The sequence below is a fragment of the Saccopteryx bilineata genome, chromosome 4, assembly GCF_036850765.1.
Source record: "Saccopteryx bilineata isolate mSacBil1 chromosome 4, mSacBil1_pri_phased_curated, whole genome shotgun sequence".
Classification (NCBI taxonomy): Eukaryota; Metazoa; Chordata; class Mammalia; order Chiroptera; family Emballonuridae; genus Saccopteryx; species Saccopteryx bilineata.
The window spans coordinates 268,586,182-268,658,270 of NC_089493.1; the positions used below are offsets into that span (position 1 = coordinate 268,586,182).

At 45.3% G+C, this 72,089-nt stretch overlaps 1 non-coding gene and 1 pseudogene across 1 annotated transcript; one reads left to right on the top strand and one right to left on the bottom strand.

Annotated features, from left to right (window-relative positions):
• Positions 1 to 11,690: 11,690 nt before the first annotated feature.
• LOC136335704 (uncharacterized) lies at positions 11,691 to 50,270 on the top strand (annotated as a pseudogene).
• Positions 50,271 to 51,101: 831 nt separating this feature from the next.
• Positions 51,102 to 51,177, bottom strand: TRNAA-CGC (transfer RNA alanine (anticodon CGC)). Its single transcript has one exon. It is a non-coding gene; the product is annotated as a tRNA-Ala (tRNA).
• Positions 51,178 to 72,089: the final 20,912 nt, after the last annotated feature.

The following is a 72,089-nucleotide window of genomic DNA, read 5'->3' on the forward strand; positions in this document are numbered from 1 at the left end:
GCCCACCAGGGACGATGCTCTGCCCACCAGGGGGCGGTGCTCTGCCCCTCTGGGGCGTCGCTCTGCCTCGACCAGAGCCACTCTAGCGCCTGGGGCAGAGGCCAAGGAGCCATCCCCAGCACCCGGGCCATCTTTGCTCCAATGGAGCCTTGGCTGCGGGAGGGGAAGAGAGAGACAGAGAGGAAGGAGGGGGGGTGGAGAAGCAGATGGGTGCTTCTCCTATGTGCCATGGCCAGGAATCGAACCCGGGTCCCCCCGCACGCCAGGCCGACGCTCTACCGCTGAGCCAACCGGCCAGGGCCAAGCACTGACTTTTGAATCTGGGTTCCACGTGAGAAAAAGACAAAGCCAGAGGAAAGGCAGCAAAGAGAAAAGGAAGAGAAAAGGAAGCATAGACAGGAAATCGACAGAAGAAAACCTTAACACCAAGGAGCATATGATAATATGCTCAAAATCATGGTAATAAACTCCTATCAGACTAGGAAGTTTAGAAAGCTGGATGATGCCAAGTGATTCTGACGTGCAGGGGACGCAGATATTGACAGCCATTCTGCAGAACACTCCGTCAATGTTTAATCAGATTAGGCACGCTGGTGCTCTCTGGCCAGCAATTCAACTTCTGAGCACCTGCCTCAGGGAAATTCTCATACAGCTAGATATCAGCATCATTTGGGATTCTGGGGAGTTAGAGGCAACCCTTGCACAGATGATAGTGTACAATAAGTTAAAACGAGATTAGCATAACTCTAAATCTGAGACTATAAAAGGGGAGGGACCACAAGAGATAGAAAACGGGGAAAGGCGTGGCAAAGACAATGAGGCTGGGCGAGAAGATGTACTGTTTTCTGAGTATTAGAAATGTTGGGAATTTTGCTGCATTGGGTGCACTAGGAAAACAACATGAACTTGGACAGGCAGTATGGAGAGAGAATCTAAAGGTTTTGCAAGGCATGCTAAAGGGATAGTCAGTTTACATATTGGACCATATTTGGATATTTAAGCTAATCCCTCAAGTAGCAGTTTGAAGGGATAACTGTCATGTCCTGGAATCCCAATAATAGTAGGGAAGTTCTCAATGTTGAACTGCGTTTTTCTCTTCCACAGGTAAGCAAAATGACTATCCCTACGAATAATGTCGCTAAGGTGCCCATAGTTCCACCTCTCTTAATCCCATCAAGAAATCTCTTATCTCTTCTCCAACAGCCAAAAAATTATCCGCAGAGCTCTCAGCCCTACAGCCAAACTCCATTCATTTTGGTCTTTGAATTGGCTTGGTGCAAACAAGGTCCTGGACTGACAGGCTAATCAGGTTTAGATTTTCACCTTTCAGATGTCAGTTTCTTTCTCACACCCACACTTGCTCTGGTTCTCATTCCAACTCCTTCTTCAGGAATGGAGGGAACAAAATGATGACCTATTTTGGAAACACAGAAAGAGTTCTGAGGGAATTCTTTCCCAGGGCTTAATATTAGAAAATAAATCAATGTGATTCACTATATTAACAAACTTAAAAAGAAAAACCACAGGAGCATCTCAAGTACAGTAATTGACAAAATCTAACATCCATTTCAGATAAAAACTCTCAGCATCTTCGGAACAGAGGGGAATTTCCTCAGCTTGATGAGGACATCTAAGCAAACCAGAAGCTAACGGCATTAAAGCTAAAGGGCTGCAGGCTTTCCCCTGAAGATCAGGAGCAAGACAGAGCTATCAGCTCTCACCGGAGGTTCTTGCAGTGCAATCAGGTAAGAAAAGAAAAGAAGTAAAAGTCATTCAGATGAAAGAGAATGAAGCAGAACACAGGGTTGTGAAGGGGGTCAGAATACACCACCCCAAAGTATGTCACTTTGGCACTGGGTTATTTTGAGTTGAAGGCAGTTGAGAATCCACAGATGCAGAGAGAAGCTGTAAAGCCAGTAGCCACGGCCACCATCACAGCTGCCTGGCCCATGCAAGTTTGAATTTGATTGGGACAGACAGTAATGAAACAATGGAGCCAAGAACTGGTGGGCCATTAGCTTTAATCCTAGCTTGCACACGACGAGCAAGAAATATATACAGTGAGAAAACACTTCCCTTTCCATTCAGGGCTCCCAAAGCCACTGACTTATCCAAGTTTCCATCTACCTCACCAGCCTTATTCACCTCTGTTCCCCATCTCCTTCTCTCTGCACAAACTCTGCACAAACTGGCTTCTCCTTCAGCACTCCACCATTTTGACTACTTCTCCTCTCCTCCATGTGGCCTTTCTCTGCTCTCCTCCTGCATGGGCTCCTCTGCCCCATTTTATAGTGTAGAAATCCAAACCTTTAATCCAATATACAAACAAGGCAGTCTCTGATACAAAGTCACTTATCTGAGGCATAAATGGGATTCCTCATAAGAGTGCACCACTCCCTATCATGCAACAGTCAAGGGTGTGGGGAAAAGTTTAGTCTTAAAACTAAGCCTTAGGCTATAATGACCCTGCCAGCTTACAGCCTGTCCCCCACACCCAGTGCAAACTATAAGCGAGCAAACATATATATCATATTTACAAACTTATTTGACCAACAGAAGCCTTCTCGGTGCTTCCCTTACACAGCTCAAAGAGGAACTTCTGAGAAGCAAGGCTAATATAGTAAAAATACCCTCTCCAGGGGAGTTTTATGACCATTAAGAAGAGAGAAAGTCAACATCAAGATGAGTCTAAAAACAAACTTTACTAAAATCACACTTTCTTTCCATTGGTTTCCCCATATATTTACCTTCCCACAATTTACTGCCCATAGAAACCCAAATTTCCCTTTCCTTTGTCTAATTACTTCTCTTTATCACTCTTTGTTAAAATGCCATATAAGCTTCTGAGTCTAATTGCTTCTTTGAGTTTTCACTTGTTTTCTGGGTATCCTCTATGCATGTAAAATTTTAAAAAAATTAAATTTGAATTTCTTTTATCCTTTTAATCTTTCTTTTATTAGTTTAATTCACAGGCTCCAGCCACAGGACCTAAGAAGGTAGAGGAAAAACTTTACCTCCCCTACAGTTAATTTAGAAATTAGAATGATACGCCTAAAAACCTAATATATGAGATTATCATGATTTCAGGATATAAACCGACACATAAAAATCATCATAATTTTATGTACTATAAATAAACAATGGAAACTTGAAATAAAATGAAAAGTATTTTTTACTAAACAGGAAGAAACATTAAATACTTAGGAAAAATATGACAAAAGAGAACTGTATTCAAAAGACAACAAAACACTCAGATAGATAGAAGGCTTAAATATACGGAGAAACATACTGTGATAATTGGTCAAAAGATTCAATATTGTTAAGATGTTAATTCTCCTGAAACTGATCTATGCATTCAGTGTTATCCCAATTTAAATCTCTGTGAGCCTTTTTTGCAAAATTGACAAATTGGTTATAAAATTCATATAGAAATACAAAGTTCCTGGAATAACCAAACAACTATGAAAAATAACTAGGAAACCAAAGGACTCAAGTTACTTGATTTAAAGACTTATTTTTAAAGCTACAGTTATCAAGACAGTTTGGCATTCATCTCAAAATAAGCAACGAGATCCATACAACACAAGGAAGTCCAGTAATAGATCCACATACATATATGGACAACTGGTTTTAACAAGGATGCAAAAACAATTTAGTGGAGAAATAATGGTTTTTTAAACAAGTGATACTGGAACAAGTGGTTGACCCCCCACCACATGCACGTGTGCCCGCACATGCACACACACACACACAACTCTTCGTATTTCATAGCATATAAAAAAATTAGCCCTGGCCGGTTGGCTCAGCGGTAGAGCGTCTGCCTGGCATGCGGGGGACCCAGGTTTGATACCTGGCCAGGGCACACAGGAGAAGCGCCCATTTGCTTCTCCACCCCCACCCTCCTTCCTCTCTGTCTCTCTCTTCCCCTCCTGCAGCAAAGGCTCCATTGGAGCAAAGATGGCCCAGGCGCTGGAGATGGCTCCTTGGCCTCTGCCCAGGCGCTAGAGTGGCTCTGGTCATGGCAGAGCGACGCCCCAGATGGGCAGAGCATCTCCCCCTGGTGGGCAGAGCGTCGCCCCTGGTGGGCGTGCCGGGTGGATCCTGGTCGGGCGCATGCGGGAGTCTGTCTGACTCTCTCCCCATTTCCAGCTTCAGAAAAATACAAAAAAAAAAAATAATAACTAAATATAGATTGGACAGCTGAATGTCAAACCTAAAACTTTAAAACATATAAAAGAATAACCGAAGAAATTCACTATGAACTTGGGTTACCCAAAGGCTCCTTAGATATAATTTCAAAAGTAGTACTACCTATAAAAGAATAAATTAATAAATTGGCTTTCATCAAAATTAGAAAATTCTGCTCCTCAGAAGCCACTATTAAGAAAAGTCACAGACTGAGACAAAATATTTGCCAACTGTGTATCTGATAAAGTGCTTGCATCCAGATTATCAGAAGAACTGCCAACATATAATTAAAAGAAAAAAAAAACTAAAACTAATTGGCAAAATATCTGAATATACATTTCATGAAATACTATGTAAGGTTGGCAAATGAGCACATGAACATATAGTCAACATTATTAACCATCAGGGAAATGAAAATGAAAACCACAATGTGATGCAACTAGACACCTTATAATAAGGCTAAAATTCAAAAGGCTATCCATACTAAGTGCTGACAAGGGTACAGGAGAACTGGAGCTCACGTACCTTGTTCATGGGAGGTAAACAGGTACTTTTGAGGACTATTGGATAGTTTTATTAAAAAGTAAGTACGCACCATAGATTCTGGTCATCCCACTCCTAGGTGTCTACACAAGACATTAACAAAAATGTCCATACAAAGACTTGTACATTCTGAATATCATAGCAGTTTTTTTTGTAATAGTCCCAAACTAGAAATGATCCAAATAGCCATCAACAGGTGAATGAATGAGCAAATTGTAATATAGTCATTTAATAGAATAGTATTTAGCAAAATAAAGGAATATAGACTGATAGGTACAGTAAAACTGAATCTCAAAATGTTCTGTGAATTGAATGAAGTCAAACAAAAATAAAGTACATATTGTAAAACTCCCCTTTATATACAATGTTAGAAAATGCAAAGCATTATCACTCAGTGACTTAACACAGATTAGCAGTTGTCTGGGGCAAGGGTGGGAGGGTGGAGAACACACAGATACACGGATAAGAAAAACCTCTTGGGTGCGATGGGTACATTTATTATCTTGATTGTGGTGATGGTTTCACAGTTATGTTCATGTGTCAAAACTTACAAAATTGTGTACTTGAAACAGCAGTAATTTATTTTATGTCAATTATACCTCAATAAAGATGATCAGAATAATTTTTTTTTTTTTAATTTTGAAAATGGAAAAGTAATGATCAGGGAGTACAGAGAAAGACCAGGAGATGCTGGGTGATGAAAGGCAGAGGGAAGATAGCATCTCAGGAAAGAGAGTGGTCAGGAGCTGGATTGCTGACAAGAGGTCAGAGTCAGAAGAGGCAAAGTAATGTTCTCATGTGTAAAAGGAAGCCAATGCAAACATCTCTCTCGTAGCACCATTGTAAGAATTAATTTTATCTGCATGTAAAATATAATAATTGTAATACACAATAAATGTTAATCATATATACCAATGAGACACCCAGGGGTTAAGTTCTTAGAATCATTTCTAGCTGAAATGAGGGCAGAAATCAAGGCTGGCTTCCAGGAAGAGATGTCATTTGAACAAAGGCACGACAAATGCAATGCATTATAATTTAAATAATAATTATTATTTAAATTTTTATGTCTGTGATCTGTTTGCAGACACGGACTCTCCGTGACATAGTCGGTGTGTTCTCTTGTTCAATCCCTCACCAGCTCAGCTCCAGAACCCAGCACAATGCTGAACAGGTTCAGCCTTCAATGAACGCCAGAGGCACAAAGTCATGGAATCTGAGATTTGTAGGGATCTCAGAGATCAGCTAGTTCAGCTTCTTTATTTTATAAGCAATTGAATTCTACTTTAAAGAAACCAAGCAAAAAGGAAAGACACTAAAGCAGGAGGCAGGTTCCTGACCTACAGGGGCCTCGGGCAAACCTCTTACCCTCTCTGGGGTTCAGGTGCTTTATGTGTAAAACAAGAGCAAACTTACTGCCTGAGGACTCTGGGTTAAACTGGTATCTTTCTACCTGCTATGTGACAGCATGAATTCTTGTATCAAACATTGGAAGTTCAGGACAAAGATTCCTTGATCTTATAAATTGCCAAAAAAATAAATAAATAAATACAAGAGAAGATGAATAGACTTGGAGAAACCATGTTGAAAATTCTAGTATCTCAATTTCTTTTTTCTTTCTTTCTTTCTTTTTTTTTTTTTTTTTTTTTTACACAGACAGAGAGAGTCAGAGAGAGGGATAGATAGGGACAGAGAGACAGGAACAAAGAGAGATGAGAAGCATCAATTATCAATTTTTCGTTGAGACACCTTTGTTGTTCATTGATTGCTTTCTCATATGTGCCTTGACCGCGGGCCTTCAGCAGACCAAGTAACCCCTTGCTTGAGCCAGCGACCTTGGGTCCAAGCTGGTGAGCTTTGCTCGAACCAAATGAGCCCGTGCTCAAGCTGGCGACCTCGGAGTCTCGAACCTGGGTCCTCCGCATCCCAGTCCGACGCTCTATTCACTGCGCCACCACCTGGTCAGGCTAGTATCTCAATTTCAAAACCAGCTCCTGTATGTGAATTTGGGGTGACCTTGACTATGCCAAAGTATAGTAAGCAGTTAGACACGAGCAGAGTAGGAATAATAGACCAGATACTGACGGTCACCAGGACTGAGAACCCCGAATACCTAGCAATGGGCAAAAGTAGGGTAGGACCTCACCCCCAGGGTAACCTTTCCTCCTCTAGCATATCTCTGGTCATGCAGTTTAGACCCCCTGACCTTTCCTATCATTGGTCATGTGGTCCAGACCCTCCCCTGACTTTTCCTCCCCTGGCATGTGGCCAGCCATGCAGTGGACCCCCTTGGAGGAGAAACAAAGGGGGCCTGGAATAGCCTCATATGACTCCCATACAAGCTGCTGCAAGATCATTCCCTTACACGCAAAGGCTTAGACATCACCTCTAGGCCTCAGTTGTGTTTCAGCTCCAGGCTAGAAGAGCAGGCAGGGTGAGGCCATGGCTGACATCAGCACCAGCTGTGATGACTAACAACCGCCTGCCCTGGTGCCAACCAATCAGTGGAGACCATGACCCTGAGGAGACACAGCTGTGAAGTTGATAGTTATTCTGTTGGGATCCCCCCTAAGCCCTGGCTGGATGGCTCGGTTGGTTAGAGTACCGTTCCAGTACACAAAGGTTGCTGGCTCACTTCCGGTCAGGGCACATACAGGAACATCTCGGTGTTTCTGTCTCTCTCTCTCACTCTCTGGAGAGCGTACTCAAGCCTTCCCCTCTTTCCTTCCCCTAAGCACATATATCTTTACTTTCTCTCTCCTAAGTTCCAAGGGTCCTCCCTTTGCCTCTATAACTTGTTTCCTGAGCCCACTTCCTTCTGCCTTCATGACTCTCTAAGTAAACTTTCTCTTTGTACTTGAGTTCCTTGGCTCTGAATTTTTCTTGGCCAAACTCCCAAACCAAGGTTGCTAAACCAGGGGTCCAATGTCTGATGTCGTTTTGTGGTTAACAAAAGCATGCCGGACCACCCCTCTTCTTAACCGGATCTTCTCATGAGGAGATCCTAGGGTATGTAAAGATAGGCCTCTTGTCCTCACCACCGCAGAGAACAGGAGCACAAGCTGAGAAGCACATCGATGAGGCACCTGCGGCATCTCTGATGGGGCACTGAATGTTGCAGTTGATTCTCGTCATTCGTGGTAGGGACAGGCTACAAAGTCACGTGAAGTGCTGCATTAGTGAATACTGAATTCCTGCTCCTAGGGGCCACAGAGAGCTAGGTTCCTGCGAGCCTCTGGGCACATGTCCATCCACTGATCGAGATGTAGCCTTGTATTACATGTTTCTTTTAGAGCAGCGGTTCTCAACCCTGTGTTTTGGTCATTCGACCCCCGCCGGGGTCGCGACCCACAGGTTGAGAACCGCTGTTTTAGAGACTCCTTAGTTACTACATATATAGTTGATTCATGACTATAGAACAGCATTGTAACTCACTCCTGAACCAGGCTCATCTAACACATCGTAGCCTCCTTGCACGTGGAAACGTTAGAGAGCATGTCTCCACTTGTGTGGGGCTATTTTCTTTATCAAAATCAACACCAACAACAATAAGAAAAAAAAAACAAAACAAGCACCAAAATCCAAAACACGTGGCACTGAACAGGCTGTAAAAAAGAACCCTTATTCAAGGTATCAGAGCTGAAACAAGAAGGCAGCGTGTCTCCTCGTTTGACCTCAGCTGGAGATGTGTAGGTTGGGCAGTTCAAACTCACCCTGCTCAGCATGTGACTGTGAATGATCACAAAAGCAGCATGAATATTAATTCGAAGTTTACAAATAAATTTTGGTAAGCGAGTGGGTGAGCCTACAAACAATAAGGACCCACTGTGTGTCTTGGTACTCAGCAGCACACGCTACCCCTTCTAAGCTCCTCCCTGTACCACCGCTGCTAAGAACCTAAAAATTCATTTAACAGGCCCGTTCTCCGAGGACTCACTTAGATTCTGCCAATGACGGGCACGCATGTCATATGTGGGAGAGAAGCAGGAACAAATTATAACACTTGGACGTAGGCGGGCAGGTGCGTGGGTTTCAGCAGAAGGCTGGGTAATGTTTTATGATGCTTTCCAAGCATTCTCCTGTGAATTACCTGCCTTGGGTGACAGTTTCCTATAATTTCCCAAACTGCCTGACTTCCTGGAATCGTTGATGATTTCTCCTGATGTTTGCGCAGCTAGCTTTGCCAAAAGTTCTGTGGAGCACTTGTGATGTTGTGAATTATAATAAAAACATATATTTGCTCTTCATCCCTGCTCCTGGCTCAGTTCCTGAAACGCTTATAAATTCCTGTGATAAGGGCTTTAGGAGCTGTCTGACCAGGCAGTGGCGCAGTGGATAGAGCGTCAGACTGGGATGCGGAGGACCCAGGTTCGAGACCCCGAGGTCGCCAGCTTGAGCGCAGGCTCATCTGGTTTGAGCAAGGCTCACCAGCTTGAGCCCAAGGTCGCTGACTCGAGCAAGGGGTTATTCAGTCTGTGGTAGCCCCCCGGTCAAGGCACATATGAGAAAGCAATCAATGAACAACTAAGTGCCACAAAAAACAAACAAACTGATGGTTGATGCTTCTCATCTCTCGGCGTTCCTGTCTGTCTGTCCCTATCTATCCCTCTCTCTGACTCTCGCTCTGTCTCTGAAAAAAAAAAAAAAAAGGCACTAGGAGCATCTTTCATTCAATGAGGCAACTCTGGGTGGGCTCCTGGATGTGTCCTGGATGGGGGCTGGTCACCAGGAAGACAAACTCATGATTAGAAACTTGGAATTTTCTGCCTCACCCCCTTTCTCCAGAGAGGAGAGAGGGGCCAGAAATGGAATTAGTAATTGATCGTGCCTCTGTGATGAAACCTCCATGAAATCCCAACAGTATAGGTTCAGAGAGCATCGGGGTAGGTGAACACATTAACATTCCAGGAGGGTGACGCGCCCCAACTTTACACGGACAGAAGCTCCAGTGCTGAAGACCCTCCCGGACCGCGCCCTTGTACCTCTGCACCTGGCTGTTCCTCTGCATCCTCTATCATATCCTTCAATAAACTGGTCAATGTGAGTCACTGTTTTCCTGAGTTCCGTGAGCTGCTCTTACAGATTAATCAAACCTGAGGAGGGGGCCGTAGTGACTGATTTGTAGCCCATTGGTCAGAAGCATACATAACAACCTGGACTTGTTATGGAGTCCAAAGTGGGGCAATCTGGAGGGACTGACCCTTACCTAACCCGTGGGGTCTGATGCTGTCTCCAGGCAGAGAGTGTCAGAATTGAGTCACAGTGTAGGATATCCAGCTGGGGCCACAAAGAACTGCTTGGTGTGGGAAAAACTCCCACACATCCAGTGTCATTAGTATATACTGTGAGTGTGGTAGCAGTGTGAGGGTTAAGGGGAGACACGGGAAGGAAGACAGGTTTTTCCTATTTAACACCCAACTTCCTACGTTAAATCCCTTTCTGACAACAATACCTAGTGTGTTTTCTGGGCCTCTGACTACAATCCCAACAGCAAACATGCATCTAACCAGATCACTCACATCTCACGTAGATTAAACATTTACTAATTTGTTTCAAAATAATAGTTTTGGGGACAAATGTTCCACTGATCACCTAATGACCAAACTGCCCTCTCAGCATTTCTATTCACATGACCTTGCCGGTCTTCTTCTGAGAAGTGTATCAGATAACTTCTGTTATTTATTATATATTAAGATAGAACATGGATAGGTTGCTTATTAAGTTCCAGGAGTGATGCTAAGTACTGTAGAAAAATTATCTGACTTGATCCTTACCACGGCCTGGTGGGGAAAGCAATATTAGCTCTTAACATAATGAGTCTCATAGGGGTTTAATTCCTTGACCAGAGTCATGAAAATGGCAAATGGTGGAACAGCAGTTCAATGCAAATTGAATCCCAGAGTGACTGCTGCTGCTTCCTACCACGGCATCCTTCCAGATGGTTCCATCTTCCCTTCCACCAACTCAACCTTTCATTAGACCCTACCAGTTATGGAGGAGAACGCTGAGGTCAGGTTTTGGTCCTGGAAAAGAATCATTGTGTATTTTACATTTTATTTGGAACTAATAATCAGTGACAGAGGACCCGTTTTCTGTTACTGATGCAATTACGAAATCAGGGTGTACTAGATACGACCAGCTGGCTAGTGCATCCCGCCAAGGTTAGTCAGAAAACGATTGTCCCCTTTCCAAACCGGCAATGCGCAGGTGGTCGGGGGGAGCATCTCCCCTGGGTAAGCCTTTATAATAAGGTGCACCACCTGAAACACTCCTCCGCTGACTCTCACGTCTCTCCAAGCTCTGAAGTCGCACAGCACAGTTCTTCCTTTACTTGCCACTTCCTCTGAGCCTCAGCAGTCCGGGCGATGTGATGGGCTGACGGCTACGGTTTCATTTAATGAACACTGTGAACACTAACTATGAGACAGCATGATGCTGATAACTAGAGGAGCTCTTGACAAAGACCTTTCACGTGGACACATAGGAGTATCTGTTTTGTGCTACCGGATTTGCCTCTTTATTGGACTCTTAGAACCTTTTATGGGAGAAATGGTGAACGATGTTTTGAGCTCTTACCCTCTCGGAAGGAATGAGAAGGTTATTGTTACGGACTGAATGTATCCCATTCTCCAAAATTTATGAGCTGGAGCCCCTGTGGCTGAATTTAGACATGGGGCTTCTAAGGAGGTAATTGAGGTTAAATGAGTAATTGAAGTTAAGTGGGACCCTGGTTCAACTGGATTAGAGTCTGGTTCTCTAGAAGGGAGGGAACAGGAAGGACACTTTCTACGCTTCTCCCATGGCAACACCGGCCTTTAATTTGCTGGGAATGGAGGAATGAGAACTTCATTAAGAAAGTCAACTCAGAGCCCCCTAAGGAATTTGTACAGGAGAAAGCAACTAAGATTCCCAAGACAGAAAAATATCTAGGTAACCTTTATTACCTTCTTCAGCTATGGATGAGGTTGGCTAAGCTGGGCAGCGGTGAAGTGCTTGCAGCCCCGTCCCCAGTCCCTGGTGCTGCTCTACCTTCGGCTCTGCCCGGCAACACCTGGACGCCCTGTAGCCATGCTGGCCTGACCGCCCTCAGTCCTCCTGACCAGCTGACTCACCCGAACAATGGCAACGCAGCCCCTTCGTTTCTCAAAAGGCTCAATTACAAAAACATACCTTCTAAATGCTGTCTGCCACACTCCACTTCCAGTCTCCTTTCTTAAGCTCAGTTTGTCTTGTTGCCAATTGTTGCCAAAAAGTCATGAGTTGAGTAAACCTTTACTGCTTCTTTAGAATATGACCTGGAAGAGAATGGTACAGGACAGATTATCTTTTGATCAAGCCCCCCAAATGTTACTTTCTCACCATTCTCATCATAGTCACAACATTTGAAGTCATCATGTCAATATCAAATTTACTGGCAGTTCTGTGGGCAGAGATGAGGGCGGGCATGCTTCTGGCTCATTTGCCAAGTTGAATCCCACCCTGCCTAAAATATCTAGAGTAGTTTCTGATTTTCTGACCAAAATCAACAAACAGAAAACTAAATTTACAGGTTTATTTCAAAGAAGTGAAGGTAGGGTCTGCTGCTGCTTTAGGGAACTCGGTCATTTTATTTGGTCTCAGTTTCTCCAACCTTCACTGATATTCTAGAACTATGCTGTCCAATGTCCTCAAATGGTTGGAGCTATTGCATTGGACAGCACAGGTGCATAATATTTCTGCCTTCACAAAATTATCCACTGGACAGTGCTGACCAAGTTTATACAGAGGCAGATGGCCGCTGCTTAAGAGCACAGGTTTGGGACCCTGCGAGACTGGGTTCAAATCTTAACCCTGTCTCACGCATAGCTATGTAACCCTGGCGATTCTTTTTTTTTTTTTTACTCTCTCTGAGATTCAAGGCCCTCGTCTGTTATATGGAGGTAATAACATTCTCAGGAGAAACTGTAAAAATTAAATGAGGGCTGACATGGAAAGTGCTAACCTCAGACTTGAACACTTGCAGCCTTTATTCTTAGTAGTTTGAGTGAATCGCGAGGTAGGCGGAGCAGGTCATTTTGCTCCGGTGAGAAATCTGGAAGCTGAAGTAAGGGACTTGCCTGAGAGACTCGCACAGTAAAAGGTCAACCAAGATGATGCTCTCAACCTGTTTAGCTCAGTCGGTTGAGAGCATCATTACCGAGACAACAGGTTGCCGGTTTGATCCCCGGTCAGGGCACACACGGGAACCAACCAAGGAACGCACGGCTGAGTGGACCAACAAACGAATGCTTCCCTTCCCCCTCCCCTCTCTCTCCCTTCTTCTCTATGTCTCTCTAAACAGCAACAGAAATTAAGTCCTGGCCAGATAGCTCAGTTGGTTGGAGTGTCATCCCAGAGCACAGAGGTTGCTGGTTTGGCTTCCCAGAGGGCATTTCCATGTTCCTGTCTCTCTCTCTCTCTCTGCCTCTCCCTCACAAAGTCATACTCATCATAATAATAATAGAAAGAAAGGAAGGAAGGAAGGAAGGAAGGAAGGAAGGAAGGAAGGAAGGAAGGAAGAGAAAGGAAAGAACGGGGCCCTGATGAATCTAGGCATTTAGGAGTAAGATTTCTCCTCTGGCAGGCTGGCTGCAGCCAGTCAATTGGAGAGCTCCATTTCTGAAAGGGTAACAGCATAGGAGGTCAGGAACTTGGCAATATTATCATCCGGGTAGCAAATGCCCACCGGCAGCCAAGTCAGCAGCTTGGGATTTTTGTAGGATGTCCAAGTCAACATGAAAAAAAAAAAATAGGAACTGTTAAAGTATAGGTGGTGTTCCTTTTAAAAATATCTGACTTTTAGAATTAATTAAGCACTTGTTTATTCAATGTTTGCTTTAACATTTGTCACAGCAGTAGTATTTCTGGAATGTGTGTGGGTGAAGAGTGGGAAGGCGGCGGGTGGGCGGAATGAGGGGTTGAGGTTGGGTAGGTTAGCAGACAAGGTTTCGACAGTTGTCTAAGGCCATGATGCAGGTGGCTTGGCTGCTTGCTGACTTATAATGGAAGATGACAGAAGCCCCAGGTGTCCAACTCCAGGTGCTCAGAATAGGTGAGAAGAGTCAGCATGTTACTGAGCAAGTCAGTGAGTTTGATGCCCGAGTTGAATAGAGAAGCCAAAGTCTGAGGCCACAGTATTCACACGTGCGCGCACGCACACACACGCACGCACACACTCACACACACACATTTATTCATCTGACTGTCTGGCCAACCACAGGAGGAGACAGAAGACAAAGCTCAGTCTCCCTGCCAATTTAAAGGATAATGGTAAGGAGAAACTATACAAATTAACTCCAATTCAGAAGTTTTGATGGAAAAAATCTTGAAACTAAGTTATTTAAGTTAAGAAATGTGAAAGGTGAAAGAAAGTATAAAGGAATTCCAAGTTGGCAGGGTCTGACACGGTGAGATCCAGGTGCCCAGCTGAGCTGAAATTGCTAGAGCCTCCTTCCCCCTTGCTTTTGCACACAGCCCGCAGAGACCAGCTCTGAGCACAGAGGTTCTGGCGAGGGGCGGGATTTTGGTTCATCGAAGTTCACTTGCTGGCTTCCTGCACCTGTGTAAACTTCTGGGCCCAGTCTTATCTGGCTGGGAAGGGTACACAGGGATGCTCTGAGGAGACCTGCTATTATCTCCTGAAAGGCAAAAAGACTAGGAGAAAAAAAAAATGACAAGGGCCAGGTTTCCAGGTGACCCAGATTTTGTTCCCTGGATGACTATGTCCCACCCACGTGGCCTCCAGAATACCATCATTAAACCTCTTCATGCTTCACTTGTATGAGGACGTCTATAAAATGGGACTAATGATGCCTCTGCAGCCTATGTCACAGGTTTATATTGAAAACAGAATGAACTCATATATGAGATGTGCTTTGTAACTGGGGTCTTTCCCTGCACCAAGCCCCCCTGTCCTAGCACCTGTCCTGTGAGGCTAGTTGAGAAGCTCCCTAAAGGCAAGAACATGGGCTCTTTCATTGAGTATTTTTGTATTTGTTTATACGGTATTGCCCTCCTTTCTTCCATAGTCATAGAAACCCAAGAGGGAGCATGACCAGTCAAAGGTAATCATGGCATCCCTGCCTGGATTCCCTTGTACTTAAGGAGTGACCAGTGACTTGGTCTTAACTAAGACTAATGAGATACAAGGGAGAATTGGCTGAGGGTGACTGATGTGCTGAAAGTTTATGTTCTCTTGGTAAAAATATTCTAACTCAGCTGACTCATCCTTCTCTTCTTTCTACCTTGAAGTAGAAGTTATGGCTGGAGCTACAGCAGCCATCATGAGCTGTGAGGAAGAGGCTCAGTGACAAACAGAAATATCCCCAACGTCAAAGCGCCTATTAGCTAATACAAGTAATTACTGACTCCGGTCTTCTTGATATATAAGAAAAAGAAAAAAACCCTTATTTATTTACAACACTATTGTTAGGTTTTCTGTTATTTGAGGCAGAATACAGTTCTAATTAACTCTGACTTCAGCACCTGTCAATAATTGGTCAATAACAGGTGTTCGAAAATGTTTGTTGAATGAATGACTAGCTGGGTACATGAATGAAGAAGCAAACTGTCCATCTTTATACCCTCTGCAGCACTTAGCTCAGAGCCTGACATCGAATGGGCGCAGAACCAAAAGTTATCATTTGACAGGTTGAGGATAGAGGCCAGTACTCCTCTGAAAAACCCAACTGCCCTTTTAAGTAACACAACAAAAACAGATGGACTTTTGAGCTGAAGGAAATCAGAAACTGAGAACCTCTAGAACCCAAAGAGCAGGGCTCTGATTTAGAAAGCCTAAAATAATACCACTCATCACTCTTGTCTTCTGGCAAAGTACAAATTAGTGGCTTGGAAAATTCCTCTGAGCTGGAGGGTAACACAGACATTAGCCTAAATAGGAAAAGCCCTTGTGCCCTGCTAAGCCTGCTTCCCAGGGAGGGCTTATTCAGGCTCGACAGGGTCCAGAGAATCACCGGGGCGCCTAATTTAAAACAATTGCTGTGAAAAGTCGGATGAGGCAGAAACGCTCAGCAGCAGAGCGCACTCCCTGGGCAAGCAGATCAGCTCCCTGCAGCTGCCCAGCTGCCAGCACAGGGCTTGAAGGACTCCCTAAAGGAGGGGCTGGCACTGCCCCTCAACCCCTCCGCCACCCTCCCTGCCTTCAGCAGAAGAGGCGCAGCCCACCGTGCCCTCCGTGAAGACGGCCTGGCCTTCCCCCGAGGGAAGCATCATCTCTCCTCCACTTAGTTCCTCTGCGAGAAACAGGGATGGGGGAACACCAGGCAGATTACTGAATATGAATTAGTAATTCCTATTAGCATATGAAAATGCTCTCAGTGACAAGCACTGCCGAAATATTGCTCATGGCAGCCAGGCCCATGTGCACCGAGTCAGCGAGACTCATATGCATGGAAATTAAGCATATGTTCAAATAGAGTGGCAATGATTATGGAGTGGCCACTCTGCCCCAGACACGGCATTCATAATGGAGGGACGAGGCTGTACGACTGTCAGCTGTTACGTGCTTCCGATTCAGGCGGGCAGGGTTCTGAGGCCATCTCACCGTCTGCTACCTGGTTCCTCCCGTGAGCCTCAGTTTTCTCATCGATAAAATTGGTTTAACAATAGTTAAGCCCCAAAGCCAGATGTGGCTATTAAATAAAATAATATCGATAAAATGCTTCACCGAATGCTATGTATTTGCATGGATGATAAATATGTATGCACGTGCACACCCATGCTTATTCAAATACTGTTCTTTACAGTCCTCCCCAGAAGGGAAAACTCGGCTCAGAAAGGAGACGGGCCAGCTGCCAGAGCTGGCGTTGGAGCCCAGGCTCCCTGGCATGACGCCTGTGCGTCCTCCTGGGCCCCTTTCAAGAGGCTGGAGTTTATGACGCAGGAGAAATGTCTAGAAGACTGTGCTGCTGCCCTTAGGAAACAACAGAAAGTATTTTTCCGGTTTCTTCAACTCTCCCACCCCAGCCTTCGTCCTGGATGACACCCGAGCTCGGCTCTCCTGGGGGTGCTCAGCAGTAAGGGGCTGGCTGAGCCAGATCAAGTGGAAATTGAAAAGGGCCTCGGGACTGCGGCCCAAGCTTCATTAAGACCTAATGAAAACCTGCCATGAAGCGGAGTGCAGGCGCTTATGGACTTTTTTCTCTCTTTCCTCTGCCACAGCCTCTTATAAGTCCGTAGTTAGAAAGCCTGACCAGAGACAGAGGCTGGAGCCAGCAGTCTGGGAGGACAGCAGTCCTTCCTTTCCACGCCAAAAACAGGCTGTGTGGTCTGATGGGTGAGCCTGAGGTCAGAATGGCCCTTAATAAGCCGGAGCAGAGGTCAGTGGGGCAAAGGTCACATCTGAGCCTCATGTGAGGCGTTGTGACCTATCACCCAGTAGGGCCAGCAGCTCAGAATGTGGACAGGGAGATAAATGGGGTGAAGGGAGAGGTAAGTGGTAGCAAGGATCTAATTATTTGTTTATGCACCAACTCTCTAATTAAAGTTAATGGATGATGGTCACTCCACTCTGTCCAACCAGCACGAATCCCAGCAAGGGAACCTCTCAACACCTGGAAGAGGAAGAGAGTCCAGTGTAGTGGGGGCATTTGTAGACTTTATGACTGTTTAGTATCCATTTCACCTTGAGTATTGGCATCTTGATTTCCTTTTGGGAAGTTGGTTCTCTCCCATGAGGTCTAGTTTGGGACAGCCATGAAGCGGATGTATGGCCCTAAGCAGGATGGATGATGTCATCCGCAATAGAATGGGATTCTTGAGCAGTGACAATGAGCGTGAGGATGGTTCACGCTCATTTATTCTAGCAGCTGTGCTCTGATGGGACTATCAGACTTCGTGCTACCTAGACTCTTGTGTCTCCTTGGTCTTTATTCATTTTGAAGGCTTTTTTAATTTTATTTTAGCATTCCAGTCATTTCTTGAAGCTTCCCCTCTTCCAAATCATTACAAGTGATGGCAAAGCAGCTAATTATGTTATTGTCCATGATCACCTAGAATCACGCAGTCACTATAGATTAGCCAGGCTGCCTGCTAGTGCGGACAACATAAAGCAAATGAAGGATTCCAGGACAGCAGCCGAGGGTGGCTACAGGGAACAGGGACTTGGAATGATCAAGACCACATTATTGATGATAAGGCAGTTTGGGGAGGAAATACGTAGGATATAAATTTTACATTGTGCCAGAGTATGAGGATATTTGTATCCAATGTAAATGTTCGCCAAAAAGCCTCTACTACTGAGAATGTTCTTCATCACCGGTGGGCAGACTGACCCTTTATTTACTATTATTCAACCTCCTCTGCCAATACCCGAGTGCCTGTGGAAGGATCCAGTGAACCCAATGGCAAATATAGTATAAAAGGTAGAAGCTAAGAAAGAGCTTAGCAGTATGGACTCCCACTTCCCCCCAAGTCCCTCCTGTGCGCTGCAGTCACTCTAAACTGACCAGCACACTGACATCAGTAACCAACCTTGAACATGAGGGAGCTCCAGTATGCTAACATATTCCTTGGAGGTCACTCAGCTACCTGGTAGCAGTTAATGACTCTGAGCCCCTGCTGTAATGGAGGGCTCTGAAATTCGTCCTGCTGGAGCAGGCCATTATTCTGGGTTTGATTTTGCTTTTGCTTCCTGGCCTGTCAGGCCTCCACCAGCATTGTCATCTGTCAAGTTACTGAACACGTTATTCACTGTCTCACACAACATTGCTCCTGACCAAAGAATGTACTCCCCAGGCAGAGGAGAAAGGCAATGAGCTGACTCCCATGTGACCCACTCTGCTCATGCATCCTATCAACCCAGAAGCATCTGTCTTCACAGAATGATGGAAGGGCTTACTGATGGCTCAATTACAGTGCCAGCTGGGAGACAGTACCTTCGAGGTTGGGTCCCTGGGAGACAGTATCTTCAAGGTTGGGTGCTACCTTTCAGAAGGTTGTGCACCAGGGTCCCGAATAGGGTGTTGTTTCCCTCATAGCTAAAGCACAGGGGTCCAGTACCCAAAAGGAGAAAGTGAGAAGTGCATTTCTCATGAACATACCTAATGTGCATTTATAGCTATTTTACCTTCTGGAACCATTGGGAGAGAGAGGAATTGGAAGCTGAGATGGCCAGCCGGATATTTCCTTCTATTCAGTAGCCTGCGGGCTGGGATGACTGACTGAAGTGTCAGGGGAAACTGGGCTGCTATCACAGAGTAAGGAGTAAAAGTACAGATAGAGCTCAGGGGGTCCCTGGGTAGTCGCACCACTCCGACCTGAGATAGAGGTTAATAGGAGGTGACAGCAACCCTGCACAGGCAGGGGCACCGAGGGCTCAGCACCCTGAGGATGCAGATTTGGGTCACCATACTAGAGCGGGAGCCCCTCATTGACTGACATGCTAGGAGAGGCGAGGGAATGTGGAACGGCTGCAGGAAGAGGGAGGCGTGATTACAGATTGGTGTAACACCAGCTACGGCCCCGTGAGCAATTCAAGCATTCACTTATTGATCCAACCAACATTTATTGAGTGTCTACTCTGTGCTGAGCACTATCTGGACACAAGGGACAAAGCCATGAGTAAAACTGACAAGATTCCCTTTCTTCCTTGAATTTATGCGGATAATAAATAATATAAATAAACAAAATAGATATTATTCTTGAAGGTAATAAGGAATACAGGGGAGGGTGAAATGAAGGCAGAGAAAGAGAACTGGGTGTTGGAGGAGGACTTAAACCATGTGGTCAGGGCAGGTCTCCTGAGAAGGTGACATTTGAAGAAGGACACGAAGCAATTGTGAGGGAGCCAGTCATGTGGATATTCGCAAAGAGAAGAAATAATCAGTGCACACATCCTGCGGACAAGCCAGCCATGGGGGAGGAGTAGTGGAGTGGCCCAGAGTAAAGTGAGTGAGAGGGCATAGGGCCACCATCAGGGAGTCACGGGAGCTAGACATGGACACCCTGCAGGCAAGATGAGGAATCTGCTTCCTAGCTGCGGAGTGCTAGAAGCCACTGGAGGTTAGGGCAGGAAGGATGCCATATATTGATCTGACAACAGGGTTTTTTGTTTGTTTATTTGTTTTTACTAATTTTAGTGAGAGAGGAAGTGGGGAGAGAGAGAGAGCATGACACGGGAACATCGATCTGCTCCTGTATATGCCCTGACCGGGTATCAAACCAGCTACCTCTGAACCTCAGGACTAGGCTCTAAACAACTGAGCTATCCAGCCCGGGTGACCTGACAACCTTTTGACAGGTTCATTCTGAGTGCTGTGTTGAGAATAGACTGTCATGGGGCTAGAGGAGGAGCAGGCAGAGGAAGGAGGAGGCCATGGCAGCAATCCCTGCAAGAGCCGGATGTGTTTACATCAGCGTTGTAACAGGAAAGGGGTGTGGAGTGACTGGATTCTGCACATATTTTGGAAATAAAACCACCAAGACTTGTTGACAGATTTGATACAGTATAAGGGGTCAAGGGTGTCCCTGAAGTTTTTGTCCTAAGCCACAGAGAAGGGGAGATTGCACGGATTTTAGGGGAAGATCAAAAGCTCACCTTGGGTGGAGAAGGCGTGCATACAGACATACGACCGAGACAGCGAGGGGAGGTGGATGGAAATTAGGCATGTGGCTGATGGCAGATACCCATTTTTGTATTTAAATTGGTTTCCTTCTTCTTTCTTCTTCTTTTTGCCTCACGTGGTGTGTAAGCTGGGTGGGTGGTAGTTTAATTAACCAGCTCTTCATAGACTGCCAAATACCCAGACAGGCTCACGTAGACGTGCAGGAAAAGTAAATATCAAGCAGGGTTTCTGGATGTGGAGCAGGAGGCATGATTGGCAGGAGTTTAATTTGCTCTTTTTTGGCGGGGAGGGAGTATTTTCAGTTGTACCTGGAATACCGAATGACGTGAAGTGAAGGTATTTTGAGAAATATACTCAGCAGGGGGAGAAGTGGAGTGTGGCTGTTCGATGTTGCACTGCGGCGGACAGCTTAAGATTCTGGCTTCAAAGCACCCACCCCACCTTCCTCAGGCCTCCTTCTGGGGAATAACCTCTTTCAAGTTCGGGACTTCGCTCTCTCTGTGGAGTGAGGATAATAATAGTGAGTGCCTGGGGCCTCATCCCAGGTCTGTGACTTCCACCCTGGGGGACCGCAGGCCGGCCTCTCAACTCGCATCTTGGAAGTGAGGATTGTGGCACTTGGCTGAGACTCAGGCTGCAAATTCCCTCCCGTGGTCTGTCTGTGGACCGCGTGTCCGGCTTGCCTTTCACTCAGGATCTGATTGACCTTTTTTTCCCCAATGGGAAGAGCTCTCAGCCCGGAACCCTGTCTAGTTGACTGCCTTTTAATCCTAGTTCCAATAGCGCATTTCCATCCAACAAACATAGGATTGAACCCTGACTGCTGTTCTGTATTGGAATTCTCCTTTTTTTTCAAAAGGTCCCAAAGGGTCGGGGTGAATGGGGATCTGCAGGAAAAAGTATCTTTCAGGAAAGAGTCAGGCGGGGCAGACAAATATTCTGACACCTGTGAAATCCAGATGATCAGGAAAGCATAACGCGAGGTGGGTTGAAGCAAGGGCCAAAGAGTGATGGACAGCCTCAGAGGTCTGGTGAGAATGCATTAGATATTGAGGACAGTGGGCTTCATGGAGGGCTAGGATGCCAGAGGCTGAAGCTGGGACATTGCTCCTGGCTGACCTCATCACTCTTCTCTACACTGAGACCCAGGGATAATCTGGATCCATTTAAGAGCCTGCAGACACAATAAACACCCATTGTCTCCACCAAATGGCTCTCCTGGGTCTGTGATTTTGATAGCCCTCCCGTAATAAATATCATCCAGACAGAAGCGTTGGAAGCCACCCACCCTCTGCTCGGATCTTTCAGAACAGACATCTAGACCACAATCAGCCATGTTTTCTGCACACAGAGCTTTGGAATCTTGGCAGCCCCCGCCGCGAGACCAGTTTCCCCTGTCCCTGTGCTCTCCTGGCCCGAGCTCAGGGCCACCCTCACAACCCCCTCCCTCAGCACCTTGGAAATGAACCGTTGCTGTCAATTTCCTGTCCAGAGTGACTTTCAGAGCCATATCGGGGAGCATTTTATTGAAGTTGGGAGATTGGAAAGCATCTCAATTTCTCTTGCACCAAGATTTTATTATTTTCTTTGAAGTGAATTTTCAAATACTGCAGACCAGTCTACGCTCAAATGGAAGTGTGAGAACGCATGTAGAAATCAAAAAGAAGAGGCTTTTCTGGTCGTCTCCCGTTTGGCATCCTCTGTGCCCTTGTCGCCTGCCTTGCGTTTGTTAATGGGAAGGTTTTCCCTTCACATCGCAGGCAGTTGGCCAAATGGAGCACCAAAATCTCAGGGAAATATGACTCTGAGCTTTTTAAAGTCTTATTTCACTCACCAACTTTAGCTCTGTGTCCTTCAGAGATGACAGTCACCCTAATAAAATACTATTTTATTAACATTTTTCCTGTATGTTCTATGGTGAGCAGGGTATTACATTTATGAATAAAATAAAACAAACTATTTTGATGACATGTCATGAGACCTAGCTATGTAGAATACAATAATAATAATAATTTTAAAAATATCTTAGACTTGGAGGTGTCATTGCAGGTCATCAAGGATTCTTTTATAGCATAATTACAGATAAGGATCCTTTCAAGGGAAACTCTAGTGATCAGAGACAAAGTTTTTATTTGTCATTATCAGACTTCTGGTAGTGTCAAAAAAAAAAAAAATGTCCCAAGACAGGGTCAGGACCAAAGGTATTTCCCTGTGTTGGTCTTTCCTAACTCCCTCTGCTCGCTATACTGAGAGACACCATAGGGGAGTCAGAGCAGATCCAGGCCTGCTACACTGGAATGCCACTCAGCAGCCTTGGCCACAGTGTTCAGTGGTATTTGGGACAAAAGCACATGAACCTAGACCGAGGATGGGTGGACCCTGTCATCTATATAGCCTGGAAGTCTGCACACTTGGCCTGCCCGGGATCTTCAGGCCAAAGCACTCTTCTCTGCTTGAATCTCACTCTATTCAGTTACCCTGCCTCATGGCCCAGTCTATTTCTGGGCTCCTAGCCCTTCTGGAATGCCAGCCCACCGAACTGAGACCTCCATTTCTACTCAGCTGTTGCAGTCTTTGCTATGCTCAATCCTGGTCCATTCCTGGAAGGTTACTGGATCTCGATGTGAACGGAGAGAACATGCCTAAATTAGAACAACTTCACTCGATCTCTCAAGCCCATCGTGTCCCCTCTCATTAAATGTTGTTCAGATGCTGCTAGTACAGGCGTCTACTCAACCATACCTGAGCTTCTCAGCACTTTGGAACACCATGTCTCAACCTCTGGGGTATTTATTCCCTTTCCCTGCTGACCCTGAGTATCCACCATTCCCAGTGGGCTTCACATACATGCAGCTTCTCAGATATGTGCATACAAAAGCCTGGTCAGTAACTGTTTAGTTTTGACCCCAGGCACTGACATTCAATGGATCTGATATCCATGAAGGTGCACATAGGCAACAGCAATCACTTAAAGATCTCGTGTGGGGCTTATTGCCCAGAAATTCCTCACCTGATCCCTGCCCAAGAATAAGACACCACTTTTATTTGGACTGCAGCGGGAACTGTTTACTCTGTAGCCAGGACATCAAAAGCCAGCAGTTGTTTGAGGCCTTTGGCAAGGATAGCTGGCACTCTTCCTAGCTCATTTGTTGCTATCAAACTCCTGACTCAGTCCACCTGTCATCATTTCTTGACATGTCAGCTATTCAATGCTGGGTGTGTTACCATTCCCCACTAGGTGGGAAACTCCATCCTACACAAGAAATAAAGCTAGTCCTCTGCTCAAGAACCAGGGTCCTTTGGTCCCCTAGTAAGTGCATCCAGCTCAAAACAAATGAGTGGAGGAAAGCCAGGACAGAGCTTGGAAATCCTTAAGTCACTGGAAGATAGTTCAAATAATGCTTTCTTTTTACATATGCAAGTTTAGATGGCAACCGGTTAGGGAATTCTACAAAAGCTTCTCCAACTCTAGTGCTAGAGGAAGTATGATGTCCTTGGGAAGAAGAGCTTTTCATTCTCCGAAGGAAACAGCAATTAAAGGCTCTGTAGAGTCAACATTTTTCACACTCTTCACAGCAGGTGTATTTTATTAAAAGAGAACTAGAACTCGGCTGTCAGCTGACTTAACATCTGGACTTGGAAGTGGCTATCCCCCAGTGTGGGTCTGATGAGCTAATCCTGTGGGGTCAGGAGAGTGGGTTCTAATCGAGGGGAGCAGGACTCTTGAACACTACCCTCTCCGCTTCCACTGTGCCTATGCTCACATGCACTCACCATTAGAACTAGACATTATCTGCTAAGTAAAATGCTTTTAAATCGAATACTTTCTATTATTATCTCTATCCCACCCAATTTATCTGCCCGGTCTTTGTGATAAAATCTCAACCTTTATTTCTATCTCATAAGTCTCCTTTAAATCTAATCCACAGTGGCTTAATTTAATGGTGAGCTAGTGCAAAGCCAGGTAAAATAAATGATGAAAAGCATCTATTCAGAACTCACGAGTGATAAATATTGTCTCAAGCACAAAGATCATCCTTCAAAGGCCAGCATTCAACTTGCCCCGTACTCTGGCTCTGATCGACATTTCCAACCACGTCTTCTGCAACTTGTATTTTAAGGCATCTCTTATTTTATTGGTCTGCACTCCTCTTATTTTCTTCTGAGAAATATGCTTCATATTTTATCCCGCTCACACACACACCATCCTTATCAAAATCCTCCTTCCCAAGTTCAAAACGTGGCCTTGAAGTGACATTCATATTCTTACAAGATCTATGTTCTACACAGTGGTTGATAGATGGGACAGCGGTGGGCACTCCACCTGAGCTGGGCATGGGCACAGGATTGTAGAACTTGAACCAGAATCTGGGAGGTATGCACACAGGGGAGCTGGCAATATGTGTCAGTCTAGGAGAATAAAGGTGACAAGCTGAGGGAATCAGGGATGGAGTGGGAACAGTGAGCTTGATGATTTTTAAACCATTCATATCATTTGTCGTTACTGTTTACTATATCCTTTAGCTGTCACATAGGTTTGTGTGCCTTGCTGTTCATTTTCTTTCTCTCTCTCTTTTTTTTTTTTTTTTTTTTTTGGACCTGAGCTATGGCATGTTGATCTTCTCAGTCACTTGTAACCAAAATAATTCCCATGAACACACAGGATATGTGCTTTTCCACCCATTTACCTACCTCTGGAGGTGTTGTTTCCTCTCTGTGACTTTATTTCTTCATCTCTAACTCACAGATGCCTACCTTTCTTTCAAACCCAAGTTTAAATGCCAAAGCCCTAATGGAAAATGTGAAAATGGTAGCCAGTATCCTCAGTCGAAATGATCACCCTCTTCTAGTCTATTGCACTCACTACTTGTGGCAGTTAAATTTCCCCTTATAATTAAGCCTTATATGTACTTGCCTGACCTTACCTCTTACCTGCATTAATTTCAGTTCCCCAAGGGCAGAGACTGTGTGACGATTGTTTTTCTCTTTCTCATAATAGCATCCAGCACTGGACTGCCATGTGAGAAGAAATACTCATTTAGCCTTTTTTTTGAGCTGCATCTTATTCTGATTCCTCCGCGCCCTGGCAGCAGAGGTCTGGAAGTAGTTAAGTTTCCTAACCAAGCACATTTCATCAGACACCACTGTGTTCTAAACATGAGTTTCGGGGCTCTGGAAGAGGCACTTTACCAAAAGCAAGGCCGCTCAATGGGCAGCCCTGCTCTTCAGTTTCTGCTCGAAGCAGGTAGCCAAACACATTGTTTCCCCAGGACAGCATTTCCATGTGAACCTCCTTTCATGGTAGGCCAGCAAGAGATCATGGAATGATGTCACTGGTGGGCCATCCAGATAGAACTCCTCACTGAGTTTTTGGCCAGGCTCATAAGATAGAAATCACATGGAAACTAACAACAACAACAACAAAAAAAACCAGTAGCAATTTGCAGAAGCTCCTACCCTAAGAGATCATCAAGGTTCCAAGCCTGAAAGATCAGTAGGACAAATGAAACAGAGCCCGTGCTTTTATTCACGGTGTTGGCCACTCTGGGGATGGCCTATTACAACCCCTCTTCCCTGACTATTGAAGTCTTTCTCATCTTTGAGGATATTCTTCACAACCCAAGTCCCTCTTAAGCATTCCTCCTGAGCTCATCACTCGGGGCACTTTCTCCCTCTTCTGCCCCTCCTCAGTACTCTCCTTGCCCCCTCTTCTAGCTATTATTGATGAAGGGCATAAATCTTGCTTAGCTTTCCATGTGTACTGCCCAAGTCTGCCTTGCCAAGAACGCACAGATTGGAGTTTATTCTTTCCGATGTCCCATTTCTCAACATGAGCCCTGGCACAGATTAGGTGCTCAGTCAATATTTATTGCAGGCATTGCCAGTAATTAGATCATGACAACAGGAAATACTTACCTTCTTGCATCTAGGTAAAACCGAGCCTGATTAAGCAAGTCAGATAGGTGCCCGGGAAATTACTGTGGCATTCCAATGGGAGAAAAATTCATGACTTGTCTGAGCAAACACTTAGAATACCAGAGTAGTTTGTGCAGTGATGATAAATGTGTTTGTATTTTCATTTCGTCTTTTATTTGCTGTTTGTTTCACAGGGCTGGATCTCAGTATCTTGAACAGGTAGATATTATTATCACTACCATTTAAAAAAAAACTTTCGTTGCATCTAATGCAAGATGATAAGCAGAGTGGACAAGAAATAAATGGTTGATTAACTGATTGATTCAGTCAATAAGCATTTCCTCAGCTTTCAGAGATTGCCAAAGATAGATGAACCAGAACACTTTTCTTTAAGGGTTCTCAGTCCAATTAGGAAGACATTGCAATTTATTACCGGTTTGGTGTTTATGATTTTGAATCCCCATGGCGACATTTACTGGGTCAATATGAGCAAAATGAAGGGCTGAGGCATTCTGCCCCAGGAAGTGCTTCACAGAGGAGGGGGTATCTGAGCTGCTTTTTTGCAAGTACTGTACATTGGCCAACCAAAGGAGGAAAGACTTTAAGCCGATGGTCTCCTGTGAAAATGTCATTATTTTATCCCTAAATACAGCATGATTGTGTTTGCCCGGCAAAGCCAGCCCACGCAATGCCTCACATGCTACGGAGTGGTCACAAGCCTGCATACAGCATAACAAGTTGAAGACGGCCCCTTACAAAGCAGTAGAATGTGGGGTTCTAGCCCCGCATTGCAACTGCAGGGAAGACGCATCCCCTCTCTGAGACTTCCTTTCCTCATCTGGGAAACAGGTATGCTAATCTCATTCAGATAAAAATTCAAGTAGGAAAATATTTTGAGGCTATTACGGTCCCCTACGTGGGCTCCACCTTTCCTTAGCTCTGGTGCAGATGCTGTTACTGAAGGTTTATCGTGATCTGGTTGGTGTTTTAGTCCCACTTTATTCCTCTCCTTCAAAGAGCTCATTGCTTTCTTGTTGAAAGAAGAGCTATAGCCCCGCCGCTAACCCAAGGATTAGTAGACAGAGCAATAGTATGGAAGAAGCACTTAAAATATAAAATAATAGCAACGGGCTAAAATTGCCCCTGACTGCCCATTGCTGCTCTAGTTTTTATAGTCCATTAAAACCTACAATCACTGTAATGTTTATGCATTATTGGGGAGATAAATTGCATAATTTTCATTTTGCAATTTAAATGTAATTATGATCTTACTAATGACTAAAACCTGAATTTGCTAGACTATCAGTTTTTCTAACCCTTGCCAAAATTATAGGTAATTACTTAAGGCTTGCAATAATTATAAGTCCATCTCTTAAATAATTAATGTGCACTTTCATGGTACAAAACAGCTAGTAATCAGACGACCTCCTCTTGCACTGCAAACCCATGCAATTAGGCCTATTGTGTAGGTCTGTGGAAATATACCCATTTGCAAGAGTCCCTACAGTTGGCAAGCTGAAACACAGGGTTACTGTGTTTTATAGCATCAAATAAAGGAGAATTCCCTTGCTGCCACAAGGCTAGGAAAAGAAAGTGATTCACAAAACCATCGTAAATTCAGTATTAATCTCCACAGCGGTGTTGTAGCTGGTGGGAGTTGGGCTGAGAAGGGGGAGGGAAATGAGGAGTGTTTTCTGAGCTGGGTTTGGAGAAATGGAGAATGATCTCTGTTTCACAGAGGAACTAAGTGTGGGGGTCTGGAGGTTATCACCAGCCTTTGGGTCTCTCTTTTCTGTTTTCTTTCTTTCCTTTTTTTTTTTTTTTTTTTTTTTTTTAGAGAGCGATAGGAAGGGAAAGAGATGAGAAGCATCAATTTTTCATTGCAATACCTTAGTTGTTCATTAATTGCTTTCTCACATGTCCCTTGACTGTGGAGTGGGAATTGGGGGGTTGGGAGTGTGTGTAGGGTGGGGTGCTCCAGCCGAGCCAGTGATCCCTTGCTCAAACCAGCGACCCTGGGCTTCAAGCTGATGACCTTAGGGTTTTGAACCTGAGTCCTCTGCATCCCAGGTTGATGCTCTATCCACTGCGCCACTGCCTGGTCAGTCTCACTTTTTTGTTGTTGTTCTTTAGGGAACGTGACAGTGCCATCACATAACAAACATAGAACACTATGCTGGGCTTCAAAGACACAGGAAGAAATAAGGTGAGGTTTTTGCCCTTGATGAATTAACCCAGTAATGTGTGTAATGAGATAGGCAAACAGAACATTAGAATACTCTGATAAGTGCTATGATTTTCTCTCTTTTTAAAAAAAATTAAAACTTTTTTTATTGATTTGGGAGAGAGAGAGAGACGTCTATTTGTTGTTCAACATAGTTGTGCATTCACTGGTTGTTTCTTTTATGTGCCCTGACCAGGGGTCAAACCCTTGACATATTGGGATGATGCTTTAACCACTGAGATACCTGGCCAAGGCTTATGATTTTCCACAAAGCACTCACAGATATGGGAGTTCTGAGCCATGAATAGTATTTCTCACAACTTATTATTCTATTCACAAAGAGCTTTTCAAGGTTCCCGAAATCGGAGTGACCCAGTAAGGAATATTCCAGGGACCTGCACACCCTCATGTGCCCACTCCTTTTCTGGGATTTTGGTTCATGGTGAGTCAGAGCAGTGATGATCACCTGTTAGTCACAGTGCTAACTGACCTTGGTGTAGGAAATACTGGAAAACGAGTTTGCAGAGCCATCTCCTTCCCAACATTCTGTACTCATTATTTCTCTTGTGGCTCTTTCTCCCCTAATCACTCTCAGGTCCACTTCTGTCTCCTCCAAGAAGTTTCTCCAAATACTACAGAGCTCCTTGACTTTTCCCTCTTCAGACAACATTTAAACTCATTTGAAGGGTGTTGTGATCATTAATTTTATGTGTTAGCTTGGCCGGGCCATGGTGCCCAGATGTGTGATCAAATACTATTCTGGATGTTTCTGTGTGAGTGTTATTAGATGAGATTAACAGTTAAATCAGTGGACTTTGAAAAGCAAGTTGCCCTCCCTACTGTGTGCGGGCCCTCATCTAATCACTTGAAGGCCTTAATGGAACAAAGACTGACCGCCATTGAACAAGAGGAAATTCTGAAGCAAATTGCCTCTGGACTTGAACAACAAGACCAGCTCCTCCCTGGGTGTCCAGCCTGCCAGCCCACCTACAGGTTTTGAACTTACCGGATTCCATAATAACATGATCCAGTCCTTAAAATCAAGCTCTGTCCCTCTCTCTCCATATGCATATATGTATATATGTACAAACATACATATATACATTTAAAATATATATTATCTTATTAATCAATAAATTATATTAATATTCATTAATATTAATATTATTGATTTTATAATATATAATTATATATTCACTCATAGCCCATTGGTTTTGCTTTTCTGGAGAACCCTGGCCAATACAGATGTCTCAGTTTAATGTCAGTAAACTTAACTATAGTCTTCCGCTCTGGAAGAATTTGGGCTCTCTAAAGCCCTCGCCCTTGTCTAGATGAATTCCCAACCCATCAGTTATAAATTCCCAACCTTCCATTGATATGGGCTTTATAAAAAAATAAACCAGCCCTGGCCAGTTGGCTCAGTGGTAGAGTGTCGGCCTGGCGTGCAGAAGAAGTACTGGGTTCGATTCCCGGCCAGGGCACACAGGAGAAGCGCCCATCTGCTTCTCCACCCCTCCCCCTCTCCTTCCTCTCTGTCTCTCTCTTCCCCTCCCGCAGCCAAGGCTCCATTGGAGCAAAGATGGCCCGGGCGCTGGGGATGGCTCCTTGGCCTCTGCCCCAGGCGCTGGAGTGGCTCTGGTAGCAACAGAGTGACGCCCCGGAGGGGCAGAGCATCGCCCCCTGGTGGGCAGAGCGTCGCCCCTGGTGGCGTGCCGGGTGGATCCCGGTCGGGCGCATGCGGGAGTCTATCTGACTGTCTCTCCCCGTTTCCAGCTTCGGGGGGGGAAAAAAAAAAAAAAGAAGAAACCAGAACTTGGCATCTGAAAGGAACCATTCTCTTCACAACTTCTCTGCTGTGCTTATCTTCTGCTCACCCATACTCTCGTCTCTACCAGCAGGGCCAGCAGGACAGGGTGCAGTCCAGCCCATGGAGGACACACCTGTTGGGACAAAAGTGGCCAGAGTCAGAAGTTTCCCACAAGCCCATATGTGAAGCACACTCTCCCCGAGCGATTGCTGGTCAGGCCTTCTCCATGGAACAGGAGCAGACTTTAAAAGAAGCAGAGCGGGCGCTGTCCAGGGAGGTGAGCTTTGGGGCCTCCGGCTGCCGTTCTCTCTTCTTTCTTCATGACAAAAGAATTCTTATATCAGTTATTAAGAGCCACCTCTTCTACATGCCAGAGTGGGGAAGAAGACATGAATGAAGACATTTCTGCCTGTTTCCTCTCCTTAGAATTTTCTGTCTTTCAGTCTGTGATTTAAGTAATATCACGTGTGTGTGTGTGTGTGTGTGTGTGTGTGTGTGTGTGTGTCTGTCTGTCTGGGATGGGGGAGGGGGTTATGAGAAGTTATTAGTTTCCACCTCCTTTGAATTTCTGTTAGAGTTTCTTCATCTGTGTTCATGGGCTTCTCTGATCCAGGAGCAGACCCTGAGCACAGAGGGCGGCTGTAAAGGAATCATGTCACCTGCTGTTTCCTGTTCTCCTCCTGTGACAAGGAAGACGTCCGTGCAGAAAGCCAATGCTGGCCAGGAGCAGGCAGGGTCAGTCCCCCTGAGCCCCCTCTGCAGGTACTGGAGCTCCAGCTCCAGCCTGACATTGAAGAAGACCCTGCAGTTAGCTTACATGGAAAAGTGAGGTGAGAAAAGCTCCATTTTGGAATATGGCAGAGCAACTAACTAAAAGGCAGAGCAAGTAAAATCTAGGATCCTGGATAGAAGTGACTGGGAGTGGGACCCCACCTTTCTTCACCTTTCCTCCTTGGTGAATCTGTAGAATTCTTGATGGGATGGGATGTGCATGGTAGACCCGATGTCTTCTACAGAAAAAAAAAGCAATCACTGGCACTCTGGAAGTTCAGAGACTAGATACCAACCCAAAGTCCTCCACTCATTGCTGTGTCCTCCTAGGAAAACCATTTCTTTTCCTGAAAGTAGGAGTTAAAAGGCTCTCATCCTGGCAGACTTTGATTCAAAGACCTGACTTCTCACTGGGACCTCCAATAAATGATGAGAGCTTCACATTTCTCAGCAATAATCAGCAGCTTAGTGAAAACACCGTGGCTTTTGCAGGGAGATGCCATGTGTCCCCATCTGCCACATGATAAGGCTTTGTGGGATGTGGGTGGATAGGACTGCGGGAATCTGCTGTTTCTGGAGATGACATCCAACACCATCGCAGATCCCCACACGCCTTGGGATGCACCTGACCTCTTCTGCACCAACAGCAGCCTGTGACGGTTGTTTTCAAAGGGACGTCTGACGGAGTCCCTCTCCTTCGACAACAGGGCTCCACTCAAGGCCACACTGAAGTCTACAAATCTGGGTGAAGAAGACTTACCTGCACTGTCACTTTCATACCTCATCACCCTCAAGCAAAGGGTCTGAGTCAAAGGATGGCACAAATGATTGCCCACTGTGGCAAGAAACGGTTCTCCAGATGAGCTGAATTTCTCGTCACTCAGCATGTCACTCCACAGTGGCCCTTGGATCCACAAAGTGATGGCATATCACCACCCATGGGGCATCTACCTTTTGAGTGAGAGGGGTGAAAAGCATCACTCCCTGGCTACTGCAGCTCTACCCAAACTCATACCAAAAATTTGAAAACCAATAGGTTGGCACACCCTGCCATTGAGGTTAGAGGAGCCTCCTGAGAGCAGGAGGGAGGAGTCTAGGAGCAGACGGCAGACCCGTGAGCTGCAGGAGGCCTGTGTGTGCTCACTACAGTCTTTTGTTTTTTAATTAATTTTAATGGGGTGGTATTAATAAATCAGGGTACATATGTTCAGAGAAAACATCTCCAGGTTATTTTGACATTTAATTATGTTGCATACCCCTCACCCAAAGTCAGATTGTCTTCCGTCACCTTCTGTCTAGTTTTCTCTGTGCCCACTCCCCACCCCCGTAACCACCACACTCTTGTCCATGATTCTTAGTCTCGTATTTATGTCCCACCTATGTATGGAATCATGCAGTTCTTAGTTTTTTCTGATTTACTTATTTCACTCCGTATAATGTTATCAAGATCCGTCCATGTTGTCGACTGCTCACTACATTCTTATACTCCAATTGCCTCTGTGGATGATTACTCCACTTTCTCAAAACCAGGGGATCACTCTTAACTGTGGATAAGGCCGCAGACCTCTATAGGAAGGAGAGAAAGTATGACAAAGAACAAGTATTGGAATCAAATAGATTTTTTTCCAAGTTCTAGCTACAATATTCGGAGCTCTAAGGTCCTGGGTAAGCCTCTCCTAGATACTTCTTGGTCTCAATTTCTCAGCATGAGTGATCGGGACAATAACTTGCAGGCAGTTTATATAAGCATCAGAAATGGTTCTTTAAAGGTGCACACAGAGCACACTTAACACGAGAGGCGTAATAACAATTACTTCTAAGTGCAGGCACTTCCAGGACTATTTTCACATCCTACTTGCTATCCATCAAACAGGGCTTTCGTGCCCTCGCTTGCTGTCCTCTGACAGCTCTGCCAGTGCCTTCCACTAATGTTATTCCTCCCTAACCAACACTAGGGTTGATTTAGTCTGATTCTATCTCAACCTCAGGTTCACATTCAGACACTCTTTTAACTCTGCCCTGACCCCACCCGGGAACCTGCAGACCACGCGCTTTCACCCACCCAGGCTTGGATCCCAGACCCTACTAGCCCATCGAGAAGCTGGTCCCCAGGCCGACTTCTTTCCAGTAGATTTTTGTAACAACTTCCCCCGGGCTGAACCCAGATCTAAACCTCAATTATCTGTTTGGACCCAGTCACCCCACTTCACACCAGACCTTCTCTCTCGGAGGCGTGAGCCTATTGCCTGTACCCCCAGCCATGTCTTTCTGCCCAGACCAGACACTGCCTCTTGATTGACACCACCCCAAGTATCTGCAAGGCCCGGAGGACTCTGTCTCAAGGATTCACCAGCTACATCAGAACTGATGTCTACATGGACATTGTTTGCTGCAAACCTGAGCTGACCTTAGGTCTTCAAACATTTATGTAGACTATTGGTCACTCTCCCTGGTGGGCCCTCTGGCCAGCTTTGGCCCTATCTTTCTCCTTCCCCTTCAAGCCCAGAATACTGACATTGTATTTTCTGTTGGCAAATCCAGCAGAAATATGACATCTTCAGGCTGTGAAACTTCTCTGGCGTAGCTGCACAAACAGGCAGCCATGATTTCTTACTGAGGGGAGACTGATTTAAACCTCCAGCAGATTCTGCATGAAGAAACTGATGATTTAACTCTGCGCCTGCATTTGTTTCATAGAAGGAGACATAGTGGACCAACCGGGGAACTCTCATGAAACAGATTACTATTCATTATATAAATGGGTACGATAATTCTCATGCATACGGCTGGAAAACACGTCTCTTCTGTTCTCTGGGTCTACTACAAAAAAATGTAATCCAAGTCACAATATTTTCTGAGAAACCCTTGTGTGAGTCTTCAAAGAATAAGGAAACGTTTTGGGGGACATTTAACTCCAGGGCCTCTTTAAATGAACCAATTATTTTAAACAGTATCTTCACTTAATAAAAATAAAGGAATAATGCATTCCCTCACCTAGCCCCCCTAGTCCTTTGCAAGGATGGAGGTACAAAGAGAACGCTAAACCCTTTTAATCACCATTAATGGTAACTGGGATACTAATGATAAGTTAAAGAATACCTTTTAAAAATAAATGAACTTTCTCTTTTAGCCTCATTTTAGTTTTTTCTCTACTCTAGCCCATCGCCTTACACTAATAGACATATCTGCTATGTACCTGATTTGTGTCACTGCAGTAACCTCCAGTGGACCTTGGTGGAGTCAAGCCAAGCTTCAGTCTCCTTCTCATACGGCTCAAAAAATAGCTCTCATTAATTCCACTTTGTCATCATGGGTCTCTATGATGGTCATCATTGTGGGCTCTTCAGGGATGCTGGCTGTCAGTAGCAGGTGTAGAGATTCCCAGAGCTGCTAAAAAAAAAAAAAAAAAAAAATCAAGATATGCTGTCAAGAGAGCTGGCAGTCATAGAACCTGTACTGAGTTCAGGGTTGACTCTGCTGCTGAACATTGAACCATTTCCTGAGCATCTGTCTCCTCATCCTCTTCCCTTCTCTTGAATGGCCTGCTGCTCAGTGGGTACCTCTGTATCCTGTGAAACTAATCATCCTTTCAAGATCTTTAATGAGGATTCGATTGGCTTGGAATAACAAGCCAAGCCCTTGAGTTCCATTTCTGAATGTGACCAAGCCTTGATGTCTTTCAAAGTCTAAACAAAGCTACTTCCGGCCAGCTTTGCATTCTCATACTGAGGCATGAAATGGGTGGGTGGGGGAGTAAGGATCAGTCATGGACTTCCTTTTCCTCTAGGCCCCAGTGGGTAGTGGGCACTTGTGTGTAAGGAAGTCATTAACACATGCCGTGCCCACCATGGACCAACAACTTTCCAGAGCTCCAGATGCAGGATTCCCCTTTAATAGGAAAGAAAGTTGTGTGTCTTAGAGTTGGGTGTTTAGGGCAGTGTTAGATGGGGGGAAAGAAGATAGCAGCAGATAGCAGCAAGACTGATTGTCAGGGAGGCTGGGGAGAACTGTGACATAAAGGTCTACAGACCCCACAGGATGTCATTGCATTCAATGAAACTTAACTGTACATTCGGTTTTTAAATTGTGACATTTAAAATTTTAAACTAGATGTAAAGCATTTCCATGTTGTCATAAAAAAATGTGTCAATCTTTATAAGAAATAGAAACATTCTCCCCACCGCCACCAACCCCCCCCCCAGAACTCTGTAACTGTCCCTTTAATTAGGTGCTCATTAATAAATATATCTTGTTCTCGAATCCCCATGCGCTTGGCACAGTAGTTCATTAGCACAGGAAGAAGCAATTTAGATTTCCTCAGATAATAGCATCTGTTGCTAATCAAATTGAGGCAGGATCTGTGAACCTAAAGCCGGACGAGCTGGTGTGGGGGAAGGTCAAGAGGGAGAAAATCCCCTTTAAAATTGCTGTCCCTCATCCTCAGTGGAAGAGGCCTCTCTGATGTCAAGTACCTTGCCTTGTTTCCCCCTATGAAACCATTTTTATTGACCAGAACATACAAGTTGGTACGGAGCATGTCAGATCTTGTCATCACACTTAAAAGCAATGGAGAGTCACTGTCAATGGGCCCCCTGAAGTCCACACATCTGTTTACTCACAGCTCCTATTGATTGAGCTCCCGTCCTGCTGCCTGTGGCTGGCCTTGTGGCTGTGGAAGAAGAAGAAAGACACAGGGAAGGCATTCTGGATTCTGTGTCCCTCAGCGTGCAGACAAGTGGGACTATACACACGCTCACCTCCGTATGCTGCCACAGCCACCACAAGCACACATATTTGCTCATTCATTCATTCAGTCAGTCATTCTTTGAGCAAATACTATGAGCCAGACACCACTCTGGGTACCAGAGCTACAGCTGTGAACAAAGCAATGTCCCTGCCTGCAGGGAGCTTGCATTTTTGGGAGGAATGGATCAGCAATACACCAGCAGGTAGTAAAGGTGCTATAAAGACAGTAAATCAGGGTAATAAAATAGATGGAGAGAGGCAGGGAGCCAGGTGGGTGCTGATCTCATTAAGGTGATCAGGAAAAGTTTCTGGGAAGATGACCTTTAAGCAAAGACCATGCTCAAGTAAGAGAGTGAGCCACAAGATCTGAGAGCCATGCAAGGACACACAGACAACCCTAAAACCTTGACGTAAGAGGTAGAGCAAAGGCGGTTGGCTTCAGAGACATTATTACCATCCCGTCCATCCTGCCCTTGCCACTCGCAACAACACGGATGGGCCTTGAGGGCATTCTGCTAAATGAAATGAGACCCAGATTCACAGACATAAATTGAGCGGCAACAGATGGTTAGTTGCGGGCAGCGAGGGCTGGAGGTGGGTGTGAGGTGTAAAGGGGGTCAGACACTACAAACATCAGTTATAAAATCAATCAATCACGGGGATGTAATGTACAGCATGGTATATTAGTTAATAATGTGACTGTAGTTAATAATCCTGTATTTCATATTGAAAGTGGCAAAGATAGCAAATCTCCAAAGATCTTAAGAGTTCTCATCACAAGAAAACAATGTACTGTGTATGGTGACAGATGTTAACTAGACTTAGTCTGGTTATCATTTCGTAATATATATATACAAATATCGAATCATTATGTTATACTTCTGAAACTGATACGTCAATTACATTTCAATAAAAATATAAATAAAATAAACAAAGCCAACAGACAACGTGGCCATGTTATCCCCATGACCCTTGGGGCAGCTCCCAGGAAACCAAGGCCTTTGGGGGCAGTGTGGTGGCAAAGCCAGAATGTAAAAGTCCCAGAAGCCATGCTGAGGTCAGAGGAAAATCAGGAGAGTGCAGTGCCCCTGGACGCCAGTGAACAGTCACCCCAGACAGCGGGTGTGAGTGACTGCCACGTGCTGCGGAACCTCTGAGCCAAATGAGCAAAGAGAAGAGGTGACCGGATGTGGCAGCACGGAGACCGTTGCTGACCTTGGCAAGCTCGGTTTCCGTGGGTGGCGAAGACAAAACCCGGCCGCCAGGAGTTGAAACGAGATCGTGCGACGAGTGAGTGAGATGGCAAACAGAGAGAATGCCGTGGAGGAGTGCGGCTGCGGCAGGGCGCAGAGCCGGTGCTGGGGCCGCCAGGGGAGTTTTTGTTTGTTTATTTGTTTTAATATATGAGTTCTTACAGTACCTTCATAAGCTGACAGTATGGCTCTAGAAAGAAAGAGAACACAATAATTGCGGGAGGGAGTGTTCTTAAGTGGTTTCCTCTACTCTGTAAAGGGGGGGCGGGGCCGGAAATGGATGTGAGATGCTGCCAGGCAAGTGGAATACAGGTAGCAAGGGTGGAGTGTTCTCCCACTGTCTCTATGTTCTCAGTGAAACACAGCATCAGGCCCGTCTGAGGAAGGAGGGGCTAACTGTATCAGGACACCTGGGCAGGCTAACTGAATCGGGACACCTGGGCGGTGCTGAAGTTCTGCTGGAGAATCGTAGTCACGCATTTAAAGGGAGAGTTGACAATCGTGTTGCATGGTCTTCACTGGCCATGTTGTCGGCTGAGCACAGGAGAGAGGGAGAAAGTTGAGTTGGAGGCGTTAGGACGGTGGGAGGCAGGAGCGTAGTAAGGGTGTGTGCTGGAGAGGTTTGATGAGGATGGAGCATGGACCGTGTGCTGGACCCCAAAGGAAGTAAACACACAAGAAGTAGAATAGAAAAGTGGCAAAGTCAATGGATTGGAGGACCCGATGCTGTTAAAATAGCGGTGTGAGAGAAAGAGCCAGGCTCGTGGTGCCACTGTCATAGCGGTGGCACTGTCATGGTGGTGCCTGTCCTTGGCAGGAGGAAATCTTCCTGTATCTTTGTGGTAGCACCGAGGCCTGTCATTGTCTTGTGCATGTACCCAGTCTAGCTGAAGCTAAGAGATGGGACCAGAACGAAGGGAGTCCTAGAAGATACCGTAATGTAGGGAAGTCTAACATGTCTCTGCTAAGAATGTTGGATGGAAACCAAAATAAGTGAAACCAAGAATAATGAGGTTATTAAATAATCAGAGGGAAAGAATCTGGTACCAAATGGGCATCAAAAGTGCATCCAGAGTAGGAAATAGGAGTGAGTAGAAATCAGATGATATAGAAGGAGCATGCCGTATAGACATGTCCATGTGTAGACTTATCTATGCACCAAGGCCTGGAAGGAGTCTTATTAATTGGCCAGTGTCCCTGCGGGCTTCATACTCAGATGTCTCTGCCCTTGGATCTCAAAGGCACCCGTGTCTCTTTGATAGCAGTACAGGGTCACAGTTCCATAAATGATGAATAAGATGGGTGGGGCAGAGGGTAGTGGAGCCACAGCAGGTCAGTACCCACTGGGCAGGGCCACACTGGGCTATGTAGCTGGTAGCATAGTGATCACTTTTGAGGGTTCAAGTGAGAAACAGACCACAGGCTTCACTTCTCCTAAATCAGCATTTACAGGGCACTGAAATAGTCGAGCTGATTAAGCAAAGTAAGGGTAGTTAGGAACACTGGGTTCTAGACCAGGCTCTGCCACAGAATGATTAATAATTAACTAATATTTTAACTTTGGCAGATGCCAAACTGCCAAATAACGTTAGGAGAGATTATGGTGTAGAACAGTGTGTTTCAAATGTTAGTGTGCCTAAGAATTAGCTGGCAACTTGTTAAAGGTCAGGATCGTGGGCGTGGCCATTCTAATTTAGTGCATCAGGCGCTGGTTAGAAGAGTTCCATTTCTAACCAGCCCCCAGGGGACACAGATACTACTAAATCCTGGACCGCATTCGGGCAGCACTAGCCTAGGAGCAATAATGGGAGAACAAATAGCAATCAGGAACACACATGGTCAGGGTAAGAAAAGGAAGGGGAGAGGCTGAGGTTATTGCCAGGGGCTTCACAATTTGTTTGTGAAGTTGGCCTTTGTGGGAAGGCAGCCATCCGTCCCAGACTTAAGGAACATAAGGTTGGGTCATGAGGGCGAGGCATACTGCGGTGGTGAGCTTGGACTGCTTCCTAGACGCAATGATTTTTCAGAGTGGAAGTGATGACAGAATGAGAATATGTAGGAATGCCATTTTGGCAGCAGACTGCAGAAGCTGCGTGGAGTCATCCTCAGGGAGACCAGGATGAAGGTTATTACTCACTGAGAAATGGGAAGATTATAAAAAGACTGGAACAAAGGTAGGGCAAGGAAAACAGGAAAGTAATGTTGGATCTGGGAAATGATGGAAAAGAACGATAGGGGCTAAATAACAAATTAGTTTTAAAGGCGAAAGTGAGGGAAGAGTCTGCAATGACTCTGAGGCTTTGACCTTCTGGATTTTTTAATCTTTGTAATAGAATTCAAGAAAAATCAACAGAAATATATCTCCTCTTTCAGGCAGGAAATGAAATTTTATGGATTCTTACTTTGAATGGAAGAATCGGAGACAGACACTGAGAAATTAATTTGCGAAGAACTCCTGGCTTAGGAATAAGAAACATAACAGCTATTTAAAGTAAAATCCCACAAAACTACCACTTTTACAAGTAGTCTGTGTACGGTGGAAAGTGGTTTCCCGACACGATTATCTTGTCCACAAATGTCACCAGGTGGCCTTAGATATCAGAATTGGAAAAGCCAGGGACAAGCTTGTTTTGTCGTGAGTCTGGAACAACCAGGGAGTGCTCAAGGAGAACCTTATTATTTTTGGTCCTCTCAGGTTGCAACAGGCTCTGCTCTGGTTTTTGCTGTCTTTGATTTTGCTTTTTGATGTCGAGACTTATTGTGCATGGTGAGTAACTTGTGCCGGTGCAGCAAGTGTCAGCTTTGTTCTTTTCCTACGTTCTTGTTCTGACTAAAGAGACAGTAAAGTAAGGTGGAAAGAGCACTTAGCCGGGAGTCAGAAGACCTTGCTTGGGGACATGGCAGGTCGTTAACCATGTACCATCGGTCCCTCTTAACAAGGGAATTAGCTTCAGAAGCTCCCAGGTAGCTTCCAGAGTGGACAACAAACATGTGCACAGAGCAGCAGGAACTGTAGCACGGTTACTGATAGGTCAGTGGTGCTTCGTTCCAAACACACACTATTTCTTCAGAGCATGTCAACCACATCATGAGCTATATTCTACAGGGCTACTAGGGATGCCGAAATTCTGCCTTCCCTCCTTCTCTCCCTTCTTTTCCCTGCTCCTGCCTTCCCCTCCCCTCCCTTCCCTGCTGCCTCCCATCCCTTCCCTTCTGCTCCCCTCCTTTCTTATCCTCTCATTTCCCCTTCCTTTCCTTCTCTTATTTTCTTCTCTTCCTTTCTCCTGTTTTCTCACTTCCTTTCCCTTTATTTTTCTTTATCCCTGTACCTTGTCTTTCTGTCTTTCTTCCACCACAGATACTCTCTGAGGGTCTCTCTCTTACATACCTTTTCAGTGCAAGAATAATACAAAGTATTCATGTGTGTGGCCCAAGGAGTTCTCCTATATCTAAAATTTTCTGGGATAGATCATCTACTAGTAGGTGAAACGCCAACATGTGAGATCCATCCTTTTGTCCAGAGATACTATTTACAGAAGCATTTTATGAAAAATGTGAGTCATCCCCAAAAAGGTGATGTTATCATGTATCATCTGATGTTTACTGACTCATCCATCAGTCATCTCACCGAGCAGATTCCTGAGGGGGGATCTCGCTGAACCGAGCCAGGCTCACTGGGCAGACAGTGCTAGCTCCTGGCTCGTCATACCAGTGGAGAGAACCTGCGTTCCCCCTGGAAAGAGGGGACAAATTCTAACCCCGGGCCCATATGGAACCCACAGTCACTATTCACTGAGTTCTTAGCTTCCTCACTTCTAAAAATAAGATGTGAGAAAATGTTCCCATGCTGCTTCAGAATGACGGCTTTCTGGGTGCGAGTCAGAGGGGAACAGAGGGAGAAGGAAGAGAATAATGTACACAAACCTGATTCCCAGTTTTGTCCCTGGCCAGTGATGTGGAAGTACAAGTTCCCCGCGCGGGTAGAGAGTAGATCGAGACTGTCCAGATGTATGCCTCGAATTTCAGCTTAATTATTAGTAATGCTTCCTTCACCGTCAGAAATGTCAGAGTGTGGATCAAAGATTATATGCTCATCCATCCATCGTGAACGTTTCCCCAGGACTCAGAAGAACAGGCACACTCCTCCCTCTACCATGCGGCAGCATTTCACAATCTTTTATTTTATTTTTCTCAGCTGGAGCCAGTGTAACCCAGCCCACCTTGTTGGACTGAGATGCATACATCCAAAGCAGTTAGGCAGCTGTGTCATGCACTTAGCAGCCACGATCCCAAATCAAGAGCCCCCCCCACACACACACACACATTCTTGTCCAGAGCTTCATATTGAGAGAGCTGACCCTGACCTGTGGCGACTGGTCTCTGGGTACCACATACCCTAAAACGTTCAAAGCAAAAAAAAAGCTTTATGCTTTGAGACCAATGTGGATGAAGTCAGTTTAGGATAAAAATGCTTAAAACAAAGTGTCAGAAAGGCTTCAGCATCAGGTATTTCTATGGAAAAGCTTGATGAGTGTTTGGGGATTTCTTAACCCAGGCACTTGTGACCAATCTGCAATGATGACTGTCATCTGGAAGGTTTCAAGTGGGAGGTGCCGATTCCCTTTCCTGCAGTAGCAGCCATAAAATTCAGTCTTGTCATTGGTCAATGAACTGGCATCTGCTCTCCTCCTTCTTACTCTGAAGAATTCTTTTCCCCAACAGGACAATAATTTTCTCATCTCGGCTCTGCAAGACCTCCATTTTATGAGATCTTGGAGGCTCAAAGCAGCTATCGACCATCCCAAACAGCCTACACGTTCGTCTTCAGCAGAGGATCTCCAGCTCCTTTCAGAAAAAGCGTTATTACAACCGTTTTATAAAACCTAGACAGAGAAAGCTCCCTGGTGCCTCTTTGGAGTGGTCAATGTGGTGGTCTTCTCAGCAGGCCACATACAGAAACCTCTCCTTTCCCCCTCCCCCACCCACTCCAGGAAGGCAAGTAACTTCATGTCTGCAAGACACAAGCCAAAGGGAGGGCAGGCAGGAGACAGCCATTAAGAGTGAGATGGTAAGCTAAATCATGGCCCCAAAGATATACCCATGTCCTAATCCCCGGAACCCACAAATGTTTCCTTATATGGCAAAAGAATCTTTACAGATGATAGTAGGCTAAGAAATTTGAAGTGGGATAATATTTTCAATTATATAGGGAGGCTCTAAGTTCAATCACATGTGTTCTTATAAAGGGGAAACAAAAGAGAGATTTCATACACACACACACACACACACTCACACACACACATGTGCACACACACACACACACACACACACAAGGAGAAGGCAAATTGATCATAGTGACAGAGATTGGAGTGATGTAACCACAAGCCAAGGAATTCTGGCAGATAGAAGCTGGAAGAGGTGGAGAACGGGTCCCTCTCTGGAGGCCTTGTGAGAGCACTGCCTGGCCAACACCTTGATTTTGGTGCAGGGAGACTGATGTTAGTATTTGATTTTCAGCACTGTAAGTGAATAAATGTGTACTGTTTTAAGCCACCCATTTTGTGGCAATCTGTTAGGGCAGCCACAGCAAAGTATCACAGGCTAAGTCCCTGCAGTGCCCGAGATGTAAAACCAAAAGGGACTGACCAGGAGAGCTAATGGGTAATGGTGCTGGGGAAGGAACCCAGCAGCCAAGGGTGAAAGAAAGAGCTGGAATCAACTGCATGTTAGAAGGATTGGCTTTGGGATTAAAGAGCTAGAGTTCTGTCTCTGGTTTACTGCCTCCCAGCCACGGTGACATTAGGCATTTCTTAGCCTCAATCCCAAATCTTTAAACAAAAATGTAATTGATAGCCATCATTCAAGGTTTGGGTAAGAAGTATGAGAATTAATACAATGAAAAATGTCTCCCATGTGATGAGTGCTCATTAAAAAGTAATGAGTGCTGATGTGTGGGAAAATAAACTGATTTAAAAGACCCCATCTTTGAGAGAGAAATGACTTTTTTTTAGAAAACACTTTGATGCTTTCTTAGGATGTCAGTGGGGAAGATACCTACTCATTTCAGTTTCTCGCTCCTTTATCCCATACTCCACTTGGTTTCAGTGGATTAGAGATAAAGCATGCAAAACCAAACTTCTCAGCCCAATAAGAAAGGAAGAACTCTTAAGTTTCCCAAAATGAGAAAATGTTGTGTCCCTGAAATCTATATTCAAGTACTAATCCCCGATACCTGTAAGTATGGCCTTCTTTGGAAGTAGGGTCTCTGCAGATGTAACCAAGTCAAGAAGAAGTCATCCTGGATCTGGGTGGGCTTCAATCCAATGACTGGAGTCCTTATGAGACAAGAGAAACTGGGCACACAGACACACCCTGAGGAAAGACAGCCATGTAAAGCCAGAGGAGGCACACGGACCAATACCGTGTGGTAACAGGGCCAGAGATTGTGTGACCCAGCTGGAAATCCAGGAAAAGCCAGGATTAACAGCCACCACCATAAGCTGCCTCCCCTACAGGTGTTAGAGGGGACATGGCCCTGCCAGCAGCTGGATCTCAGACTTCCAGAGACAATACATCTGTGTTGGTTCAGTCGCCCAGGGTGTGGCATTTTGTAAGAGACTAACACTGGGACCTGAGACAGAAAGACAAGAAACAGTCTGCCCAAACAGGCGTGCTCTTGTCACACCAGGAGAGCAGCGGGCCTGTGAGGAGCCCCTGCCGGTGGGAAGGGCCGAGACGCTTTTATGAAATGCATTGTCTGACACTCACTTCTAGGGGGTCCTCTGTGAGACTTCAGTGCATCTTCTGTCCCACACAACTACCCTTAGAGGACCTGTTGGGGAAAGTGAACAGTGCACTGTCTATTCGCTTTATGTCGAGGGAGAGAGAAGAGGACGCCCCCCTGGGGTGAGACCTGGGCTAAGACAGGAGATCTGAACAAGAAGGGGCCACAAAACACAAACATGGAACTCCTTCAGAATGCCAGAGATTTTGCAGGAGGAACATTCTTCTCCTACTAAAGGGCAAAGTGACAAGTCAGAGCCCAGAGACTTGGGGATCCCACCAGGTGAGGAACAATATAGGCTATGTTCTTATTAACATCATTAACTGAAGATGAATAAAATGGGTCCAAACCACAGGATGCATGACAATGAGTTGAACGAATGATTATTCTCCATGATTCCTCTACACTCCTTCTCTGCTGCCCCTCACTGGTGTAAAAAGCCATGGTGTTCCAACTCTGGCCTGGCGGGGCCAGCTTTGCCCTGTGGGACCCCCACCAGCCTTCTCTTCCTCTGCTGAGCGCCTCTGCTCACAAGGGGGCACCTGATTCCTCGTGCTCTTCCAGGGAAATCCTCCCACAAGGCTCCTGTGCCTGTCCCTGACCTTGGCCATGCTTGAGAGAACGTGAGATCAAAGGAATGAAAATGCTCCTTTCTGGTACTTCAATCAGGGAGAGAAGCAATTAAAATGTGAATTAATCTAAGTGAGATGAAAATGCAGATGTAGAACAAGAGCGTCCCGATCACCTTGAACCTGCACGGCACGCCGCTTAGCCACTGTGATTAAAGACATTTTCATGCCATTAAAAACCTTCTCTTCTAATGTTACCAACGCTGTGCCAGTCAAACGCTCCGGGCAGCCTCCGTGAGGACTGCCCCCTCCTCCATTGCATCCCTTGATCCTTGCAGAAGGCTGTGGGGGTGGGAAGCCCCTCTTAGGAGGGGACATGGAGGGCTTGAGGAATTATGGGAAATGCAAGACTCTCAACTACTGTAAATGTCTTCGCTCCAGTAGATTTTTTTTCTAGTTCCTCGAGGCTGTGGTGCAGCCCGAGTCCTGCTGCCGAGGGCCCTGGGAGGGCAGAGCCGGGGAACCGGGCAAGGAGCATGTTCCCAGCGCTCTACAGTCCCTGCAACCCTCTGGTTCCCCAGAGGCTACTGTGAAATGAATGATAACAGTAGTGTTCACTTTCAGAATTTTCCCTCTGCTTCTCAGTCGTCTTAAGGATGCTCCGTTGATCCACTGGAGGAAGCGACAGGGCTGTGACCTCAGAGGAAGGATGCATGGGATGTGACTGTTGATGTTTGAACCACTTGACCTTCCGGGCCAGCCATTGGTGCTGTTTGTTGTCTCGAACCTGCTTCCTCCTGTGCCCACCCGACATCTGACGTTTTCTCCTCTTTCTGGCTATACATTTGCTCCTTGCTGCTGCCAACAGTAATTGTCAGCCTCAGGTTTTGAAGCACGGAATGTGAAAGAACTCATTCTGAATCTCCCTTTGTTACTTTCCAAAGCCAACCTCCCTGCTCCCTCCAGTCCCTGAGGACAGCTGGCTCTTCCTGGTCCGGACCGGAGATGCTTCCTCTCTCTTCCTTTCTCTGACTCTCCTCGTGGACCTTCCAGTCAGATTGGCCCAGGGGTGAAAGAGAACCTCTAGTAACACCTGTTTTAAGAATAAGTTAGGAGGCCCTGGCTGGTTGGCTCAGCAGTAGAGCGTCGGCCTGGCGTGTGGGGGACCCGGGTTTGATTCCCGGCCAGGGCACATAGGAGAAGCGCCCATTTGCTTCTCCACCCCTCCTCCTTCCTCTCTGTCTCTCTCTTCCCCTCCTGCAGCCAAGGCTCCGTTGGAGCAAAGATGGCCCGGGCGCTGGGGATGGCTCCTTGGCCTCTGCCCCAGGCGCTAGAGTGGCTCTGGTCGCGGCAGAACGACGCCCTGGAGGGGCAGAGCATCGCCCCCTGGTGGGCAGAGCGTCGCCCCTGGTGGGTGTGCCGGGTGGATCCCGGTCGGGCGCATGTGGGAGTCTGTCTGACTGTCTCTCCCCATTTCCAGCTTCAGAAAAAAAAAAAAGAATATGTTAGGAAAGACCACCCATGGAGGTGGTGAGGTCCACCCTAGGTAGGGTGGTGCCCCCCCCCCCAAGTTGCTGTCTCATGCTGAGAGTTAATTCGGCTTTTGTTCTGCTCTTGTGGTCTGTAGAATCTCCCATAGATGCAGCAGGCAGCTCCCCTCCTCCTGCCATTTTCCACAGGGCTCCAGCCTGGCCTCCTGCTCCGAAGGCTGAAGCCAGCGGATCCTGGGCTGCAGGGAGAAGGTAGGCAGCACGGTGGGCCAGACGGATTGCCGGGAAGGCTCTGGCTCCCCACAGCATGTATTCCTGCCTCCAGAATATTTAAAAGATGCTTCAAAAAAGATGAAAAATGTATACTTAATTTGTAGTTTGTAAAATTGGTTAACCCATGTTCAGGGGAGAGAGCCCTTTATTTGTTCAATATGTATCTGCAGCAGCTGTTTAAAATAAAAGTTTTCAAGGGATAACACCATTCTAGGTTTATAAATCGACCTTTGTGGACAAGGCCCACCAGGGGTGAGGATGACGGAGACACAAAGACCCAACTCCCGGGACAAGGTTCAGTGATGCAGATCCTCTTTATTCAGGAAGTAAGCTAGCTTATATAGATGGGTTCAGCCTATAGGGTGTTACAGCGTGTCCTTCATAGCCAATGGCTGAAAAGAACAGGGAGCTGCGTGGTTGGCGCAGAGTCACTTCCTTACTGCGGGCGAGCTCCCTTCCTGGGTGTGCCCAGGAGGGTTCTGGGAGCTGGAGTATTCTCACAGCATTGCATCAGCCACAGCTGCCAGGAATGCGCTCTGCTCTCCACCCACAGACATGTATAATCAGAAGGGCTCCACTTTGCCACACCCATGGACCCTCTATTTCTGCGCCTCCACTACCTTATGAAGGCTGATAAAGAGGCACGGTTCAGCTTCTAGACCAAAGGGTGGTGGATGATCGTTTGCGCATTGCATCCTGTTGCTGAAACTTCCTGAACTTGAGAAGTTACTTTGAGATGTGACAGGAAGAAAAGAAATTGACAAAAAGAAATATTACAAATACAGCAAAGGGAAGACATTAAAGTGGCTGGGGGAGGGGGAGTTTAATTAAGCTATGGCAGCATTAAAAAGCAATAACAAATGTCAGTTTACACTCAACTGTATTTTTCTCCAGGTGTAAGGTTTCCAATGACAAAGAAGAGGATCATACTCATTATGCCCATGGTCTGATATCTGGTTACATCTCTAAAGAATTAAGCAATGACTCATCTAAATATTTAAAGCTTCTAGAACCTTCAACTTCTTTGCCAAACCCTCTATCAGAGACAGTCAAGTTATCAGATGAGCCCACAGAAGCAAAAGAAGATTATACAAAGTTTATCACTAAAGACTTGAAGACTGAAAAGAAAAATAGCAAAGTGACTGCAGCTCAGAAGGTTGTGGCTAAAGTTGACAAGAATGGAATGCAAGGTATTTACTCCTTTTTTGGTATAAATTTTTTTTTTTTAAAGTTGGAAAACTTTAAAACTTTGTCTATGAAATCTAGCAAAACTATTTGCATTTTACATGTTCCATTTTTTTCTCCTCTCTCCAGGTCAGTGTACTTCCTGACACTTAACACCTTTTGAAATAAAAGAACAGTTTTCAGAAAGAAAAAAAAAAAGATGCAGATCCCAAAGACAGCTAGGATGTAATGAATGAGGCTCTCTTATTCCAGAACCGCATAAGATGGGAAGAAGCTTCACATTCATACACATTTAACTACGAGGGCAGCCCTTGTGTCTACAAAACACGGCATACAATCAGTGTAAAGAGCCCCAACATTTGAAAAGTTGTTATAATTTACCACAGCGTTCTGAGTTAGACAGATGCAATGCGAGATGTTCCCACACTTCATGCCCACCTCCCCTGCAGCCCAAAACTCAGAGAATGCCCTCCCATGCTATGATGTACCTTCTTCGGGCCAGCCTCTCTGCTGACTTCTGCACAAGGCTGTAGACTCTCTCACAAGCTCATTCTTCTTGCGTTCACGTTCTTCTTCTTCTCGAACAACTTCAGAGGAAGCCTGAAGGGTCCCTTTGCTCTTCTGAGTTAAAACCCAAAGCCCAGAAGACCTCTGAGCAGCCAACCTGCTTCCTGTCTCCTCTCAGACCCACCTTGCCTGGCACCTTAGGGGAAAAGAGCTCTTCTAGACAGAAGACAATACCAGCCACCAGAAGGGGGTCTACAAGAGCCTCCTCCTCTTTCATCTGAAAATGTAAGTAGAGCATGCAAAATTTCTCAAGTTGTTCCAACTTGAGGAAGAAGAGGGATACGGAGCTGTACCCTTCTCTTTCCCGACTCCTCAGTTCTGCAACACCTTCGCAGATGACAGGAGTGGAAGACCTGGTGCTTCCTGCCACCACGTTAGGAATTCTTCTGATCCTCCCATTATGTGCATATTGTTTTCATTTTTCATGTATGTCTTTGAAGGCCATCATGTATAAATGAAGAAAACAAGCTTCAGTTCGAATTCCAACTTTATTAGTTATATACCTATTTGTCCCCGGCTCAAGGAAAACAGTTACTCCTACCTCAAAGGATGTTTTTTTGTGAAAATTAAATGAGAAAATATATGTGAAGTGCTTTGAAACTTCCTGACTTGTAGTAGATGTTGATAAATGTCAGTTATTATTATTATTATCATCAGTATTATTACTACTACTCCTACCATGACCGGGTCCCCCTCCTTGCAACTAATTTCTCATATTAGTCTCTTTTGGGGCTCCCATGCAGAGCACCCCCTACCACTTCACTCTCTGTAGACCCCCCACCTGCCCCTGATAGCCAGGCCTGCCCAGGCTGGTCACCTTAAAAGCAATAATTCAGTATTCACTTTGCTAGTATGGTACAGTCTTGTGAGAGTTTCCTGTTTTGATCCTCTCAACCATTCATCATATTAGGTGCCAGCCGGACACAGCTTCGGTAACTCCCCGTAGGAGGACACTTGCTCCTTTCTCTAGTCTAGGACATTGAGCTTTCAGTGAGTTGCTAATATGCCTGGGACCAGACGTTTATTTCACTCAGCCGGGTGGCCTTCTTTTTTCCCTTGTCAGCAGAAGGGCATAGAAACTGAGGGAACTGGAATGGGGAGCACATTTTGGCCTTTTTACTAATTGTGAATAACACGCTGAAACCAGGTCATGGCTGGAGTGTCAGGCGCTGGCATTCTAGAAACATTGAAACATTTCTAGAAAATTACTGTAAAACATGCTTAATGTTAGTCAGTTAATTATACTTACCACACATCAAGTTCCTGCCACATAAAACTCCAACGCCTATCTCCCAAATGTGCGTGTGCCTCTGCTCTGCACATACGCCATCCAAAAATGAGCGTGCTCCTATCATCAGTGAGATGGATCCGGCCATAATTGATTTTCCATAGACAAATGCTTTAGATTTTGGTAAACCCTTTGTAACATCTTAGTCAAATTAAACTGAGCTCTTTCAAGTCAGATTGATAGTCCATAGGATTCCACTTAACTGAGACAAGCGATGCAATTTCAGGCCAATTTAAAGGGTATTTCATTTAGAAACAGAACCAGTCCTTGTCAAGGCCCTGGAGGTAACGAGAAATCTTCCTCCTCTTATCTGCCTAGAAGCTATGCATGGCAGCCCGGTCCATGGGGGCCGAGCAACCATGAAGCATTGTGAGTGGGTCAGTGTAATCAATTTTACGACCCACATTCATTGAAGGGGAAATGACCCCTTCAGTGGGTAGAAAAGAAGGCAAGGACTATGTAAGGCATTCAGAGCCTTCCTAGGACTTGGGAAATGGTGTCTAATCTGAGCGCAAACATTACAGGAGTCACTGTGTCCGTCTCCTCGGGTTGCGGCCCCTGTGAGGGCACAAGGCTTGGGTCAGAGCACTGGCTGGATTTCAGTCCCCGTTTGCCCCGCGATCACGGGCACAACTGCACTCAGCGGCCTTAGGAGAGTGATGTCAGGAACTGTATATTCACAGGTTACCTTCTTTAATGCTCACCACACTAGGAGATTTTAAGTACTGTCCCAGTTTTACAAATACAGATGGCTGGGAGTGATTCAATACTGTATTCCTATAAATGTAAGTTGAGCTGAGATTCTGGCATTGGTCTGCCTGATTCTAAAATCCAAGCTTTCTCTAATTCACCATGGAATGTGAGTTTAGTTGAGGGGCTTGGTAATCTTTTTTTTTTTTCCAGGGGAAATGGAAGAATGGGCAGGGTATGAACCTCCGATCTTTGACGGTGTTATTGGGAAGGGGGAGCAGGTGGCCGGCCGGCCAGCCTCTGCTGCAAAGCCCCTGCGGCCGTGCGACGGCTCAGCTTTGCCTTACATCAAGCTGAGGCCTCCCTTCCAATGACCCAAAAAGAATGACAGGACTAGTGGCTGAACCAGTGATTGCAGGTCCCTGCTTTATGAGGCCTGCAGGCCATGCTGGGAAGAGAGGGGACCTGGAGCGGCCCACTTCGCTCCCTAAGTCTCTGTCTGCTCTCACAGAATGCAGCTAAGAGGCCTTGTCCTGCCCAGCTTCCAGGCACTGGGCCTCACAAGATGGTGCCAATGGCTACGACCCCCTTGCAGACACGAGGAGGACACAAAGAAAATGTATTGAGCTTTGTAACTTTGTAAATTTATATTATTATATATATATTGTTCTATTCTATATATAGTAATATATTGTTATATATTTACATATACACTTATATTGAGTTTTTAATGTGTTGAATTTTTTAATATATTAGTGTTAAGCAAGCACAGTTTGTTTCATTTAAAGGACTTTTATGCTGACATCAGACCTCTTTTATTGTTTTGTTTTTAAAAATACTCTTTATTAAACTAAAGAAGGTAATCAATTGCCTCTGTGTGTGTGTGTGTGGTTGTTTTGTTTGTTTGGTTTTGATTTTTGTTTTTGTATTTTTCCAAAGTGAGAAGTGGGGAGGCAGAGAGATAGACTCTCGCATGCGCCTGACTGGGATCCACCCGGCATGCCCACCAGGGGGTGATGCTCTGCTCATCTGGGGCGTCGCTCTGCTGCAATCTGAGCCATTCTAGTGCCTGAGGCAGAGGCCATGGAGCCATCCTCAGTGCCCAGGCCAATTTTGCTCCAATGGAGCCTTGGCTGTAGGAGGGGAAGAGAGAGATAGAAAGGAGAGAAAGAAGAGTGGAGAAGCTGATGGGCGCTTCTCCTGTGTGCCCTAGCCAGGAATCGAACCTGGGACTTCCACACGCGAGGCCGACCCTCTACCCCTGAGCCAACTGGCCAGGGCCTGTGTGTGTGGTTTTATTGCAGCTTATTTGTTGTGTAAATCCCTTGGAAAAAAATTTTAAATGTGTCAGTACCAAAAATGTATATGTGCACGTGTGGTATGTATGTGTGTGTGTGTTGTGATTTATGGTTACAGATCCACAGTCCCAAACTTATAAGAACTATTGTCTTAGACATAGAAAACTAACATTTACTGAGTGCCAGTCATGACATTGAAAACTCATGACAACCCTGCAAGATATGTATCTTTAATTCAGTATAATACTTCTCAAAAATTTGGGTATCTTGTCCAATCTTGTACAGTTAGCTAGCTGAAGATTGGAACGCAGGTCCTTCCAAATGCCAGAATATCAGGGTTTATTGTTTGTTCTATTGGTTGTTTTTACTTTACTGCATCATTTAATAGATTCCTTTTATTTCTGTAGTTTTTCAGCGAGGTCATCAGAGGAAATTTGCTGGCTTTGAACCTAATCACGGAAATTTCATTGACCCTCTCCCTTGGTGTCCATGGTGTCAAATATATATGGCTGCAAAAGCATGTTTGACCCAGCAGGACAGATGTTTGGAGTCTATAACTCAATGCAACCAAAAGGGAGCTACTGGAAAATTTAAACTGCATTCCTTGGCTCCTTGGATTGCTTTGATCAGTGATTCTTAGGAATTTTCAGATTCACTGGAAGTTAAACTCCATAAAGGCAGTGGAGGGGGGGAGGTTGTTTGTTTAATTCACTGCTGGGCTTTCTACATACACATAGATCATCTTAAACACTCAGAAAGTATATATGGAGTGAATAAATGAAGGAATGAAAAAAGACTCATTTGAGTATCTGATAGGAGCTCTGCACTCTCTTCCCAGAAAAATGCATGTAGGCACACACATTGCCCTGTGCACACCCTGAAGCCTGTCCATAGTATGCAAAAGCTTAGACTCTTTTCTCTCAATGAAATAGCCCTGGACACTCTCCAGGATGGGGAGGAGCGAGGCCCTTCGGCTCTGGACTCTTTCTTTCATGTCGATGGGCCTCTGGGCAGCGTTGAGGCCCTCATTGTTTTGGATCACCCATTGCTTCGCCTATTTAATATGGATGCCTAGAACCTTTCAGGACCTGGGAGGGAAGAAGGAAGAATAGCAACCACCACTCACTGAGGTCATATCATCTGCCAGACACACTTTACATGTCTTACAAATAATTGATCCTCATGGCAACCCTGCCAAGTAGGTTTTACTGTTTTTATTTTTCAGATAAAACAAACAAACATAAAACTGAGGCCCACAGAGGGCCTCAGCCTTAAGACCACACAGCAAGGAAATGTTATACTAAAAAGCTGGAATCTTGTCTGCCCAAATTCAAAGCCCTGGCTTTTCCTAATGTGGCAGACTGCCTCATTGCTTACAAGCAGCCCAGAAAAGTCTATGTCATAAGTCTAGGAGACATCTTCAGTCGAAATGTGACCCCCCGACTTGGACATCCAAACCAAATTAGCAAGTAACTCAAAACCAAGGAAGAAAATGAGCCGTGTTAGGGTCAAAACTTTGGACTTTGCAGGTGTCATTCTTTTGTTTTGAATTTTAAATGTATTTTCGCCAGTGCTTTTCCTAGAAAATCCCCTACAGAATCTCACCCTGTTTCAGCTGAGCTCATAAGGCCCCGGGAGAGGGACTGCCAGCATTTAGGACGCGGGCCATGGCGTGAGTGAGGCCAGGGTGACAAGGACTGGTTGTAGGTCTGACTCTTGAGAGTGTGGGCAAAATCCAAGGTATGTTTTTCAAAGTGATGCAATAATTCATACCTAAGGCCAAGGAGTTCCAATTCAGTGGACAGGACAAGAGGAAGACTAAAGAGTCCTATTCCCTGTTTGAGCATCTGGACTCTAAATCCTTGTCCCTGGAGAGGGGGGGTAACAATAGGCAAGTAGGGTATCAGGGCCCTCACAGAGATGGCTGGGAATGATCCCAGTCCATTCTCAATCAGATCCAATATAGAAGCCTGCTCACGTAATTTGGGCAAACACGGTGAGGGCTGCAGGCTAGCTATAGCTTGGCAGGCTAGGGTTCCACTGGGCTCCACTCTCCTCATCTGTGTTACGTTAGACTCATTAACAAGGGCTGCAAACATACTCCTGTTATTGAGGCCCAACCTCCTAAGTTGCAACCTGTTCTTGTCTGGGCTGGTCAAGAACTGGGGGCAGGTTCCCAGCTCCAGGAACTTCCCCAGAGGCAGCGCCTGGCCAGGTAAGAGCAGATCGATTTTGCAGCTTTCCAGAGCCTTTATTCTGCACAACCTCCAGAGCACCATTTCTACTGATTCCGTCCACACCCAAGGCCAGAAGGGAAGGTTATTGAAAGATGACAACAACAAAGAAGCCTAAAGGAGAAGTGCACTTCCCTGAGCAGAATTGATAGTCAGACCTAGAGGCTACAGAGCCGGTTGTTTCCATCTCTCCACAGAACAAGGAATGCTTGAGAACAGCAGGACCCACTATGCTCTGGGAGAGGGGGCCCCCTGACAGCCGACCTTCGGCAGGAGAGAAATATCCCAGCAGAGACATGCAGCGACTCCCACGGTGAGATGTAGGTGCAAATCAGAGCGGATATGACTACAGACTTAATAATCTTTCATTTTTATTATGAAAAATTTCAAACACATACAAAAGTAGAGAAAATAGTTCAGTGAAGTACCATGTTGCCTCAGCAACCATCAGATTTCTGCCAATCTTGTTTCATCTACATTGCGGTACTTTTATTAAAAATTTTAAGCTTTTTTTTTTGTTACAGTTTAAATTTTTTAAATTTATTTTTTAGATGGAGAGGAAGGGGAGAGAGAGAGAGAGAGAGAGAGAGAGAGAGAATGATTTGTTGTTCCACTTATTGATGCATTCCTTGGTTGATTCTTAAATGTACCCTGACCAGAGAGAACCACCTTTTGATACCGTCAAACTGCATCCCAATGAAAACATCCCCATAGAAACAGCTGGACTCATGTTTCGAGTATCATCATTTTTTCTTTTTATTGTCATTTAAAGAGCAAAGAATTTGTGACAACAGGATCTGCTTATTAAATCTAAAGAGAATGTGATTTGAAATGACGGATGCGCAGAGTAGGACCAACACCAGCACACCCAGTGGACAGGAGCGTCTTTCTTTCAGTCTGGTAGTAAAGTTCCCGGGGATCTGTGGAATCAAGCTGTATTCCCCGAAGTACTTGGGTCTTTTATATTAGTTTCACTAGGGTAGTTCTGGTTCTTCCTTATAGCAGAGCTTTGGTAAATGAGAGGCCACCTGAGAAGCAATTAAACTAAACCAGGAAATCTTTCCTATTCATTTGATCTTGTCCTTAAGTAGTTTACACATCAATTGAACTGGGAAGAGCTCATGGTGGTTTATGATGATTACTCCAGTAGGGGTCAGCGCCTAATGAGTTGGGTACTTATCTGTGACCCCAACAAGATGACTGTAAATGAACAGATAAGAGGGCCAATGGGACCAGTTCTCAGAAGCTGCCCACGGAATCAAGATAACAGAAGCTGATTAGTTAGGTAGGCTGGAAAAGTGGAAGCTGGTGGAGTTAAGTAGATTGAAACACCTAGGGTTTTTAGTTAGAAAAATAAAGTGCTTATCTTAGGTCTTGACAGATTACAGAATGCCTATTCCATGTACATTTATTTATTTATTTATTTTTATGCCACACTCCTTTCTTCACTATATCCGGTAAACTTGTGGTTCCCATTACATTACCCTTTTCAGGCAGATACTGTCACTTATTACAGAAGCTGTGTATCAATGTCAGGCTGGTGGGGTGGTGCAATGGAGCTTCCATGCATCGCAGAAGCTTCCTGAGAATGGCAAAGCAAACAAAAATCTCAGTAAAAGTGCATTTGCAGAGAAAACAGATAAAATCATGGTGACATATCTTATGGCATAATCAAAATTCTCAGTAATTGACAAACTAGAACAAGTAATTCTTTTTTGCCTCCCATTTACTAGCTATATTAGTCAGTTTTTCATTTGTTTGCTGGTTTGTTTTTTTTTTCCTGTGTGACTGTTGTATGACAACCAAATCTCAGTGTCTTGCGGCAACAAATACGGGTTTCCAGCTTGGGCTGAAGTTTGGCTGTGGTTCGGCCCATCCCAGCCGGGCTCAGCCAGGCTAAGTTGGATCCAGGTCTCTTCCCTGTGTTTTCATTCTAAAACCCAAGTTTCAGGGGCAACAGCTACCTGAGGCACAGTCTTCTCCTCAGAGAGGGCAGACACTCAACAGGGCTGGTGGGGATTTGCTAACTTCACAACCCTCAGCTAGGAACTGGCACACTGGCACTCGTTACCTGTACTCTACTCATCAAACCAAATTGCGTGGTTGAGTTGAAAGATGGGTAAAGACATACAGTCTACAGACTCCAGGGTGAGGAACCGCGAAGTCATAGGAAAAAAGGGTGTTCTCTTCTGAGAAGGAACAGTTGGGAACACTAATTCTACCTTCCATAACATCCATGAAAAGAGCTCATTTCTGCTAACATTCTGGCAGGAATGTATGTCAATGTCTTGAGACAATTTAAAACCAGATCTGCTGACTTGTGGCTACTCTTGGCAAAATGGAGCTCCCTTGGGCTCTTCACACCTCACCCTGTGGCTCCTTCAACAGTAACACCAGCCACTGGGCGTGGGGGTTTCCGTCTCAAACAAAACATCAACTGTTACTTTCATCACGGAAAGGGGTATGTCAATCAGTAAGCACATCAGAGTAGAAAAAGCAGTGCTGCTCAGGATAAAAAAATCATTTGGGATGGAACTACTCACTAGTAAAGAGTTTAATAGAAAGGGTGTCTGTTTAGTTGAGACATTTGAAATGAAGGGGCCGGGCTCCTTGGCAGTTCATTTACAGGATTAATATTTGCCCATCTCTTCCTGGGTTACTTGAGAGAAGCTGGAAAGTCCCATGGGCTTGCCGCTAGGGGCAGAGCCTGTCCCTCTCATATTGCTTCCACGGTGTCTGGTCAGAGAGCAGGGATGAGGCGGGCTGACAATGCGATGAACTGCAGGGACATTTTTCTGCTCTTCTACTCACCCTGGGGATGTATATCGCCAGGGTCAGGGCTCATGAACGCCAACGCCTTCAGCTGCCATGTCTGTGACAGGACTGGATGGGACTAGCTGGGAGTCAGGAAAACCACTGCATAAGATGAGAATTGGTGGCCAGTGACACTCAGCCTTGGTGTCAGAGAGACGACAGAGGGTGGTGAAGTCTCAGATCATGTGGAGGGCACAGGTGTCATCCGGAAGAGGAGCCTTTTGTTAATTAGCTGTAGCCAACTGCCAAGTACAAATGTGTGCCTATGTTGCCAGATATAATTTTTCAGGAGAAGCCAGGAATCTAGGCAAGAATTTCTTTTTATTTTATAACATTGAAAAGAATAATTAATTCTAAAGAAAGATGGGAGGGAGGAAAAGAGGGAGGGAGGGAAGGAGGGAGGGAGGGAGGGAGGGAGGGAGGGAGGGAGGGAGGGAGGGAAACAAACCACTTTACAGGTCTACCCTGTAGGTAAGTCAAACAAAAGCCATTCACAAGACAAGGGTACCCAGGATGGCCAGTCTGTGACCTTAGTATGTGAGATGACACATTTAGCCCCATGGAGTATTGGAAATAGCAGGACCCTGAGCTGGGAAAGATATGTTTACTTCCAAGTTCTCGTGAGTCAGACCATCACACCATATCCTCATTATTTTACTAGAAGTGATATGAATCCCATAAATAGCAAACCTATATTCAAACATAAATAAATAAAGGCATCTTAAAAATAAAGCATTCATGATTGAGTGCTTATTCACTTTTATGAGTTTCCCATGCAATTACTCCTAGAAAAGTGGATAACAAAATTTAATAGCAATATTTAATTAAGAGGATCTAAAAGCTTAATAAAAAGTGTTTATGAAATGTCTACTGAGGGTCAACACTATGCTAGGCACTCCTAGACTGTAAAACAAGGACACATTCCTCATGGGCTGGCACTCTAGGGGAGACAGGGGTATACAGAGTGGTAACTGTGGGAGGGCCAACCCGGGCTCCACCTCCTACTCTTCTAAACCTCCCTTCCTTCATGGAAACCTGCGTAGTTCTCAGATTTGCAGAAAGGAACCATGATAGTTTATTTAAAGTCTCAAGTTCGATACTTGGTGCTTAATAAACATTGGGAAAACTTTATAACATTTTTACACCTCAGTTTTCTCATCTACATGAGGGGATAATAATAGTTCCTGGCTCATAAAATTAATATAAGGAGTAAATGAGATAATGTGTACACAGGGCTTGGACTGAAGCTTGATGCTTACTACTTACTCAATATATACAAATATTAACTACTATTTTTTTTCAGTACTTAATACTATTATTATTATGTTGACTTCATTATGGGAAAGAAAATCTGTCAACATTGTAATGGATCCTCCATCTCTCAAATTAGATAATTTTCATAAACAGAAACGCTCTTTATAATTTAGGAACTAACCAGCCCTAGTGGGTGGAAGCAGTGATTAAGTCCTTGGGTTTACAGGAGAGAAAATGGGACCTCATTCTCTCCGGCTCTGCCGGTGTGCAGAGGGGGTGACAACAGTTATCAGCACTGGAGCTGATGGGATAGAGGCCACATCTGTGTTGTCTCTCATTGTATGTGCAGGATCAGGCCCACGGAAGATGTTGTATGTGTCCATATAAACATGCACACACTCTCAAGACGAATGAATTAAAACAGGGAAGGAGCCAATTCCGAGTACAGGGGCAGTGAGCCCGGCCTCCACGTATTCTAATGACCCCCTGCCCTGTATTGTGAAGCACGGCTCTCCACGGGACTGGCAGGAGAGCAGGGCCCGTGGAGTGTCAGCGCACGCGGACCCGTAGCAAGGGGACGATGAGCTGCTGGGGTCAGAAGGGAAGTCAAGGAAAGCAAAGTGCTAAGAAGACAAATGAGCTCCATGATTTTGGCACGGCCTCCCTTCTCAGGTCCTCATTTGCATTTTTCTGAAAGGGTTGAAAATGAGAAAAGGAGGGGGGCTGCCTTCTCCAAGTCATCAGCCATGTGTCTTTGAGGAGGAAGATACATTTTTTTAGCCCTCAGTTTCCCCATTCACCACAATAACATTTAATTGTCTGAAAGGTCCTTAGAGATCCTTGAAAGAAAGTCACTCTATAAACACAAATGCTGCTCGTTACCCTCTGGGGCCTTTGCTCCCGGCAATCAGGCAGCTTGTGCCGATGATGATGTTGGACAAGGACGCGGGGAAGCCCCGTGGGCTGCCGGGAAAGAGAGAGATCAATACGGCAGGTTTCAGGTAACTGCTTCATTGAGAGCCCCTCCTTGTCGAAAGAACAAGCTGGCAGAACAGTGGGAGACAAGAGTTGGTCCTACGTGGGGCTTAGTTTGGGGACATTACAGTGGAGGGGCAGAGCTGCCACCTGCTGCCTCCGCCCCATTGCTTGGCTGAGACGGGGCTCCCTCTGCTCACGCCCTGAACCATGAGAAGCAGCTGTGCCACGCCGTCCTTGGCAACCGGTCAGCTCCTTTTCCTACGCACTTAGGAACTGAGTAACCTGCCCTGCAAGGTGAGGACGGCCCAGCGGGTGTTGGGGGTTGAGAGAGGGTGGGCTTTAGAGCTACTAACATCCAGTAAAAGCTTTGAAAGACAACTTCCAAAATGTATATGGGTCAGTGGCCATGAAGCAAGCATGACTAAAGAGCTGGATTTCAAACACAGGCACACTCATTCTGGCACATGTGTCTGACCAAGCACCAACACACATGTACACAGACCGTGAACACATCTGTGTACAGAGTGGTGGAAGGTGGCAGGGTCAGCGAGAGAGAGGTGTTATTATTTGCAAGGTATAGAGTTATTCAGCCTAAGAATTTTAGAAACAAACAATAAAATGTCTTTGGGGTTAAAATTAAAAAGACATTTTTAAATCAACGCCTCATACCAAAGCACTTTGCACGTAACTGGAACTTAATATTTATTATATGTATAAATGGGGCAAGGAAGGAAGAAAGGGAAGAGAGAGGGAGGGATGGAGGAAATGTGGTTAATTTTAAAGCAAATAAGTTTCTCCTCTTTATTTATTTATTTATTTTTAAAAGATTTTATTTACTCATTATAGAGAGGGGGGAGAGAGAGAGAGAGAGAAGGGAGGAGGAGCAGGAAGCATCAACTCCCATATGTGCCTTGACCAGGCAAGCCCAGGGTTTTGAACCGGCAACCTCAGCATTCCAGGTTGACACTTTATCCACTGCACCACCACAGGTCAGGCCAAATAAGTTTCTTGAGATGAGGATGATCTATTTCTATAGAAATACTGAAGAGGGAGAGAGGGATCTCTGGGTCAGGATGGCGTAGACACAGTATTTTCTCCATATCCTGCTCTACTCTAAAATGTTTTCTTTCTCTTTGAGATAGGGAGAGAGCAGAACTTACCTTCTTGGCTTTTGCTTCTAGAGGTGGCCAGGTAACCAGGAGGTTCGGAGAGGGAGGAGGGCCTGAGAAGGAGCCTGCACAGTGAGACCAGCACCGGGAACTAGAAAGTGCAGCCGTCTGTCCAGGAGTTCTGGACTGTATCCCTCTGTTATTTTATTTGTTTCTCTTTTGCTCTTTCTCACTATTTGGTTAGGCTCTTTGTTTATTTTTAACACTTCAGCTTCTTTCAGTTGTTCTGTTTCTAAGGAAACAAGAGAAAGTTATCTGTGTCCATACAAAAACTTATTCACATGCCAGTAGATTCAAAGGGATGCAACCCCCTCTCAGAGGAAGCGGGATAATGGCAGTGAGCATCTAAACAGAATCCTGGATCTGAAAGGAAGACAAGCCTCGAGGGACAGCACTTTCCGGTGAGCTATTGTTTCCTTTCTTGAGAGTTTTCTTTCTTGAGAGTGGCCTCACATATTCCAGCCTTTTTAAAAACAAAGGCAGCAGTGCTCATATAAGGAGTCTCCAAAAATAAGAGGAAATTTTCAAGGAAATGCAAGAAAATGCAAGGCTCGGTAAAGGAAATTCGTCTCAAATAGTGCCGTTTCTATCCCAGCCCACCAGCACCAACTGCAAAAGCCCAGATACAGGCCAGAAGACACACTCCTTCCAGCCATACGCGGAGATAAGAGTCAGGATGGGCCACACAGCCTGTGATCTTTTGACAAATGTTTCTTGGGAATAATAAGCACAGGAAAAAAAAAATGAACAATCATTTTGCAGGAGCCGAGAAGCCAAGTCTCTGACAGTGTTTTCCTGGTCCCCAAGGAGCACCTGTTACCACAGCAACCACAACTTAGGAAGATGCTGCCTTCAAGTTAACTATCCCAGGAAGATATTTACTCTGGGCTGTCAATTCTGGGTGGGCAGAAAGAGCACAGAATCTGAGTCACACACCTCACCGGGACTTACAGAGGTGGAGGAAATTGGTTCTGTGGTTAACATGTGGAGGCAGCTGTTAGCACCAATCCTGAACTCCATCCTGGTGACTTCTTGCTGAGTTCCTGCACCTTCTGTCCCCCTCGTTCCCCCAAATCTAGTTCCTTCTCCTGGAAACCTCCACCTGATGCTGACAATGATGATAAAATGACAATGTCGATAACAGTGACAACGATGACAATAAGGATGACAACAATGACAATAATGATAATGATGACAATGACAATGATGAAAACAATAAGGATGGCAAGTGAGGATGACGATGATGGCAATGATGATGACAGTGACAATGATAATGACGATAAGGATGGTGATGTCGATGGTAATGATGACAACAATGATAACGATGACATTGACAATGATAATGATAAAGATGATAATGAAGATGGTAAATGACGATGATGGCGATGATGACAATGACAGCAATGACGATGAAAATAACAGCAATTATGACAAAAATGAACATCGATTGCTAAGTGCTTCACCTGAATATTTTTATTTTGCTTCACAAAAGCACCACAAAGTAAACGTTATTTTTGACACACTTTACTGATGAGGAAACAGCAGCTCAGAGAGGTTAAACAACCTGTCCAGAGACACATGGCCAGCAAGAAGGACATGACGTATGAACACAGCACCAGGTAAGATTAAGGTTATTTGTCTCAGGAACAGGATAGCTTAAGACTCAGATTCTGCAACAGACTACCTCAGTCCAGTGAAGCCTCATTTCCCTTTTCTTTTTGGCTCTGCATTCCTGTTTAAACTTTAATAAATTTAGCATGACTTTACTGTTTGTATATTTGGACCTCAGGTTTATAGAATTAATCATTTTTCTGGCCTGTGATACAGCTTGATCATTGCTCCCTGCATACTATAGTGCCTGCTTTGGGGGGGGGATTGCTTTTAATTTTTAACAATGTAATAAGCGCCTATGATCCCACTACCCAACCAAAAACTAGACCCATGGCAATAGCTTACAGTGTGTATTTTTTCCATTTTGTATTTCCATATTGTACTTTTTTTAGAGTAAAATTAATAAGCTGTTAAACCTAAAATTTTTCAAATAAAGGCCAATATAAAAAGAAAAAAAATTATCTGTGATCCATTTGCTCATTGCCACCCACTTCATTAATAGCCATTGGTATTTTCTTCTGGAATATTTACATTTAATATTTTTCTATGGTTTAAGTTACAATGTATACAAACTTCACTTCTTGCTTTTTAACCACTTGCCATTAAGTTTTAAATATTTCACTTAAATATTTTACTTAATATTAGATGTTTAATTATTTGTTATTATTTTGACACATTATAAGCCACATCTGGGTGGCACTATAAATGATTTAGTAACTGAATTATTAGACAGTTAGGCTGTTTTTGAGGAGGTATGATAAATAATATTATCATACTATTATCACTTTGTGATCAGTTTTCTGTATAGAGTTTTAATTTTTAGACACTAGATCTCTGGGTCAAAGAATATTAACATTTAAACTTGTCGAAGCTCACTGTTCTACTGTTTCCTAGAAAAATTACACCTATTACTATTGACCTTGGTGAGAAGGGCCCCTTCTGGTTTCACACTTTCTTGGGTGCCTCTTTGGCCTTTCTCGAGCCATGGCACTTTCTATCGGTCCAGGATTCCTATGAGCCACGAGGATAACCCACTTGGAAGCCATGACTGCTGACTTTCTACATCATGCTTCAAGTGCCTGGGTCTTGGAATGGCTTGCCCACAGTGCCACACCTGCTTTTGGGGTTTCAGAGCCTCTTCCCTGGGGCCATATTCTCAAAAGCAGGCCTCAACTGCACTGTCATAGCCCTGTTCCTGTTTATGAGATGTGTGGACACTGGAAAGACGTTGGAGGTGCAGTCAGGGTGTCTACATGCCTGTGTACAAAACCCTTCATAGTGCTGATGGAGCTAGGGGTTAGGAGAGTCGGAGGGAGGACCAGGGGTCAGGAGCCTGGGCCTCATTCTCCCTGTATCATCAAGTTCTGTCAAATGACTCCCGAAATTCCAAGAATTATCATATAAATTCATCCAAGTCATTAAGACAGTGTACTTGTGAAGGTAGAAAGGTTGAAAATGTGTAACAATTTGTTAGCTTTGCTTGTAGCTTTTAAATAAGTAGACACACGGCATGTGGGTGTCCTGTTATACTCTTGTCCTGGGCTCAGATCTTACTAGGGGAGGAACAGGTACCTGTTTTTATTCTTTCTAGCACACTTGAATGTGCCTGCTCACAAACATTATGTATTATGATTATCCTTTGCTAATTTTGTGGGCAAAAAACCCAGTATGGTAGCCCCCACTTATCCACAGAGGATATGTTTCAAGACCCCCAGGGATGCCCGAAACCATGGATAGTACTGAGCCCTGTCTATACTATGGTTTTCCCTATATATGCATAGTTTTTCACTTAAAAAAAGCATCTTTAAGGTTTCTCTTTGGCATTTCTTTTTTTATGTTTATTTTATTGATTGGGGGTGGGGAGAGAGAGAGAGATTGAGAGAGAGAGAGAGAGAAAGAGAAAGAGAGGAACGTTATTCTGCTCCTGTATGTGCTCTGGCTGGGAATGGAAACCACACCTCTGTGCTCTGAGACAATGTTCTAACCAACCAAGCTATCTGGCCAGGGCTTTTTGGCATTTCCAAACTGCCACTGTCACTACTCTTGTGATTTAGGGTAATTATTACATAAAATAAGGCTTACTTGGACACAAACACTGCGATTCCCAGACAGATAATCTGATGGCTAAGGCAGCTCCTAAGAGACTAATGAGTGGGCAAGGTCTACAGCGGAGAGATGCTGGACAGAGGGACGATTCTCATGCCGGATGGGACAGAGTGGACGGCTTGGACGCTGCTCAGAACTGCACACAATTTAAAACTTTAAAGTTTTAATTTCTAAAATTTTTCATTTAATTGTATTGTACAGTACTGCAGTTACTCAAGTAACCAAAACCACAGAAAGTGAAACTGCAGATAAGGGACAGGCTGCTGTGTCTCATGATTTCTTTAATGTGCATTTCAAGTGTATTTGGCCATTTATAGTTTTAATTTGATAATGAGTTAAGTCCTTGTTTATCTACTGGGTTCTCAGAGTTTTTCTTAGAAATTTGTAAAGGCTATCTTTATATTAAGGGTAGATACCTCTGTATATTTAATACTTAGCCTAGAGTTAAGCATGTGGTGTCTGTCCAATCCCTACTCAGGGAAAACCTCTTGTGTCCAGCAGGACAGAAGATGGTGCTGGCCAGGGAGGCATGGATGAGCCTGAGAGAGCTCTAGGGGCCTGCTTTGACTGCAGTCATTAAGTGGGAGTCACTAAAATGAAAAGGGACTCGAAGCCAACCAAAGTCAGGAAGATGAAAGCCAAGAGGGGAAGACTAAACTAGAACACTCTGAGACAGTTCTGAGAGTCCAGGCCACCACCTCGGACTTGCTTCACCACTTACAACTTCCTGGACTGGTGGCTCTAGATTCACATAAGGGTCCTGCTACTGGGCATGTCCTGGTATTCAATAAGTACACAGAGAGTCAAAATCTTGAACTAAGCTGTAGTCTAACTGAACTGAATGCCCAATAGGAGAGTCAGCCCTTCCCCTAAAATCATCTCCACTCAACAAGAGGTTGACCTTGTTATACCACAAACAACCCAGTCACCACCTCAGGGGCTTTCATCTCATTCTCTTGTTCAAACACCCAGGCAGAACCTATTCAATTTTTTTTTTCAGATAGTTGGCCAGTAAATGCTTTAATTGCAAGTTGAAAGGAATAAAATAAAATCATCTGGTGGAATGGTTTTAATTAGAATTTAGTGAGTCAGGCAAGCAATTAGTGCATCTAAGAATGGAGATTGCGTACACGTACTTGTCTGCATTGAGACCCACTGGTTTAAATGAACATTTGACTCAGATTCCTCAAGTTAAACAAAGGTTGTCATAATGGTCCTACTAATAATAATGTAGCCTGAGGCAATAAAAAATGGTTAAAAACTATCACTTTTTCCATGACTTCCAAGTCTCAATAGGAGGACAGCATGTTAATGTCACCAGCCTTAGTTTTAGGACAAGCCATGAAATTATTATGCTTCTTAATATTATTAATTTTAAATTAAAACATAGGGAGCAGAGGGGAGGGGGAAGGAAGAGAACAGGAGCTGTCATGCTTGAACACCTGCTATGTAGTCCTGCACAGGTGTTTGTGCACATCCTCCCCTCCCTGCCTCTCGCACCAGCCTGTGTGGAGGAGGTCGCTACTATACACGTAACAATAGTAATCGCAGTGGTAGTAATACTACTAATAAACTGAGGCCAGAAGAGATACAGTCAGTCCCAAGCATGGACAGCCAAGAAGGTAAGAACCCTGGACGGTCCTAATCCAAAGTTCCTGTCCCTTCCGAGGGATTTGAAATCCCTGAAATGCAAGGGATATATACTGCTCACAAAAATTAGGGGTATTTTATAGCTTCACATTCAGTTTGAAAGATTCCCTAATTTTTGTGAGCAGTATATTTTCACTCCAAGAATAAAAAAATAGAGATCCGTTGGAACCGCCTGATTTCTACATCTCAGGTGTGATCTCACTCTCCAACTGGGAGGCGAGAGCGACAGGAACTGAGAAGGAGGCAGGTTCTTCCCACAGGCCCAGCAGGTGCCACCCCACTGGTTCTTGGTCCTGGCTGCACGCTGGCCTCCCCAGAGAGCTTCGAGCTGTACTCTAACTGAGTTCCACTGAGTTCCCACCCCTGGAGGCCGTGATTTCACTGGGGTGGGGCTCAGTCTAAACCTGGGCATTTTGTAAAAGCTCCTCAAGTGATGCTGCTGTGCAGTCAAAGTTGAGGACCACCGAGCACCGCGCAGGGTATACTTTGACAGAAGGTTGTGAGAGTCCGTCTAAGAGGAAAAAAGGGGAAAAAATGGTTGTACGATGACAGCCATCAGGTAAGCCGAGACGGGGACTTCCATATACATTCAATGCACCTCCTTCTCAGGGTGCCCTGCGGCCAGTGGCTCTGTGGGCCGTGGCGCTGCGGTCAGTGGCGTAGGTCTCTGAGCCCACAGGGACCCCCACCCCACCTGGCCGATAAAGTGCGCAGCCTGGGATATAAGGGCAAGCCAGATTATGTTATCTATCTACCGGCTTTGTGTGTGCCGTGGTGGCCGCAAATGCCCAGCTCCCAAGGATGCGACCTTGTAAGGCAAGGCTGTCTGTCCATCATGGTGTTAACCAGCTAAAGTGTGCTCAACGCCTTCTGTCTGCTGCCAAGGAGTGAGCTGGACGCCATCGTGGGCTCTGAAAGTCCCGAGCTCTTACTGAGTTGGTGAAGATTCCACGTACAACTTCTTTGAAGTTACCCTCATTGATCCATTTCTGAGGCTCTCAGAAGGAATCCTAACTCCCAGTGATCACCAAACCAGTCCACAGGCACAGCCAGATGTGAAGGCTGGCCTGCACGCTGCAAGAGCGGTGGCCTTGGAAAGGGCCACGAGTCCCACCACAGTATTGGTGCTCTTGCTGTGCAGCTGGAAGAAGGCGCGACACTCTCCAGCTCCACTGTCATCGCTAATGCAAGTAACCTTTGTAAAATTCTTACCTAATAAACAATTTAGGACAATCAAAAATAAAAATAAAAATAAAAAAGTTCCCTGAGCTTTGCAAGCTTGTGCCCCTGATGCTCCACTCAGCTCCGTTCCAGCCCAGGCAGGTCAAGTGGCAGAGAGTCCCCAAATGGCAGAGTGAAGACTTTAGGCAGGGTCTCTTATGCGCATTGGGATTTGAGGACAAGTTAATCTGAGTCATAGTTATATATAAAATGAAGATAAGGAGAACTATGTGGCTGAGCTAGAGTGAAGATTTTTTAAAATTGCGTTCCTACCATGCCTGGCGAATAATATTTGCTAATAAGTGATAGTCATTTGTTTGAGTCCTGTGATATTTAAAAGCAGAGCCCAGAGTGTCTGCACTGTTCTCTGTGGTACCAGAAATGTAGGGCCAGCTCAGCTTGTGCAGTAACTGATGCTCCCCTCCTTGAATGTCCCCATACTACAGCCTCTGCATTAAAGGAGTTCATGTTCTGTACCTTTTAAAATGTAATAAGCATCATTATGACTCATTAATACCCTGGTCCAGTGTTTCCTTGTTAATAGATCTTCCAGAAAACTAAAGCAAATAAGTTTGGAGTATATTACCCGCTAGAGTCTTTGTTTTGGACAATCACGAGGTATATTAGCGAATTCAATCCTTTGTTTATTTATTTATTTTAGGTGAGAAGAGAGGAGATAGTGAGGCAGACTCCCACATGCACCCCAACCGGGATTCACATGGCAACCCCATCTGGGACTGCTGCTGGAGTACCAAGCTATTTTTAGCACCTGAGGGTAATGTGCTCCAACTGCTATCCTCAGAGCCTGGGGCCATGGTTGAACCAGTTGAGCCACTGGCTGTAGGAGAGAAAGAGGGAGAGAAGGATGGGGAAGAAGAAGATGCTTGCTTCTCCTGTGTACCCTGATCAGGAATCAAACCCAGGACATCCACACACCAGGCCAACACTGTATCCACTGAGACACTGGCCAGTGGCAAATTTAATCCTTTAAAAATATTTCTGTGGTGATAAAATTCACTTAACAGTACATATACCAACATATTCCAAATTATATTTTTCCTCTGTGTATTTAAAAGAACGCTTTTTAGTATCTAATGGAATTAACATTTTATAGGATCCTGTCTGGGGAAACCCATCCGACTTTAAATTAAATTGTTCAATAAAAAGATGTTCAAAGGAAAGAGACCAGTGAAATGGCCACCTGAGTCAGACCTTGCCAGGTGGCTGTCATTTGAGAGAGTTTGGCAACTCGCTTTCAAACAGAGACATTTGATTCCATCCGTTTTCCCTCAGGCTTGGTTTTTTAGGGAAACAATTTGCAAATACTAACATTAAAAGAAATTGTATGAAGGCATAAAGACTCTTGATGTTGATCAAGTTCTCCTTGCTTCAGAAACTTCAACTGTAAAATAAGGATAATACAGCTAGGTATCATTTTAGAAACAGTGAAAGCCGCTGGTATTTTTCACCATGTATTTCCCGCTCTGCCTTCTGGGCGCAGGTAGGATTGTGTGTCTTGGCCTCTGGGGACAGGTGGGGCTGTGTGACTACCACCTCATGAGTTGTGAAGGGAGCTGGGCCTCTGTCACTATCAGGCAAGAGCCCTCTCCTACTGGTGTGTGCTCTCCATAGCTACCAAGGATGTTTAAGACGTAGGTTATTCCACCACTCTGGATCCCACAAGAAGCTGAGCCCACCTGCTGACATTCAATGGACATGTCAAGTGAGAAAGAAATATACATTGAGTGTTTAAGCTGCCGAGGTTTAGATGTTGTTACTGCCACACGACTGAGCTTCACCTGTGAGTCAAGTGAGATAACACCACTGTACCAAACGTCTATCACAGTTCCTGGCTCACAGCAGGTATTCGGTAGATGTTAAGTTGTTATTTTCTAAAATAGGGAGAAGGGACACTCTGTAGATGACATACAGCACACAACTGAACACAGGTCCCTCCGTCCTGGTGGTCCGGCCCCCTCAGGAGAACAAACCCATGTCAAAAAGTACAAAGCACTAGCTCCAACTAGTTGGCATAATTTCTGCTTGTTTGGATTTTCTTTCATTCTCTCTACCTCTTTCTTTTAGTGCATAATAGGTTCCTAGAAAGTGGTTGATAGACTGAATTGAATTTCATACCTTGGGTAACAGCTAACACGCCGTTTCTCAGAGCAAAGAGAAAAAGGGGCCACAGAGCTGACAGCAAAGGCCTCAAGTTGCAAAGAGGACCCTGACTCCTTCTGACTCACCCCCACCCCAAAGCCTCCCTCTCTTCCTTTCTTCCCTTTTAAAAGGTTCTGGACTTAGCATTTTTTGTTCCATTTTACATAATTAGCTGCATTTTCACCCCTGACATGGCAACAGCCCAGCCCTTGTTTGCATAAGCTTATAAACACGGACTGGAAATGTCTCTCGTTAAACGCGCTGGGAATCTCAGAAGGAGGTGAGCTCAGCTGAGGTGGGTCCAGCACCGCTGTTGGCTCGTTGTACAGGCATTTGACCTGCATTTTTCCCCCACTGGGGAGCGAAAGCAAACTTTTGTTTTCTTAACATGACGCACAGGCTAATGAAGCACAGACTGCTTCCCTGCGGCCTGGCTTCCTCTCCCTGCAGATTCAGCTCGCCCGCAGTTACTTCTCGGGACTAAGGGGAGCCAGGGTACAGGGAAGTGGTGGGCACTCTGGCTCAGGAGCCAGGGCCTGCCCCCAAGCCCCTGACAAGTGGGCTTCTGCAGAGAGCCCCAGGCTCATTGCCAGACTTGGTTTCAGTTCTAGAAACAGAGTCTATACCTCAGTATGGGCCATCACCCTGACCCAGTGAGTGTCCAACACCCAGTCACTGAGCCCCTGCTCTGCTCTGGTCAGCCCCTCCCAAGGACCAAACCCCAGACTAATTGTCACAATTGAGCATGTTAATCAATGCATTTTTTCCCCTTCTCCGCTCCGCAGGACACCCAGCGAATCCCCTGCTCCCCGAGCCTTGTCCAGTCTTCTCTTACCCCGTGGTGAGGCCTGCCACCTTCCCCGGGCCTTGTCCAGTCTTCTCTTACCCCGTGGTGAGGCCTGCCACCTTCCCCAGGCCTTGTTCAGTCCTCTCTTACCCCGTGGTGAGGCCTGCCACCTTCCCCGGGCCTTGTCCAGTCTTCTCTTACCCCGTGGTGAGGCCTGCCACCTTCCCCGGGCCTTGTCCAGTCTTCTCTTACCCCGTGGTGAGGCCTGCCACCTTCCCCGGGCCTTGTCCAGTCTTCTCTTACCCCGTGGTGAGGCCTGCCACCTTCCCCGGGCCTTGTCCAGTCTTCTCTTACCCCGTGGTGAGGCCTGCCACCTTCCCCAGGCCTTGTTCAGTCCTCTCTTACCCCGTGGTGAGGCCTGCCACCTTCCCCAGGCCTCGGGCACTGGGTGTCTTCTGAGGCTGCAGCGTGCCAGGACTGAGGCAGGGCTTTTCCTGATAAACTCTAACCTCCTACCTGGGCCAGCCTTGCCCAGGTGAGACAGGGCCCAGTAGAGTGCCAACTCCTTAGGGGCTGTACATTGTCCCTCTTCTGTTTTAACAAAGCTAAGCCAGGCAAGATGGGCAGATTCATCCATAAGTGAAATGATTCATAAATAAAAGATAAATAAGTGACCAAAAAAAAAAAAAAAAAGTATGGTGCATGATCAGGGCCAAAATAGTAAAGATGATCCTTAAAGAAGCAAATTTTAGGAAATGGAATTTCACGGGACAATATAATCCAAATTCCTTATGCACTAAAAGATGAACTCTCATCTTCTCTTTGGTGGGTCTGAGAGCATCGCCCTGGTGAGGCTGTTGGAAGAGTCAGAGAAAAGATGTGCAGAACACTAGCCCAGTACCCGATATATTATATATACTCGTTATCTGGTATCATATCGTTGTCCGTGTGGTTGCATAGACCGTAACTAGGGTTCAGGACATCAGCTGCTCCTGCTGTTTCTGGGAACAAAGTGAAAATGGGCTACAGGGAAGACACCTAAGGCTCCAAGTCGCAGAGAGGACCCTGTAGTTCCTTCAGTATTTCCTACGCAGCCTGTCTTCATGGCAGCACAGCAGGGAGAACAGAAGACACTCTCTTGTCTGGGGTCCCTGCCCTAGGTTGTCAGTGATCCCACAAAAGGGAAGGAGGCAGAGCCTATGAGATAAATATCTCCTCCCGGGTCCACCCAGCTGCTCTTCCTTTCTGAACACCGGTTAGCTTCCGGGCATCACAAAGGCTCAAAATCGAATAAAAATTCCCAAGGCAGGTAATGCTGTAGACTTTTCCTGTGAGGTCAAAGCTTCTGGCAGCCAGCTCTACCCTCTGCCTTCAAGTGCAATTCTGTCTGGGCTTAGCCGAATGAAGAAGCAATACGCAGAAACCTGTGCCTGGCTTGTGTAACCCCGGTCGATTCGACAGCAATCATTGTCTGAGTTAGCTAATGGCAGGGTACGGGGACCTCCCGCCGAGATTCCATTACCTTGTAATTTTCAGCTTGTTCACTGTTGCAGTAAAGCCCCTCTGTCTTCTAATTCCCCAGCATTCATGTCTCATCTTCTCAAGAACTGAAGTATGTAAGACGCTTTCTGCTGGGGATTCATTGAGATAAGTTATTGAAGTCAAGCAGAGAGGCAGGCTTCCAGCACTTCAGCTATTCATCCCGAATTTTATGTTCATGCCTCCTTTTGAAGGTCTAATGTAATCACAAACAATGTGCTTTCTATATGTTTAAAAATTCACGTTTCCTGTACAATGAGGGTGGAGGGGTGAGAAATCCCCACACGTGGAGCTCATTAGCAATAGCATCTTGGAGCCACTGACTCATTTTTGATCTAATTTCTAAGAGGCTGAGAAGCTGCAGTTAGTTATTCAAAGGCCTTCAGAAGGGAGAAGTAATGATGTCTACATATGCTCATTAAGCTGGCCCAGGAGACGGGCCATGTGATTGTCTACTAAATGATCTTTCTTCCTTGAAAACAGCTGCCCCCTCCCGTATCTTGTGTTTTGGTCCCTGAACTATGGCCCATCTCTCCTCTCTGTGTATACAGTTCCCACCCCAGTTCCGAGATGAGCCTTAGTATGGTCATCTCACCCATCTCCCTGCCCATCACCCCTCTCCACTCCACCCAGCTCACTGCCACACTTCTGATCCTCCCAGGACAATGATCTCCTCAAAGCTGCTACCACAGAAGGCCCTTCTAATTGCCAAGGAGAGAAGCAAACTCAATGTGGTAGGATTGGAGGCCCAACCTCTCTACCTCTCCTTGGATTCCAGCAGCACAGGTAGTGAGAGTCACCTTTGAGGGCCCCAGGGAGGCTCTGATAAAGGAACAGAGTGAGCTACAAGGGACTTTGGCATAATGCTCTTTAACTCACTGCTCTCCACCAGAAGCTTCTCAACACACGACTCATGGAGTATAATTTAAGGATTAGAGGTTCTAAAGCACAAATTATTCTAACACATGGATGATATGGCACTCTTCCTGTTGAGAGGTAAGGTCCATGCCCTCACACCTGGGATCTACGAGGGCTTCTGACTGCTTTTGGCTCACAGTGGATAGCAAAAGTCACCTTCTGTGTCTTCTGATGCCCTCAACTTCCTCTTAGAACTCTGAGACTTCATGTAAGAAGTCCAACCACCCGGAGGATGCCATGTTGTTAGGAAACCCAAGCCACATGGAGAGGCTATAGGTAAGTGCTCTGGGTGATAGTCTCAGCTGAGCCCAGCCTCTAACTCATCCCATCACAGGCACCAGACTTATGAATCCAGAAGCTTCCAGGTGATTCCAGCCCCCAACCACTGGAGTCACTCTCAGCCCTCTGAAACTTCTCAGCTGAGGTTCTAGCCATTACGGAGCAGAGACAAGCC